This window comes from Gadus macrocephalus, chromosome 14 (genome assembly GCF_031168955.1).
Source record: "Gadus macrocephalus chromosome 14, ASM3116895v1".
Classification (NCBI taxonomy): domain Eukaryota; kingdom Metazoa; phylum Chordata; class Actinopteri; order Gadiformes; family Gadidae; genus Gadus; species Gadus macrocephalus.
In genome coordinates this window covers 3,688,025-3,758,966 of record NC_082395.1, presented here as the reverse complement: position 1 = coordinate 3,758,966, position 70,942 = coordinate 3,688,025, and the positions used below count along the sequence as shown (strand labels likewise).

Below are 70,942 nucleotides of genomic sequence, written 5' to 3'. Positions count from 1 at the left end.
CTAACGAAGTGCTACATGAGTGATACGATATTGAAACAGATGCAAGGGAAAGACCTAATTTTGTTTGATATAACCATCAACTTCAATGTTATGGGGGGGGGGATTGGTGGGGATTGGAATATGTCATGTATCGGAAAAAGATTAAAGAAAAATTGAGGAATGTACGGTACTCGATTTGATAACTAAGGAGGGGGAGTTGAAGATGAGTAAGGAGGAGGAGTGTGGCTGAAGGAGGGAAGCTAGAGGGATGAGGTTGGAGATGTGTAAGGTAGGAAGAATGTTGTTAGAGGGGTGTGGCTGAACGAGGGAAGCTAGAGGGATGAGGTTGGAGGAGTGCAAGGTTGGAGGAGTGAGGTTGGAGGGGTGCACGGTTGGATAAGTGTGAGGTTGGATACGTTTGAGGTTGGATAAGTGTGAGGTTGAAGAGTATAGAGGCGTGCGAGGTTGAAGAGTATAGAGGCGTGTGAAGTTGATGAGTATAGAGGCGTGTGAGGTTGACGAGTATAGAGGCGTGCGAGGTTGATGAGTATAGAGGCGTGCGAGGTTGACGAGTATAGAGGCGTGCGAGGTTGATGAGTGTGAGGCCGGAGGGGTGGGGTTAAAGGGGGTGAACAGAGATACACAGACAGAAGCACGAGAATCCAGTGTACAGCAGCCCTGTCCCACTGACAAGAGCAAGGCACTCAGCTCCTCAGACAACGCTAACCACGGAAAAGAGCATTAGCTGGCTTAATAGAGGACAGCATGTCCCGTCTAATTCCCATGGCTCTGCCCCCCACCCCCCACCCCCCCACATACACACTCAATTAATCTCTGATGTGATTAGAGTGCTGATCACATTCAGGCCAGTATAATAAGATGGATATCGATAAACTCACAAGCCGTTCAAGTGTGTGGGCACACACACACACACTTCCCGTCTCCCCGGCCTACAGACCAGGTTGTCTCCAAGCGTAACAAAAAGGCTGGTGTTGTTCCAAGCCCCTGGCAGCCGGTCCAGCTACATGGTCAAAGGCAGACCGAACAGACTACGATGACAGAAGAAACGACGACCAGACGACGCCGTCATAACAGACTGGATAGACTCGGATGACGAAGCGGGACTTTGGTGTCCCACGCAAAATGACCGTGACGGGGTCACAAGCTCACCACTGGCCCAGTGTGTCTTCTACGACGTCAACAGCATTAGTGAACAGACACGATGTCACGAGCCAAATTAAAATAATGATGTCGAACCGGACCGAAACACATAACCGTGTGCCACCAGCGGCCCGTTGAATAGACAATGATGTCACCCGGTCATGTGTTGGCGGTTGTTGTGGCAACACGCCGTAGCGGTGAAGATGGGATATGTCATTATCCTCCGGGGTCATTGTTCCCGGCAATGAGGACGGATTGATCTGCTGTTTTCACTTTAAAAAAAAAGAACTTTCCCAGCAACCGTTCAAATCCAACGCAGAGTTTAGACAACTGAACTACGACGGTGCCCGATACACCCAAAGATGCACCTCTTTCATCCTAGAATAGAAATGGAACAACATAACCGCTATGAAGTTAAATCTGGCGTCATTAACCAGATTTGTTTTAAACGGTAAACTCGGGGGAGGACCTTGCGACCCATCGCTGTGCAGCCCTGCTGCAGGGGCCGTCGTTGTGTCGCTGCAGGGGCCGTCGTTGTGTCGCTGCAGGGGCCGTCGTTAAGTCGCTGCAGGGGCCGTCGGCGACACAACGGCGCCGGTGACTACACTAGAAAGTGGTAGGTAACAAGTTCCTACCGGTTGTAAACAGCCCACTGCCTGGGGGCTTCCTGTACTCCCCGTTGTTACGCCCAGATCTTCCCCTCCACTGCCGTCCTACAACCACCATCGTGGCACATCCGGCAGGCACACGCACACTTTGTACACCCTTCAACTCATCCGGGAACACACACTTTATTGACCTTCCTCTCACCCAAAACACACTTTATTCACCTTTCATCTCACCCCGACACACTTTATTCACACTTGATCTCACCCAGAGGCCGGGCCCACGCTCTATTCACCCTTCGTTAAAACCAGCATTCCTCTTAACATACAGGATCGGTTTTCCAAGCGTTTTCTCATTAAACACTGTTTCTGGACCCACAAACAAATAGCATGTCATTTTCATGTTTTATAACATGAGACTATAACCATGAGATACGTTTCACAATCAGCAGACATTGTGAAACTTAACAAGGGACATGACCTAACCAAGGATGTTTACGCACGTATGTATGCGCCGGTGTATGGTTGAGGACAAAAGAAGTGCAGTGTCAAGTGTGAGCTTGTTTGGATGAGCGGTTTTCGAAAAAGCTGCAAGCAGCACTACTGAAGGCCAAGCAATCAGCCCGTTACCAAAGGGCACTGCCTTCGTTTTAAACACATGACATCACCAGGCCTGGAAACATTCAGGTTTTTAATGTATTCAATAATCCAGGGGAACAACTGGAGAGGGTCTGACCGGGACCTCCCATTGGTCTCCCTGCTTGCACAGACCAACCAATGGGACGGCGCCGTGGCTGTGTGGAGCTTTTATGAATGAGTGGAGGCTGGAAACACCAGCTGCTTATTGATCTGTTCGACCTGCAGCACACAGCGCTGGTGCTCTCCCATTACATCAAGCTCACATCCGATCCATGGACACCAGGAAATACCACAGCTACACGCCGCCGTGACCCGGTCACAGGTCAGACGGTTCGTGGCAAGAGTACAGCAGTTGGGACCCAGGGTGACCTAGCACAATTGGTACGGCCCGCACATGCTGCCGAGAACCATGCTGTGAATTGCTGAGGCTTTCTGTTTACTAAACATGACAATCCCAACAACATCCCCCTCTCTAACCCAATACCTTAACGTAACTCTCTCTAACCTAACACCTAAAGTAAATCCATTCCTAACCTAATACCTTAACACAACCATCTCCAACCTAATACCTCCACTAAAAAACATTTCTAACCTAAAACCTAAACCTACAACCAATCACAGTGCGATTCCAAGCAGCATAGGTGGTTCTCAACCGGCCTTAAACACAAAGCAGCCGTCCTTGTACTAAACGCAAGCTGGGTGCTGTAACTGAATGCCCGTGGCTGCCCGGGAACAAGGATACAGTATGTTAGGTGACAGAGCGTAAAAGTGGAAATAACCGGCATCAAAGTAGTAGAAAAATAAGTAACAGCCAGGTTGGCTTTGAAATGTTTTAGAGTGGTGGACACTGAAGAGTCGGCTCACATTATTCGGCCAGGAACATATGCACTTACTTGCACACCCTTCAGAGCGTTAGAGTAATGTGTTTGCAGTGAGAAAAGGTTGCATGATTTCCAGGTACTGACGACCAACCTATTCCAGTCTGTTGCTTCCAAAGAGTGTGTATGCGAGCGTGCATGCGTTTGCGCGGGTGGAGTCTGGCTGACTCGTCTCTTGGGTTCACATAGTCTTGTTGCCGACACTGTAAGTTCCTGTTTTCACTCTTTCTATATCCAATATGAGATAGCCAACACACACATACACCAAGATTAACACCTGCCATCCGCCAATGGTTGGTTACTTTCAATTGACAGTTCAGTAACATTTAAGGGCAATTGCATGTCCAGTTGAATTCTCTACCCGTGGTAGGTCAAAATACTAAAAGTAAATTTTGGAAACAACCACCCACCCACCCACCAACCCACCCACACACACAAGAAGATGCTCTGCCTTACCTTTCTGGCAGTGCCTGGAGCTCCAGCAGCGGTAGCTGTAGTTGTGGTTGAACATGGTGCGGCCGCATTGCGGGCGGTTTTCCATGATACCTGGGCACACGTCGCTGCACTCCTTCGCCTGCTTGTTCCTGGCGATGAAGTTGTTGAACTCGGCGTCCATGATGAGCGACCAGTCCACAGAGTCCAGGTAGCACAGCTCGGGGTTCTTCTCGATGCGGATGGCCCCGCGCGTGATGTTCTTCAGGCTGTACAGGCCGACGTCCTTCAGGCTGGTCATCTCGAAGATCACCAGGGCGTAGTTGTAGAAGAGGTTGCGGCCGCGGATCACGCTGAGGTTGGGGAACAGGGTGCTGAGGCTGACCAGGCCCGAGACGCGGAACATCAGCAGGTAGTCCGTGATCATGGTGAGCTTGGGGAAGCTGAGCGAGCGGAACAGCTCCTGGTTGGCGACGTTGCTGTTCTTGTCGCCGATGAGCAGGATCTGCAGGTAGCCCTCCACCACCGTGCAGTTCTCCAGCCGGTGGAACTCGCTGATGTCGTTGCCGATGTCGATGCTGGGGCCACAGACTGGAGAGAGACAGAGGCAGAGAAGGGTGTCACACAGTTAGATATATAGAGAAGAGACACAGAGGGAGTTGGATGTTGAAGTGCGTCAACAACGCAGATCAAAATTGTAGTGTACTTTAGAGGGAGGAAAGTAAAGAAAAGGACAACGAGGCCATAGTCACGTCGTAAGAGGGCAAAACAGGACAGGTATCTTACATGTGCTTGGGTATTATTATGCACATTAGTAACTAGGAACAGAGCCCAGATCAAAAGGGTGGCCTAGGGGCATACACCCCTCCATCTGGTGGAGACCCAGGCCCAATCCCATGTCTACCCCTTACCCCTTCCCCCTCCTTTTGAAGGGGTAAGGGGAAGGGGTAAGGGGTGGAAATCCCATTTCTACCCCTTACCCTATCCCCTTCAAAACAAGGGGGAGGGGTAAGGGGAAGGACTAGGGGGCTCCCATCCAAGGCTGTAGACCAAGAATTCTCTACATGTGTTGACATCCATATGATGAGTTTGGGGGGGGGGGGGGTGACACAGGAACAACAGCTGAAAGCTAATGTTTTTGTCCTCCACATCTGTATTACGGTATTATCCTTCAACATCATTGCTTTACAAGTCTAGCATGCATCCCCCCAGAAGGCTAGCAGGGTGTTTACATTGAAGATCTACAACAGGCATCAGCTGAGACCCTTCACGGTAAGAGACTTGATTAGAGTGTGGCCAAGGCATGTACCAGCATGCATGGCCACGGCACCATGGGACGTTCGACTGAAGACAGCTCCTCAGCCCTCCAAGTCCCCTCCATAACATCAGTCTTCACATATTTCCAATAACGACGCAATCTTTACTTTGGGGGGGGAAAGAAGTCTGCAGGATGCCATTACAAAGAGATCTTCTTTCATTTGGCCCAGATGTTCACAAGGGTGACTGTCAATGTAATAATAATAATCCTATGTGTAGGCATCGCTCTGTATGCTTCCATAGGCTGGTTGTGGTGAGGGCTTGGGACAATGATTGTCGTAACTGAACTAAATATTTGTCTGCGGGGTCATAAGCAATATATACATGGTTGTGTTGCATACATGTTTTTGTGAGAAAAGGCATTGCTTGATTATTATTAAGAAATAATATTCACAGTAAATCAATTGTATGGGGGCTTTAAGTTGACACATGCCTTGCTTAAGCGTCAGACGGGACTGATTACAGAGTAGGTCGGGCTATTTCCTGTAGCAAGTACATAACCTGTGTGAAGTTCCGGGAAAATATACTCTAGACAACACTTAGAGCCGCCATCCCCAACCCCACACTCGGTAATCACAGAGATGACCTTCAAGCCTAATATTCCTTAATGATTTAACAAAAAACACTCAGAAAAATGTTGATCAAAGAAAATGCTTGACATTAGTTAATATGAAATAGGGAGATCTATGAAATCGCACTAGAAAAGAACAGCCGGTCACAGAGCTCAGTCAGAGCCCATCATAGAGGAAGGTTTCGCCAGTAGTGGTTGCCTGGAAACAAGTGCTATCAACAGCTGAATCGCCAACTCAGTTTGTTTCGAGGTAAGCTTACTCAGGACTTGCACTTTAAGAGATTTCCAAATTGGTGGTTGCCTACGAGTGTTATACAGGCCGGAGCTAAAAACAATGAAAGCTGTAGCACAACAACAGCTGCCCTAAACACACTCTTGACGTTGCATGCGTTCCAATTATTCCAAAACCTGTTCCCATCCCATCACACATGATGCATATTCCACCAGGCCTGATAACCTGCTGAAACATATTTCGGTACATTTACATTTGCCTGCACAAACCATAAAATGTGTGCATAACCGGTTGGAGAACCTTGGACAGTCAGTCACCCAGGTTCATGCAACACTGTCACCATCTAACCCAGGAGCACACTTCAGCCTCCAACACACACACACACACTAGAGGGGCCTCAGACCCCAACACCAGACCCCCCTATCAAGCTGAATAACCAGGAAAACCTGCTGGCGTCCTGGCTTTGAAGCCCTTCCTAACACCTCAGATCCGGAGAAATCCCCCCCCCCCCCCCCCCCCCCCATGAGAGAAAGGCTCCCAGGCCAGACCCTCCCGAAGGACCACACCACGCAGGAAAACATTCATTGTCAACAACGGAAACAGGAAGAGCAGAGTTCCGCGAGAGCCCGGCAGAGAATCATCAAGAGGAGTGTTAAGTAATAACCGCCTCATATCCACATTAATACACGAAGCGCCACTACTGTACTCTCACATTTCAAACCAGGGCTTTCCCCCCCTGAGTTTTCAATGCCTGAATGAGATTATGTTGGATAATGATCCTGTTCCGAGCAGTCATCCACCAGTTTTGTTTCCCTGGAGTTACTGGGGTTGGGTCCAGGTGTGGGGTTACACCTGCTTCCTGGTTGGGTTCGTATGTCATGTGCCTGTGTGTGGACTGAACAGGAATGGGGCTTTGTTTTACTCCGCTGCTGGATCGGCCACTGTTGGGCTGAGCGGATCCAACAGTCTTGGGGAACATGGATTCTAGGCTGCTCTGTGCCTACAGTGGGGACTGCTGTGCCAGGATGTGGGCCATGTGTGGTTCTAAGTGGCCTTACTGAGAGATTAGAGAGCAGTTTGGTGGAGGCCTTGAGCATAAATCAGAGACAACAGTGCGCCCGTCCTCATCGACTCCGCTATGTTATGTCTGAGTCTCCTTGGTGAGGAGGCATCCTAGATGGGCAGCAATCATAGGACAAGAACAGCAAGCATAACAAACATTCCATCTATGTTCCATCATAAAGTAACATTGCAAAGAAACGCCTGGCCATGTCTCTGGTCTGAAAGCCCAGCCATCAAGGCTGTGCAGTGCTGGCCATGTTTGAACGGTGGACCTTGGTTTAACTTTAACGTTTTATAAATGTTTATTTCTAGAAATAAATATATCTTAGTATTTTGCTTCAAAGAGCCGTTTGAAGAGCAGTCCTACTGGCTAGGCATGAGCTTGATTACCTTAGTTTACCATGACAACCAGCGGTAACACAGCTGCTTTGGATTTTTTAAAAGTCGCACAACACCAACCACCTTCATATCAGTCTCCATCCGTGTCACTATTACTCACATGGGTACCTGCATACGAAACGTTCCTAGAAAAACTCCAAGGAAACAAGCAGCCAGCGATATAGGCCAGGGTGTCCACACACACACACACACACACACACACACACTGAAGACAGCGGAGAGAGATGCAGGGCAGGGCAAGCAACAGAACCAAGGGCTGCAGAGCCAAGGGGCCGCAGACTGCAGGCTCGGGGCCCACACCGTCCGCTGACAGAAGCCTTACTCTTCACCGGCAAACAGGAACACCTCTGTCCGTGCTGGAGAAAGCTTTAGGCTGGATCTATTTTGAACTCGCCAACCCTCTCATTATGGACGGAAAAGGAGACGGGGGGGGGGGGGGGTGGGGGATAAGCTAAAAATCATGTCTACAATTGTCCTGAAAACACTCCAAATATTTGTTTAAAGAGTGGCGAAGGTTCAAGGATGAAGAAGACTTACATTGTCCTTAAGCTGCAGAGTCAATCTGTAATAACAATCAATTTTAGGGGACACAACCTGACCTTCTAGGGCTAGGCTATCGTTCTTATGAGACGACCTAATGTGGATGATAAGGGATGGGGACGACCCTGTCGGGAACACAACACCTGCTCTGATCACATACGACCAGTGACCCTGAGCCCCGCACTGTTTTGTTTAACCAAAGCACAGATCTCCAGAAGATGTCTGCCTGGACAGGGGAAACATTACACGAAGGAATCAAAACAAAAACACAAAGAACCAGCGAGTTAATCTGCTTCCTGCTACCTTCCGTTCTCAATATCACACACACACACACTGTATACACAACCCATAGTGTAGTACAAAACCCAAGTACAAACCCTGAACACAGACACACACGTCTCCCATATCCCTGCCCATTAATAAAGTGAATAGCGAGTAAGATTACTTTACAGTTAAGCAGTGGCACATCCAGGATAACCTTCATGTCCATCAAAAGAAAGATGGTCCTACGAAATCACTAAGCTGTGTTAGGAAACGCCACTACGTCCCTATCTAGGTCTATTAGTGTTGCTCTCGAAGAGATGCAGCATTCCGCATTGCTCGTGTGTGTGTGTGTGTGTGTGTGTGTGTGTGCTCCAGTGGCAAGCCCTGCCATGGAGGTTTCCATGCCTACTGGACGCTATTAACTAACGTAAGGCCATCGTGGCAGCAGTGCATCCCACCTCGGCGGATGACCACACGGTCACCAGGAGAAGGCTCAGGAGATCCATTTCTATAGGAACCGACGTCAGTGAAACACCGTATACGTACTTTCTCCATTGGCGGGCCGAATGCAGCGCGTGGACAGACCCAGGATCAGCAGGAGCCAGCAGAACAAGGTCAACGGATCTCCCTCCGTGAGGCACCTCCTGGTCCCCGGCCGACTCATCCTCCTCACCGGGGCCGTAGGCGTGTGTACACACGGGATAGCTACTATGTGATGAGGGGGCGCAGAGACACGCACACACACGAGTCGTTCTTCAGCAGCGACCCGGTGGATCTAGCGGGTCTTATGGACGGGGGGGAGCAGGGCTAGCTTAGCTTAGCTCAACTGGCTCTCACGCACGAGCTCCCAGTGTTCGTCTCGTGCTGCTGCTGTGGAATGTCTTGGGGGAGAGAGAGCGGCAGGCTCCGTCGATCCGCGGCGAAAATCACCGATTTATCCTTCGGGCGATAAATCTTGTTTTAATCGGCATAGTCGTGGCGTGTTCGTGTGCTAGCGGCAGAACGACGTGGTACCGAAAAACGGTGCCGAAAAAATCGCATCACGAATCCCTTTGCGATCAACCGCATCCTCCGACTCCATTTCTTGAAATGCCAGCCTCGCAGAGCCTGAAAATAGCGGGCAACCGATTAAAAAAAAAACCGGGGTAAATAGGTCTGGATATCGCCAGACTACGGTCCGTAGTGCGTGGAACACATGAAGGAACGGGAAAACAACCTCCTCATCGGAAACACACACCGACACACACAGTTAATCTCCAATATCTGCCCGTCGCAGTCAGGTCCTGGATAACGTGTTCAGCACCAGCAGCCTACCCGACGTCTTCGGTCCTTTTTAGTTCCTGCACGCACTGGCGAATTGCGTCTTCGTTTCACAGGGAAAACGTGGATGGACGATGGCGAAATGTATTAAAGCTGAGGTATACTCGCCGTGTGATGATCCAAGGCGGTCTGTTGTGGAGGGCTGGAGGCTCTGGTTGTGTTTTGCTGCTGGTCGACGGCTGTGAGCGCTGTGAACTCCCCGCCGCACACCGTGGGATCCGCGCTGTAAACAAGCAGCAGTCGCACCGCTCCACTTTATAATGTCTCGCTGCGGCTTGTAGGAAATGGACCTCCAACGTCCAAGTGCTGTCACGTGATTCCACTTGCCACCCCCACTGACGTCACTGGCTAATCGCGCGGGAGAGCTTCATTCTCTTCTCGACTACTCGACTACTTCACCAAGATGACAACGACGGCAAGCAACTACAATTAATGACTGAAACAACCTAATTGTGATTGCAAAAAAATGCGTTTGTTAAATGTGTTTTTGATGGGTCCACTCCGTAACGTATTGATCCACGATAGCAGACATTTTAAATAATAGTTATACTTACATGCAACTTATTTATCTCAACGAAATTTCAAATAGTATACTAGATACTTACAAATATATATGAAGGAAAATATACGAAAATTAAATGGCTAAAGTTAATGCAAAATTATGATGTAGTCGAGTACCAACTCTCATTGCAGTCTTTGGAAGTTAATTCTGACTGATACTGTTATCTTCCACAGCATGACATAACACATCTCAGGAAGTGGTGGTTCTCCACTTTGTTGGAGAATCTCCATACAGAAGGGTATAGTTCTTCTGAAGCAGACTTGCTGTGAATTCCAATATTAACACAACCGTAACAATGACCTACAAAACTATTTGTGTGTGTGTGTGTGTGTGTGTGTGTGTGTGTGTGTGTGTGTGTGTGTGTGTGTGTGTGTGTGTGTGTGTGTGTGTGTGTGTGTGTGTGTGTGTGTGTGTGTTTGTGTGCAGTCATTGCAGACGGTTTGCTAATTTCACGGAGGAGGGCAGAGAGATGGCACTCTACCGCCTATCTTCGGTATCCCGGGGAAGCGCAAATTGATAATAATGGATACCAATTCCAAGAAACATGTTATTTTAATAGAAATGAAATCATATATTGCTGGTTATTAAGCACACAATATACACCCTAAGAAAATAAAATGCAGACTTCACATTTAAGAAAGGCTACTGGGGGAAGTTAATTTCAAAATCAACATAAATTGAGCCTCTTTTTTTCACATGTGAATTGGGATTCTCACGGTTGGGCAGCAGTGTTTGGGTTAGCCGCTCTAAGTTACCCATGTAGAACGTTGCGTCAAATTAGATCCGTAAAATCATAGTTATTTTATTTGGTCATCACGGGGGGGGGGGGGCACAGGGGGATGTCAAAAGGGGCACTGGCCCCTGTAGGCCCCCATGTAGAATCGCCAATTTAGGAACCCAAAATTTGACTGAGGGCCGCTGTCACACCAAATTTGTACCGGGTGCCAAATTTCTACCGCCTACGTAATCCATACGTAATCCATTCCAAACCTATGATGCTACTGAACGGAGGTGGGTATCCTACATTATGTTAAATGAAATGACTTAGTTTAAGTGAATTCCCCTCAAAGTATTTCATTAACATGCCGCAAATGTCCTTCAATGTATTTTAATGGTTGCCATAACATAAGTTCAGGAATGCAATACTTTGGGGGGAATTCACTTGAACTAAGTCACTTAATTTAACATAATGTAGGATACCTGCGAGAGTATGCTGCGATCTTTATAGCTCCATGGCTGCTGGCACGTGGTGGGTCCCAGTGTAATTTGAGAAATGCATCCCTGCCGGCGATTTTCATTGGATTAGGAAATTATGGGTGGCACTATTTTGTCCCGCCCACGGACACTCTGGCATCTACGGATTCAAATACTTTTGCTACACATTTAACACCTAGACGTGTTGCAAAACTACCTGCAAAAAAAACCATCGCTGAGACTTGCAGGAGCAGATTCGAGCAGTTGTAAAATGGATTTTTGCTCGCTCATTAAAATGCTGAATTAACATAGCGTGCTTTAACTTAATTTTTCACAGATGTGCAACTTCTGATGCATTAATTCAAATTTGGATTTACGAATGCACACCTTTTGGGCATGTTCTCAGATTATGAAACTGCGAATGTGTTTTGCACCAACTGCGCTGCAATAATTGTAGCAAAAGGATTTGTGCACCTGTAACACAGATGTGCGTGCTCGTAGACCCTATTTTGTGTTTACAATGGTTTACAATGGACTACAAATGTATTGTTACACATTTGTGACTTTAGAGTACACATGCAAAATAAATTTATACGACTTCAAATTTACTGTGACTTTAGTGTACGCATTCAAATTCTGCAGTTACAGGTGCTAAAGACTTTTGCTACAATAATACCTTCATAGGGAAACGCCTTCAGCATCCCAGTGGTGGAAAAAAACATTGCACCATGGACCTCTGGGAGTGAGGTCAAGTGAGGTCTAAATCACAAAACTGAGGTTCATCCTTTCAAAGTAATGTACAGTCGGATTAAAACTAACAAATAACAGGATTTAATTGAATGCTAGAGAGAGTCAACTTTTCTCTTTATATCTATTTAATTTATGTTTAAATTAATTTTGTTATTAAAAAAAGAAAAAACGTACTGGCAATGATGGAATAGTATAACAAAATGGGGAACGACTTCACGTGACAAATGAAGAAAGAGGGAACAGAAATTGTTTTCTTTGGAATTATTACATTATCTTACACGCGGGGAACCGCCAACACCCCGTTCTTAAAATTCTTATTAATGCACAAGGACTTTCATAAGTGCGCCATAAGCTAAATCACCATTTTGTTACCTTGTTAAGCAATGGATAGTAACTTAACTGATTCTAATTTATTTAAATGGAGGGCACTCTGGGCTAGATGTCGGCTGACAATCTGCCGGGGGTTTTGGTTTGGATTGTGGAGATTCACCATGCTCTCAATCATGGTGAGGTTCAATATGGACCATTCTTCCTGTAAACCATTGATTCTCAAAGGATCGTCGAGGGGGTGATTGTGTTATTCTGTTGCAAAAAAGCACTTTTAGTCAGTCAGCCTGGTCCGTCAAAAGTGCAAAGGAATGGAATTCAATCCCACAACATATCAGGGAACTAAACACATACAAATCGTTTAGTAAGCAGTTAAGAAAATGAATGATCAATACATATATATATTAGCACTAAAGTAATTTGTTGTTGCATGTGGTCAACACACTATGTATTTGTTTTATTTTTTCGCTGGTGCTTTGTATTTTGTGTTCTGTTGTTTTACCAGTTAGTCAGTTCTTCAGTTTGTTCTGTGATGCCCTGTTTTGTGCTGTGGGGTTCCGTCCTGTTTATGTTGTTGTTGTTTTTATCTTGTTTAATTGTATTTTCATTGCCAGGGGACTACAGATGAAAAATAGCCTTTTGGCTAATTCTGGCATTTTTAACCCATGTATTATCATGTGTTTTATTAATTTGCACTGTCCCCTTCTTAAATAAACTGAATTTAATTGAATTGAATATTAATTTAAACAAAAAAATAAAATATAAAGAGAAAAGTCGACTCTCTCTAGCTTTTAAATAAATTCTGTTAGCCTATTTGTTAGTTTTAATCCGACTGTACATTACTTTGCAAGGATGAACCTCAGTTTTGAGACCTCACTTGACCTCACTCCCAGAGGTCCAATGGTGCAATGTTTTTTTTCACCACTGGGATGCTGACGGCGTTAACCGCCTACATTTTTTACCGGGGGGCGAATTTGTACCACCTACGTAATCCATTCCAAACCTGCCTGGCAACAGATGATCGCGTCGAACGTAGCCTGGCAACGGACGGTCGCGTCGAATGATGTGGGAAGGTTCATGAACATTTGCGAACATTCACACTCGTTCATTACATTTATTAGCGTTGCTAACTTTATATTTGTTTTGTAGTTGATTGTTTAATCGCATTAAGCTAGTAACCTGAGTGTTTAACGTGTAGTAAACTGATGGTTTAACGTTCTCGTAGTCTAGCTAGCTAGTTTGCAGCGGCCCTCAGTCAAATTTTGGGTTCCTAAATTGGCCCTCAGCTGTCAAAACTTTGAGAACCCCTGTTGTAGACAAACTTCGGAAAACTGTAGTTCTACCGTAGAAACGCTAGAGGTCAGCAATACTCCCCGTTGCGCAATGACGTCGGTTAGGAAAAGTGGAGTCTAATTCATTTTAAACAGCGCTGTCTTTTCCTATATTCGAAAGGAAGCACATTTTCATCTCTCCTTGACCCGATGACGTTTTCCACAAAGGTTAAGTAAAGGAGGCATAAAGGTTAGGAGATTTGACTATTCGTAGAGGAATTGGGACACAGCTAAGGAGTCTCACCCGATTGGTCTCACCGCGTCCGCCATCTTGTCGTCACGTGACAGCACTTGGACGTTGGATGTCCATGTCCTACAGGCTGCAGCGAGACCACTCGCTCCATTTACTGCGACGCTTTTACGACCGAGGTGGGAAGGAAAAGACGGATCCCGGGTCCTGTATCGGGATTGTTTTGCTTTTTCCACACAGGTACACTGCAACCTTGAAAACAGTCCAGACTGCCGCCCGCCTGCCCAGAGATCGCAATCAACCATGAGGACGTTTTGTTGGCTCAATACACCGTGCAAGCTTTAATATAGACATTATTGTGCTTTTGAAATGGTGTCCCAATGTGGTTTCGTTGCGCTGATTTGATGTAATTGTAATGGGGTGATGTTGGGAAAAAAAACGGACGAATAGGACGGCTGATTTTTATTATTTGTGTTGGAATTTAATCTTCAGTTTGCAGCTTGATGGTATGTTTTTTTGTTCACCATTTATATTTATTAACTGGATAATTGGCCTGGAAAATGCTATGACTATCTACCAGACATCCATATCTGTGTTGAATAGACTGGGATTATGCTTTTGTTACATGCGGCCAACGTTTATTTCAGAACCAACACCCCCAGCAGTAAACAGTAGTTTGGGGTAAACATGGAGCCGCCTTGCACATCCAGGATCCCTCTCCATCTCCACTCTCCTGAGCTTTGTGTGGCCAGAAGCAGAATACATTGAACTATTCACAACGGGCTCAGCACTGCCCCCTGGTGGACATATACAAGAACGACTGTCATTTGTTAATGGAAGGTCGCCACTCAACCTATTGCTGTTAAACCCTATTTAATCACTAGGCCTACTGCTACTCCATGTCAAGTGGCTCATTATGAATAATATGGTCTTAGTATTCGATTTTTTTTCACACTGTAAAGTGTGGAAAAAGGCTGTCGTAAGTTCGATCTTTCACAAAGGCATCCCATTTGAGTGCAATAAAAGGATAAATCATGGGACAATTCCGTGTGACTTTCCCTGCAATTAGAGGCCGCCTTCATAACTTTAAAGAGGGCCACAGAGACAGCGAGCGGCGCATTACCTCATTCCTGGCAATACGTACCCGGCTTCCGTTACACAATTCCCACAATTAGGAGCGGGAAAAAACATTCAAACCGAGCCGAATTGTCGAAGGCCACCCACTTCAAACGCACGGGAGTCGCCGTCTTCTAACAAGTACATACTGTACCCGCAGGACCACGCGGGGCGTGCTGCTGGATCGCCGTGTCTGTCTACTTGCATTTGTGAAAACCCTCAATGAACGGGAGCCCCGTGCCCCGTGTGAAACCCTCTATAAACAGACTCCATAAAGGCTGCCGGCGACGGCGAGCCCACCGTGGAGCCCAGCCCACCTACCTCGAAGCCCATCCGTCGAGTCAATTCATCCGCCGCGCTCATGCGGAAAGCGGCGCGTTGACCAGCCAACCAGGGTCGTGTATGCTAATGAGCGCCGCGCCTGTTGGGGGTTTTTCACTGCGCCCATGCAAGAGGAACGGAATTCAGTCTGAAAACAAAACGCGGATGGGGGATCGAATAATGGAGGGACCCCCCCCCCCCCCCCCCACACACACACACACACACAGTCACAGTCGCACACACACACACACACACACACACACACACACACACACACACACACACACACACACACACACACACACACACACACACACACACACACATAGTTATTTGACATATGAGACCTCTGCATAGAGGGTCTGTGAGCAGTGCAGTCGACCCGCCTGCAGCACAGGGCAGTCTGCATCCGTTTATAATAATGATTGTTTTATAACGACGTTTGAAGGGGGACGTGAACACGACCCAGGCTTGGGGTTCGCAGGAGTGGGGGGGTCCTCATTCCTGGACTGAACCGGAGCACATTGACACAACTCCACACAGTTGGGTTATTAATAGCAGGTTTCACCGGAAAAATTCAAAGTGTATCATGTAAACAGAAAGGTCAAACTAAATAAAGTGCGAATAAAGTAGCCTTTGTGGTTACAAAAACGCCCGTGAGGCCTATTATCAGTACTATGCTACTACTTTACTACTACTAGGCTTACTACTACTATATTCCACAAATACTATACTCTACTACTCCTACTACTGGAAAAAAGTTTTCTGCTACTACTATTCTAACTATCATTTATTGATATGAAAAATAATACGAGTGATTGTCGCAAAGAATAAAAATAACATTCAAATGAATGCCGGACAGCCAGCATCTAGACCCAACTTTTCCAAGTGCGCATTATTCAGGCATAAATTGAGAACCAATATATTAATTGATTAATGAATCGGACGCCCCACTCAAGGGTTCAGGAGGCCAATGTCCAATATGACATTACGGTTATCCCTATAAACAGATCTCAAAGTCATTTTTTATTGGAAGCATATTTATAAATAGATATACTAGACGGACCGATAGAAAGATATTATACACAATCTGATGAATCCGCCCCAGTCGAATGTCACTGTCCACTAGTGGCCATCTACCATATAGCACAATTAAACTTAAATGGTTGATGCGCAGCGAGGATACTTCTGAAAGCAGACTGCTAGCCGAAACACTATTGTTCAACCCTCACAAGAAGACAAACATAGTTTTTGTTGAAATCTTTTAATATCGGTATTATGCGTTAACGACCATAGAGTTCCATAAAGACCAAAGCCCTCCTAATATGGTGCTATAAATAATGTCAACAGGTAACCGGATGTAAACAAAAGAAACATCAGATCAGTGTTGCCAGATTGGGCCAGAGGCGGAAAATGTGGCCCAATCTGGCAACACTTTCGAACCAGACCCGGCGGAAACTGTAAAGACAACTGTAATAAGGTCAAAAGAGGAGTTCCTGTTTGGATGATTTGGGTTCAGAGAACCACTTTAATCCCTGACCTTGAAGAATTTCACGGTTTTTTTTCATAACGATTCCGCTTTCTAGTAATCAATATATAATTCGATTATGTGTTTCTCCTAACTAATCAATTCCCAGCCAACCAAATAAGAGATATTTAAATTCATATAAGAAAGCAGAAACAGGACTGTAATTACTTGTGTTAGCCAGTAATAAACAAAGCCAATTTGTCCGTGGCAACATATTAAATTGAATGTGGTATTGAATATTTGACGTTCTCCTTATAGATCAATTATGCGTTAAAGATATATGATGATGCAGGATTGTTATCAGAAATGTATTATTTATTCTTTCTTTCTGTCTTTCTTAGGTCCATCAACGTTCTGCTGACCTTTATTCTGAAATGACAGCTCTTGTTCAGAACGCCGGAAGTCTCGACTTCTACTACCGCTGGTCTGACGCTGCTGTCAGAGTACCATTAAGCTCGATCTCCATCGTTTAATTTAGTACGTACTGCAGTGGGGACACCCAAAGCAGCGGACTTCAAAATGATTAATGCTATATTAATATTCAATAACCACGGGAAGCCTCGGCTGATCCGCTTCTATCAGTACTTTGTGAGTGTTTCCCCCGAGACTTCCTGAGCCTGCTACAGCCTCTAGTCCTGCAGCTTAATTGTATGCTTCTGTTCACGTTTACACGGTGTTGTCTTTAGGCTCTGTGGTTGACTCTGCATGTACCTTTAACGTTATATCATTGTGTTGCAATGTCATAGTTCAGTGGAAAGGATCCGTGAATCTTGAGTACGGATACTGTGTGTGTGTGTGTGTGTGTGTGTGTGTGTGTGTGTGTGTGTGTGTGTGTGTGTGTGTGTGTGTGTGTGTGTGTGTGTGTGTGTGTGTGTGTGTGTGTGTGTGTGTGTGTGTGTGTGGGTGGTTGTGTGTGCGTGACTTAGCAACCACAACACAAAAGGCATTTAGTAGGTATCTTTAGTTTCCAAAATTAAACTGGTTCGTGTTTTAATGTTGGGTTAAATGTGTGCATGAAGTGATAGTGTGTATACATACAACGTGATGCTGTTTGTGCATAAAGTGATGCTGGTGCTGTAACGTGATGCTGTGTGGTTAACGGGATGCTGTGTGTGGCCGCTAGGCGGAGGAACTGCAGCAGCAGATCATCAGAGAAACCTTCCATCTGGTGTCCAAACGGGACGACAACGTCTGCAACTTCCTAGAGGGCGGCAGGTAACTCATTCAATATTAATAAAAAAGATATTATAATCATTGAAATACTATGGCGATGAAAGGTTGCCAACTCAATCTTCCAATGACCGCATGGAAAAAAATAATATTTGTTACCCTTTGTTTTGTTGTATCTGATTGGCTCTTGTTTCTATTTGAGTCTAGTCTGATTGGTGGCTCTGACTACAAGTTGATCTACCGTCATTATGCTACGCTGTACTTTGTCTTCTGCGTGGACTCATCAGAGAGTGAGCTTGGGATCCTGGACTTGATCCAGGTCAGTTTCTCTCTATCGTTGGTTAATGCCTTTTTCGCATGTGCAACCTGCCTGGCATATCTTCTTTTCTGTACAACGGGTCTAAATAATACCGTTGTTGTGAAGTTAACCGATTTCAACTCTTGCAGGTGTTTGTGGAGACCCTGGACAAATGCTTTGAGAATGTCTGTGAGTTGGATCTGATCTTCCACATGGATAAGGTGAGTAAACGCATTGTGTGCCATTCTGAAACACCTACAGGACGTACTCCGAGGCGTGGGTTCAACATGACACCCGTTTCCCTGTATCAACAGGAAATGGGAAGGCTTCTATTGGAAGTGTTTGATAGCATGGTACAGGGACCAGTTGTTTTCAGGGAGGAGTCTGTTATTCTAGGGGAGGAGTTTGTAATTAAAGAGGAGTTTGCTATTCCAGAGGAGGGGCCAATGTGTGCAGAGGAGAAGTCATCCATTATTGTTCTCAAAAGCTAAATTTCTTTGAAGGTATTTCAAAGAAGTACCTTCAAGTGTCTACAAGTGTCTCACGTAACAAAAATCTAAGTTTCCATACTAGTATTAATAACTACTGTATATAACTATAATACGCAAAGTTCCAAAGAACTAAAAAGGAAATGCATTGATGTGATTGTTTTGACATCCCAAATGTTTTTATGAATGAAGACACATGCAAGAATGAGTTCACATCTGAGTATAGGCTACAAACGCGTTTTTGCACTTGATATTTACAAGTGCAAAAACCCCAACATATTCTTTATTTTGCTGTCCACTTTTGGGTTAGGGTTAGGGTGTTTTATCCCGACAAAAGCCTCGTAAGGACAGTTTCTCTGGGTCTCTCTCGTAGATCGCACCATCTTTCAACGTCTTTGTTTAATACAACTGCATCACCTTCTCTCACATGATCAGCAGCTTACGAATTTCACTTTCTCTCCTGTTAGAACTGCTCATGATGATATCGCTGCGTTGTCTCTGTGGAGACAGTGCAGAAACACCTCTACCCCATGTGATCAGGCATGACATTTACGTGATTAGGGCATACACTTGTTTATATGTACGTCTTTTAAGGGGTCATCTTGTGCTTGGTAGGCATATGACTAAGCCAGTTGACGGGCCTGCTTCGCAGTTCCAGGTCTTTCATTAATTAATTCCTTGAAGTAGCCTTTGATAATGTTCTGGCGCGCCACCTACTGGCTTGAAAAAAAGATTGGCCCGAGGCCAAACTTAGTTGCCGACCCCTGCTATAGACCATGTGAGCAGGGTTTGGTTTCATTCTCTCGATGATGTGAGAAGGGTTTTAGTCTCTAGTTGATGTGAGCGGGGTCTGGTTTGAGTCTCTAGAGGACGTGAGCAGGGCTCTTTTTTTAAGGGCCTAAGGATTGGAGATGAAGAGCATTGTCTTTTCAGCCGACTAGAGCCTGGAGCTCACAACCAACCCGGACTAATTTCCCCAGCAGGAAATGAACCTCATATTGAGTCCGGCGTTTTGAAGCCAAAGGCAGACATGCAAATTAAGGCGAGAGAACCTTCACCATTGAACAGACTGGGAGCATTAAGCACATGCACTACGAGCAGACATGCATCGCTGAGCAGACATGCAACCCACAACGGTGTAGGAATGTCGGAGTGGGAGTAGGAGTGTTGAACGTGATCTCATGGAGATGATGAATACACTCTGCCTTCAGTTTCAGTAAACCCGAGCCTCTGGGACAGCTTTACTCAGTTTAATGTCATCGGAGGGAATAAGCGCCGTGCTCTGGAGTCACTCGTCTCGTAGGCCGTACAGAGTTCGCTCTGTGGTTTGGCATAGTACTGCTGAATAGGCAACCGGTCATTACATGTCATCACCAACCACTCCCTATCTCCAGGTGTGTGCATAGAGATAAGCAGTCAGTGTGACTCAGTCAGTGTGGGGGCGTACCGGTGACGAAAACAAACGCGTGTGCGAATACGCGAATTCACACTTGCGTCGTGAAGGAACAAAGAACGAAGGAACTAGGCCAACTTGTATCAGAATCAAAATCACAAAAGAGTTTCATCGAGTTTCATCGCAGAATTCAACCGTGTAGCACACGGCCATGGCCAGGGTCAAATGGAAGACGCCGCCATCTCTGGTCCGAGGTGCTGCCCCACTGGGTCTGCGTGGGTCTAGTGTTCTGCTCACTTCCCGGTCCCCCCCCCCCCCAGGTGCACTACATCCTGCAGGAGGTGGTGATGGGGGGCATGGTCCTGGAGACCAACATGAACGAAATCGTGGCCCAGGTGGAACTTCAGAACCGCATGGAGAAGTCAGAGGTGAGAGGCTGATCCCAGATACCTTCTAGGGTCTATGATCCAATACCTTCTATTATCTATGATCCAATACCTTCTATTATCTATGATCCAATACCTTCTGTTATCTATGATCCAAAACCTTCTATTATCTATGATCCAATACCTTCTATTATCTATGATCCAATACCTTCTGTTATCTATGATCCAATACCTTCTATTATCTATGATCCAATACCTTCTATTATCTATGATCCAATACCTTCTGTTATCTATGATCCAATACCTTCTATTATCTATGATCCAATACCTTCTATTATCTATGATCCAATACCTTCTATTATCTATGATCCAATACCTTCTATTATCTATGATCCAATACCTTCTGTTATCTATGATCCAATACCTTCTGTTATCTATGAACCAATACCTTCTATTATCTATGATCCAATACCTTATAGTATCTACTAGGGCTGGGTAAAAATATCGATTCATCAATGCACTGCAATTTATCTGTTTTCGATTCAATTTCGATTCAGAACTTTTTTTAAATCGATTATTTCCATTAAAAAGAAATGTGAGGTACCTGGTAATACCCAACCCTAGTATCTACGATCAAATACCTTCTGATATCTATGATCCAATACCTTTTATTATCTATGATCCAACCTCTATTATCTATGATCCAATACCTTAATACCTTTTGATCCAATACCATTTATTATCTATGATTTAATAGGCCTCTCTACTCACTGGGAGCTTAAGAAATGAACCGACAGATGATTGTTTGTCACCTGTATTGCAGACTAACCTTTACCAAATAAAACTAGATGTTGAGAATAGACCAGGACCTCGAGGTGATGGTTGGTTATCTGCCAAGCAGATTAACCTTTACCATGTAAAACTAAATGTTGAGAATAGACCATATGTAGAATTGTCCAGATGGTTGTCAAAGAGCAGGCTATTGAATGGATTCACCTAGCTATCGAACTAGAATCGGACATCCAGATAATTCACGGTTCGCTGCAGAGCACACCCCTTTACCCGACACAACCACTATCTATTCGATCGGCTCCGAGACAGGCGTGTGATATTATGGGATGTCTCCCCCCAACAGGGCGGTCTGTCAGCGGCCCCTGCGCGGGCCGTCTCCGCGGTGAAGAACATGAACCTGCCGGAGATGCCGCGCAACATCAACATCGGCGACCTCAACATCAAGGTCTCCAGCCTCTCGCCCTTCTGAGCCAGCCGGGGGGTGGAGGGGGGGGTGGTCTGTGTTCGTCCTGACGTACGACCAACTGTTACATAGATTTTATTCTGTTCAATGTATACAAATAGATAATTTGTTTTAATTTTTTTGTAATTATTTTGAGCGGATTTGTTGTCCGCCGGTCTTGTCAATGTGTCGTTCTTGTGGACTTCTGCTCTCCGCTTCGCTAACGAAAGCTACTTCCAGCTCTCTCGCGTTTCTGTTTTCCCAGGGGGGGGGCGTTCCTTCCTGAGGTTTTCCCAGCATCCACTGGCAGCTCCTTGTGTTGTGCTTGTAGTTGCTGTTGTGAATCTCAGGGTGTGATCTGCAGGTCGCACTTTGTTCCAAGACATCTGGTTCTCTGCAGGCCCTCTGCAACCCCCTGTTTGCTCCTCGTGTCAGCTCTCCCTTTTGGTTCTAATTGATGTGCCGGTGGATGTGGAGCGTAACGGAGGGGCGTAAGAGAATTCTCGGCGAGTTTGGAGACGTGTGGACGAGGCTGAGTTCACTCGCATCTCTGCTCTTAAGTGAGCGCAGAGACGAAGCTGAGATCGCTCACGTCTCTACTCTTTAGTGAGCGCAGAGACGAAGCTGAGATCACTCTCGTCTCTGCTCTTTAGTGAGCGCAGAGACGAAGCTGAGATCGCTCACGTCTCTACTCTTCAGTGAGCGCAGAGACGAGCAGAGATCACTCACGTCTCTACTCTTTAGTGAGCGCAGAGACGAAGCTGAGATCACTCTCGTCTCTACTCTTTAGTGAGCGCAGAGACGAAGCTGAGATCACTCTCGTCTCTGCTCTTTAGTGAGCGCAGAGACGAGCAGAGATCACTCACGTCTCTACTCTTCAGTGAGCGCAGAGATCACTCTCGTCTCTGCTCTTTAGTGAGCGCAGAGACGAAGCTGAGATCGCTCACGTCTCTACTCTTTAGTGAGCGCAGAGACGAGCAGAGATCACTCACGTCTCTACTCTTCAGTGAGCGCAGAGATCACTCTTGTCTCTGCTCTTTAGTGAGCGCAGAGACGAGCAGAGATCACTCATGTCTCTGCTCTTTAGTGAGCGCAGAGACGAAGCAGAGATCACGGACGTCTTTTCTCTTTAGTGAGCGCGGAGCTTCCTGCTGTTCACCACATTCTTGGGCTGTGTAAATAAAAGGTACAGGTGACATTGAACTGCAGTGAAGCTGTCTTCTTTCTCAGTTTAATTTATATGTTATGCAACGCTTATATGGTTCTTTATTAATCCCCGACAGGAAATCCAGCTGTCATAGCAGAGAGTACAAGACAGTAGAAATTGAAAGAGAAACGTGTGGTAAAAAGAAACAACCAAAAATATAACTGCATAAAATATATTTACATTCAGGGCATTTAGCAAACCCTGTTATCCAAAGCGACTTATACGTACATTTGTCAGAAGAAAGAGATATAACATTATATCCCTGTCGGTACAGAAAGGATGTTCATAGAACCAGGTGCCAAGCACTAACAATTGTTAGGCTCATCCCTTTCCCGTATATATCCATGTATATATTAAGAACAGTATAACTAGTGCGATAATAAAACCTGCATTGTGTCAGCAACTATTGCTTCAAATATATTCCCCAATGTTAACTACTCTTATACTTCTACTACACTATGGTTATCTTCCACATACAACAGGCTGAGCAGTCGTCCACATCTTCTGACTACTGTCTTCATGAGTCCCTCTGGGCTGGAGCCGCTGTCTGAGGCTGCTGGTTTCACAACACACAACCAGAAACGCTGGCATGCTTACACACACACACACACACACACACACACACACACACACACACACACACGCGCATGTTCATGGAACACGCAGCATATGTTTTGATACGGAGACCGTCTCACACCCAACGCAACAAGGTGTGGCCTTTATTTGGAGTTCTTGAAATCAACACACACACAGATATTCAAACAACCCTTCTAACCCATCTACACACACACACACACACACACACACACACACACACATTGGCCCAACCCCATTTCACACACACACAGAACCCCTAACACACACACACACACACACACACACACACAGAGCCCCTATCTCACACACACACACACACACAAGGAACTCCAATCAAACAATCACATGCACAATCGCACAGAACCCCCCCCCCCCCCCCCAAATCATACACACAGTCACCAGACACACAGCCTGGGTCTTCTGAGTCTTCTTCTCTTGTGGAGCCCCCGCCCAGGAAGGCTGCGGTTCGGCCTACTCCCCCCCCCCACCCCCCTTCTACTCCTCCTCTTCCTTCGACTCCCTCACAGATGTAGAAAAAGGTTCTCCACATCAGCCTCTTTCACTCAAAGCCACACACATGCACACACAAAAGCACACGCACACACACACACACAAACACACACACACACACACACATTGCCACACACATGGTCACGCACCCGCCATCCAGCCCAGAAGTGGACAGGCAGCGGTTAAGGCTAGGTAAGTCACTCTTGTTATTGAATGTAAGTCCAGTCAACGTCAAAGCTGCTTTTCCTTCGCTCCCCGGAGGAAGACTGAAGTGAAAGACTTAAGGCGTGGGAACATTTCCATGCAACTTTAACTGTTAGCAAGCAGTGTTGATTTCCAGTCCAGTTGGGCTTTCATGAACAGGTGTTTTCACTTACACCCAAACTCCCAAAATCGCAGGAAAAAACAGCATTCCTCGAAGAATAACGGCAGGAACGGAACCTGACGGTTCAGTTTAGGAGGGAAGGGCAAGAGACACTGCCTGACTAACTGAAGATTAAAACCCTCTCTTACAGTTGGTGTGTGTGTGTGACAAGTTCAGACTGGTTACCAATAGGAACCACAATGAAAAAGTTCTTCAGTAATACTCAGGTAAAGGTAAATTCCCCAAATTCATGGTGAGGTTTGCTGATAACACATAAAGGTCCTTCCTTTGAATAATCCAGACAAGAGCACAAGGGCAGTTTTGCAGAGAAAGCTTGAGAGTTCAGGGTCACACAGAACTATCATGTGGAAGGTTTTTAAGCTGCAAAGTAAATCTCAGGGGTTTGCCCAGTGTTGCAACATGATCCCCTTTTACTAAAAATACTTAACTGTTTTTACAAAGTTTGGGTAAAACCCTTAAATGAGGCTTGTGTGTGTGTGACAGGCACTGAATCACACTGTATGTGTTTATGCAAAGACTCAAGTGCAGTATTACTACATTGTTTACTTCTACCTACTTTGTGGAAGGATGGAGAGATGGAAACAATCTGGATTGGCGATCGTTGGGAGAGAGAAAGGAGGAGAGGGGGATACTGGTTCTTATATCTAAATGTCTCTGTTATGACACTGCATAGTCTGAGTCTATAGATCTAGTGTCTAGTGTCAAATACCAAATCCTGTCTCACCTCTCTTCCCTCTCAAACCTTTTCTTCTCCCCATCTCTCTCCTCATTCTCCATCTTTTTTCAAATGCACATTCCCCCTGTTTTCTCCTTTCTCTCTCTCTCTCTCTCTCTCTCTCTCTCTCTCTCTCTCTCTCTCTCTCTCTCTCTCTCTCTCTCTCTCTCTCACACTCTGTCCCTCCCTCTGTCTCTGTCCCCTCTTGTCTCCAGTCCTTTCACAGAAATCTTTCTGTGTGCCTTTCTCCCATCCCCTTCAAATCTGTATGTATCTCTCGTTCTCCTTCACTGTATATGTGTCTCTGTCTCCTCCATCTCAACAGCTCTCCATAATGTCTCTCTGTGTAGCTAATGGTCAAGTAATCCAAAATGTGACATATTTACAAAACAAAATCACTCATGGCGTAACAACACTAACAATAACATGTTTCTGTTTATGGAAAGACAACAGATTGAAGAGATACCCAGACGGAGTAGCCACTTTCTGTCTTTCTCATGATTGGATGAACCGTCTGTCTATCACTGTCTATCGCGTAGTTCCATACTGTTTGACCCAAACCACTATGGTTCGGCCACAGGAGCATAACTTGAAGCCTGGCTTCGAGTTCTTCACAAGTTCTTCCCATTCACATGGATTCCCGCGTGAATGGGATCCAGCAAATCCAGCTGCTGCCTCACAAGGTACTGGCCAGGTAGTCCAAGTGCAAAGTCAAGTGTGAACACTTTGTTAGCTCCCGGCTAAGTAAGGAATTCAGCCCGGTCAGCGGCAGTAGCCCTTAACTGAACCTGGTTCTCTGGTCATTTCTATGAGAGCGGTTCGAGCTCAGGGACCTTGTGGTGGTTCTAGTGGGTCGTGAACTGAAGTTGGGTACTGTTGTGCCCTTCTCCACTGAGATAAAGGTCTCAGCTCTTATCAAAATCGCCTCAGGTCACGTATGCTCTTGCTGTCGTCGCCATCCACCTGAGATGTTAAGCACAGCACTTAGTCATAGCCAGGCTCACAAACCTCATCAGAGGGCTGCTGTGATAACATAGTATCCCATCAGCATCCTCAGGAGGTGCACCAAGGCCACCCTCAATGCAAAGGGCAGATGTTTATCAGGCACCGCTCTGTCCACCGGATGGACAGAGCGAAGCCAAGATAGCTGCTGTCTGTTTATAGTCCTAAACATGAAGATTATCTCTCTCGCTCTGTCCGTCCGTCCGTCCGTCCCTCCCTCCCTCCCTCCCTCCCTCCCTCCCTCCCTCCCCCTCTCTCTCTCTCTCTCTCTCTCTCTCTCTCTCTCTCTCTCTCTCTCTCTCTGTGGGTGTGTTTGTGTCTCTTTCTCTCTCTACATAGGTATAGCCTTCTTTCGTTTGTTAGAAATACTTCTCAGGTTTTTGTCTCTCTCTTGCTTTCTTGGCTTCAATACTGGAAAATATGCTGCGTATACTGTTTATTAGGCACATAGACGCAGCAATTTATCAGGAGAGGGAAAATGTAAACGGCACAGAACGCTTGTTCATTGGAATGTACAGAGCCAGGGAGAAGTGGATGATAAACGAGTAATTAATGATCACACAGCAATGAAACACCTTGACACGGACTGCTGCTGTTGCAGAGGATAGGGATCGGAAGTTGGGCGGGCGGCCGAGTGTTAATGCTGTAAATGTTTGGCTTGCATGCTATCTTCTGATGTATTCTATTACTCATCTACTTTACTAATTGATTATTAATGTACTTTCTATTTTGTGTAAAACTTAATGACCTCACGTATTATATTATTGTCTGATATAAAAGCTATAAATAAAGCTATTAGAAATCTATCGATCTTCCTCCCTCTCCGGCCTCTCTCTCTCTCTCTCCCCCTTTTCCGGCCCTCCCACCCATTTCCTCCCTCTCCCTCCCCTTCTCCCTCACTCTCAGTCCTCACTTCTTCCGTGGAACAGTGGACTGTAGTTGGCCCGATTCGGTTCCAAAATCACTTGAGTTATGTCGGTTTCAAGCGTTAAAATTCCTTGACCTTCATAGTGAAGTTTTCATTGAGGCTGTGGTCGCTTCCTGCAAATAAGGAATAGGAATAAGACCATATTAGGAATAAGACCATATTTTATCTGTTGAATGATTCGTCATTGGTGGTTGTTCGCTGTTTCACGGGAACGAGATTGTAAGAATGATATGAGAGGGTTAGTCAATCTGCTTTCAACAGTTCTCCGGTCAGCATCAGGAGTCTTATAGGGGTTAACTGCATTTTCTGTGTGTGTGTGTGTGTGTGTGTGTGTGTGTGTGTGTGTGTGTGTGTGTGTGTGTGTGTGTGTGTGTGTGTGTGTGTGTGTGTGTATGTGTGTGTGTGTGCGCGTGTGTGTGTGTGTGTGTGTGTGTGTGTGAACACATTCAATATTTTATTTTATTATAATTGTCTTGTGGTTGTACACTACTTATTTTAGTGGAAATTAAGGTACATTTCAGTTAATGACCCACTCTTGGGAATTATGCATCTATTTTATCTACCAGTTAGATTAACCGGTTCTGATGTTCTACTTTAAACAGAACGGTGATGCAGGTTTGGGTGGTGGGATACTGGCCGTGTGGTAGGCTGTCTGTGTGGTCTCTCTATTTCTCTCTCTCTCTTTTTCCATCTTTCTCTCCCTCCGACACATCATTTCCAGATGTAATTTTTTTAAACGAAATATGAATAAATGGCTAAATCTGCTAATAAAACAGTCCCTCTTAAATTGTCTGGGCATTCCAATTGATGTCCCACCTTTCCTGTTTTAATAAACGTTAAAGATTCGTTAAATAGCCAATCTAAAGTCAAATTGCATTGGTGCTCATGATGTCCTTGTAGTTTTTGTCTGTGTCTATAGTCCGACACTATTTGTTAGTGCTGCATTGGTACTGTGGTACCATGTGAGTACGGTGGCACTATGTGAGTACTGTGGTAGTTTGTTAGTACTGCAGTGCTAGGTTGGTACTGTGGTACTATGTATTTGTGTGAGTTTGGTTTATGTGAGTAGCGTTGTCCTGTGGTGGGAACATAGTATGTATGTTGAGTGTATTTTGTGTGTTTGTGTGTGGTTTTGTGTGCGTGTGTGTGTATGCTGTATGTTTATAATTCTTGTATAAACGATGGGATTATCGTAGAACATATTTTGACCGGATATAGTCTTGCTGATAGGGTTCCTCAGAGGGGGTTATCACAGCAATCAGTAGATAGATTGTATATGGTGCAAAAGGAGTGAATGTTATCGTGAGAAGATAATGTTATCACACTGTGCTGCTAAAGATTCACAGCTACAACATACACCGATTAGCAATGCATCAAGACTCACAGATGATGTTGTTCTTATTTGAATATTGGATCTGTTTAGGGATAGTAGTATTGGAGTACACTCTAGTTGAACTACTAAACACTATCTTAAATATCAATAAACATGGTTGTAGGAATGCTTATACAGCCACAAGTGATTTTATGCCGGCATAGTGCTAAACAATGCTAGTCTAATATACCTATATGTTTGCTACAACTCCCAGTAGAACCGGATAACTATCAAACTTTCTTAGGTTTTTTAATGAAAGTCAAGAGATTAGACTCTCATCCAGCTATTAGTTTGGCTTTAACAAAAAGTGCTCGTTACAGAGCAGCCAGTCAAAATATGTGATTTTCCCTTTCCTTTGAGTTTCCTCCCTTCCAAACCTGGCACGACTCCTTTGAAACATTAAGGGTTTTCTTTGCTTTGGAAAGCTGCTCCCTTTGTACTATTTGAGATTCGGTCGTGGAACTGGAGGGGTCTGGACTGTAGACTGCAGACTAGAGATCAGCGACGTGCCTCCTAGGCTTCTGAAACTCCTGAAACTACAGGGAGACTTTGTATTATGGAAATTTAAGGAGATTCAGAACACGCAGCATACAGATTACGATTATTATGCAACCGGTTTGAGAACATTGCTGTGTCATTGTCACTGCCTTTGCTTGCCAAGGGGTTTTCCATAACGCTTGCAGTCTTTCCGCAGGTACAAACTGAGACGTCTCCTCTTGGACGAGTTAAGAGATCAGGCATAAACCGAGGAACGAAGAGAGCAGCGTCTGTCCTCAGCGACCGCACTGACACACAGACAGACATGGCGAAGGGGTTCTACCTCAGCAGGAACCTGGCCATGGCCGGGCTTCTCCTGGCCGCCATCGCCTTGGTAACCATCATCGCCCTGTCCGCGGTGTACGACAAGGAGCGCAGCAGGAACAGAGCTCCCAGTAATGGCGCTCCAAGCGTGGGGGCCTCCTCCACCTCCTCCATCATAGACCCGTACTCCTCCTCCACAAGCGCCAGCCCGGGCCCTCAGAAGCCCTGGCAGCGGTACCGGCTCCCGGACACCCTGGCCCCTGTGCACTACGACATCACCCTGTGGCCCCGGCTGGAGCCCGACCAGCAGGGTCTCTACATCTTCACGGGGAACTCCACCGTGCGGTTCGTCTGCTTGAAGGACACCGACCTCATCATCATCCACGCCAACAAGCTCAACTTCACCCTCTTCCAGGGACACGAGGCCCGCCTGGAGGCCCTGGACCCGGCCCACCCTGCGCCCCAGGTCCAGAGCTCCTGGCTGCAGGAGGAGACGGAGTACCTGGTGCTGCAGCTGGACGGAGCGCTGAAGGCCGGGAGGGTCTACCTGCTGGAGACGCAGTTCAAGGGAGAGCTGGCGGACGACCTGGAGGGTTTCTACAGGAGCCAGTACACGGAGGACGGGGTCCAGAAGTGAGTTCAGCTCCGGGTAGACTCAGAACTCTTTAATTGTCGTAAGTTGAGACAAGCTGGAAGTTAGACATGGTTGAGGGTCATACGTTAAACATCAACAAAAGACAGGGACAAGAGAAACACGTGCAAACAACTAACACCAAGGGTGCAAGTTAATGGCGTGCAACAGAGCACCACATTACCTTGGTTGCACTAAGGTAATGGCGTGCAACAGAGCAACACAATACCTTGGGTGCACTAAGGTAATGGGGTGCAACACAGCACCACACAACAGAACCTTTGAAGCAAAGTTTGAACTACCCAGCACTAGCCCAATATGACAGTTGTGTTACGTTGAGTTAACGTGGGTTCTGCCCTGTGTTTCAGGGTGCTGGCCACCTCTCAGATGCAGGCGACGTTCGCCCGGAAGGCCTTCCCCTGCTTCGACGAGCCCGCCATGAAGGCCACGTTCAGCGTGGTCCTCATTCACCCCCAGGGGACAGGCGCCCTCTCCAACAGCAAGCAGATGGGTGGGCTCACACAACACTGTGACATCATAACCATGACAACATCATGTCGTCGTCACGACGTCAGAACATTGCTACGTCCCCATGAAAACATCATCACGACCTCACAACATCATGACGTCCTCATGACATCATTAAATCATTACAAAATGATTCTCTCCCTCTCCCTCTCTCGCTCTCTCTCTCTCTGTAGAGAGTTCTCGCGTGGAGTTTGACGGAATCCCAGTCTCCAGGACGACCTTTGAACCCACAAAGAGGATGTCCACCTACCTGCTGGCTTTTATCGTCAGCGGCTTCTCCTACACAGAGGGAGATCAGGAGACAGACGTGCAGGTGAGACGGGTCGCTACAGGCAGGTGAGACGGGTCCCTTAGAGGGAGCACAGGATGGAGACATGCAGGTGAAACGGGTCACACCGACGCTCCCAGTGGGTTCAGGCCCAGCCGGGTTAGGGGATCCATTCCCACTTTGCAAACCCATGCTACCAAATATACGCACAACACTCAAGGACATATTATACATATCTAGTGTGATTAGCCGTTACAAGCCGCTTTGAAAATCTGCGTCTTCTGACATCGGCAGTGGGCGTGTCCACCTAGATGTGGGCTGGATAGATGAGCAACGTTTGCTACAGTCCACTGGGTAGGCTGGTAAACTGATCTATCCAGCACACATCTAGGTGGACACTCCCACTTGTGATGTCATAAGGGGCAGATTTTCAAAACGGCTTGTAAGGCCAATCACATTCACACCTTGTGGCATGTCATCGGACCTTTAAGATACTCAATGCACATTCCGATCAACAACGCAGGTTGTAATGCCCTTAAATGGGAGTGGTAATCTCACAGCCCGGAACCAAGATCAAGGGTTTATAAATTAGAAAATAGCTGATCTCAGGCAAGAGAGAAAACATGTCGTCGAGGTGACTCGAGGTCAGAATGTCATCCAGCCTCACAGACCACGGGCTGATGTGAGGGGGTTTAACCTCGACTGCAGGTTCGTATCTGGGCCCGGCAACAGGCCATCACGGAGGGCCAGGGGGACTACGCTCTCAACGTCACGGAAGCCATTCTGAACTTCTACGAGCACTACTACAACACCTCCTACCCTCTCTCCAAGTCAGGTGACTTCCTCTACATCCTCTCGTCTGGGTGGCCGTCATTCGGCTGCTAGCTTTAGCTCGGCCGCTATTAGTGTTACTAGTCCCAGGTTTATCTTTTTGGACATGCAAGGTACACTAGGTCAAAGATTAGGGTTTTAAATTCAAAAAGAAAGAATGACAGAAAGTCACATTAAAATCACTTTGATGAGGGTAAGTTTGGTTCAGTTTAGGAGACAGTGGCTAGGCTAGGCTACACTAAGCTACACTATGCTAGGCTAGCTAGGCTAAGATAAACTAAGCCAAGCTGCTTCTCCTCTGCCGCCCCGCCCCACCCAACCCAGACCAAGTAGCCCTGCCCGACTTCAACGCAGGGGCAATGGAGAACTGGGGGCTGATCACCTACCGGGAGACGGCCCTGCTGTACGACCCCGTCGCCTCCTCCACCGGCAACAAGGAGAGGGTGCTCACCGTCATCGCCCACGAGCTCGCCCACATGGTAGGACTGTGTGATGACCTCACTTCCTGTCCGAGCGCAGGCAGGTGGAGAGAGAGTCGCAGGGCGCAGATCTCAAACTGGATGTCCATTGATGGAAGGACCGCTTTTTAAGGGCTTTTTATTTATATGCATTCATTACACTCACTAACACCAACCCTAACCCTGTATACAACAGGTATTATTCTGCATCTAGCCGCGTTAGACGGTGTCTTGTGTTTGTTCCTCAGTGGTTTGGGAACCTGGTGACCCTGCGGTGGTGGAACGACCTCTGGCTGAACGAAGGCTTCGCCTCGTATGTTGAGTACCTGGGGGCGGACCACGCAGAGCCCACCTGGGACATCGTAAGGAGAAACGCTGTAGAGACGGCGACTTTCACTGTGATGGGAGGCTTACAGACTGTAATGAGGAGGTCTTGGATGACTGGAGCTGTGATGGGAGACTTACAGACTGTAATGATGAGGTCTTGGATGACCGGAGCTGTGAGGACTGTGATTGACTGTTTGTGATGAAGGACTTTGACACTGCAGCTGTGATAAAGTAATGATGGATTGATTTGAATTTATGTAGCGCTTTTCTAGACACTCAAAGACGCTTTACAGTGAAGGGGGAACCTCACTAACCACCACCAGTGTGTAGCCCCCACTGGGGTGATGCACGGCAGCCAATCTGCGCCAGAACGCTCAGCACACACCAGCTTGGGGTGGAGATTGAGGGAATTAATGGGTCAGCCAATTATACAGGAGGATGATTAGGGGGCCAGATTGAGTGAGCCTGGTTGGGCCAGGACACCGGGGGAAACCCCTACTCTTTGCGATAAGTGCCCTGGGATCTTTTATGACCTCAGTGAGTCAGGACCTCGGTTTTACGTCTCCTCCGAAGGACAGCGCCTTCCACAGCACAGTGTCCCCGTCACTGCACTGGGGCATCGGGATTGATGTTAAGGCCAGAGGGAAGAGTGCCACCTATTGGCCACCACCCGACACAACTTACAGCACCTGGTATTCCCAGGCGGTCTCCCATCCAAGTACTAACCAGGCCCGACCATGCTTAGCTTCCGAGATCAGACCAGTTTGGGCGTGTCCATGGTGGTAAGGCCTCAAAGACTTTATGGACTTTGACACTGTAAGTGTGATGGAGACTATATTGTGATAAAGGAGATGATATAACTGTCGTAAAGACCGGAAGAGACTGGAACTGTCATAAAGACTAGAGTATAGCTGTGATAAAGAACTGAATGTTGCTGTGATAAATCACAGAAAGTACAGATGATAAAGGACAGACTGGAACTGTAATTAAGGACAGACTGTAGCTGTGATAAAGGACACACTGCAGCTGTGATAAAGGACAGACTGTAGCTGTGATAAAGGACAGACTGTAGCTGTGATAAAGGACAGACTGTAGCTGTGATGAAGGACAGACTGTAGCTGTGATAAAGGACAGACTGTAGCTGTGATAAAGGACAGACTGTAGCTGTGATGAAGGGCAGACTGTAGCTGTGATAAAGGACAGACTGAAGCTGTGATAAAGGACAGACTGTAGCTGTGATGAAGGACAGACTGTAGCTGTGATAAAGGACAGACTGAAGCTGTGATGAAGGACAGACTGTAGCTGTGATAAAGGACAGATTGTAGCTGTGATAAAGGACAGACAGTAGCTGTGATTAAGGACAGACTGCAGCTGTGATAAAGGACAGACTGTAGCTGTGATAAAGGACAGACTGTAGCTGTGATAAAGGACAGACAGTAGCTGTGATGAAGGACAGACAGTAGCTGTGATGAAGGACAGACTGTAGCTGTGATAAAGGACACACTGTAGCTGTGATAAAGGACAGACTGTAGCTGTGATAAAGGACAGACTGCAGCTGTGATAAAGGACAGACAGTAGCTGTGATAAAGGACTGACTGCAGCTGTGATAAAGGACACACTGTAGCTGTGATAAAGGACACACTGTAGCTGTGATAAAGGACACACTGCAGCTGTGATAAAGGACAGACAGTAGCTGTGATGAATGACAGACAGTAGCTGTGACAAAGGACAGACTGTAGCTGTGATTAAGTTCAGATTATACCTTTCAGATGAATTGCACTAGATGTTATTGGTTTCAGTAGTGTGCGTCTTGTGTTTGTGTTTGTGTCTCCACAGAAAGAGCACATCATCTTTGATGTGCGTAAGGTGTTTGCGGTGGACGCCCTGGCCTCCTCTCACCCGCTGTCCCGTCGCGAGGAGGAGGTCAACCGGCCCAGTGAGATCACCGAGATGTTCAACACCATCTCCTACAGCAAGGTGCCCTCACACACACACACACACACACACACACACACACACACACACACACACACACACGCACGCACGCACGCACACACGCACTCACACGCAGACGCACACACGCAACTCCACAAACACACACGCACACACACAATGTGACTGTTTCTGGATGTATTTTGTGTGTTTTGTCCTCTCAGGGTGCAGCCGTTCTACGGATGTTGTCCGAGTTTCTCTCAGAGCCTGTGTTTGCCAAAGGGCTCAGTGTGAGTATACCTGTGTGTGTGTATACCTGTTTGTGTGTGTGTGTGTGTGTGTGTGTGTGTGTGTGTGTGTGTGTGTGTGTGTGTGTATACCTGTGTGTGTGTGTATGTGTGTGTTTTTCATGGTAAATTTTACATATAAAGCACATTCAAGGCCGGTAACACTCATGTGTTAAGGAAAATATTGTGGTGTTTCCTCAGTCCTATCTGAACATGTTCGCCTTCAATAACACCGTGTACACAGACCTTTGGGACCATCTGCAGCTGGTAAGCGCACACACACACACACACACACACACACACACACACACACACACACACACACACACACACACACACACACACACACACACACACACACACACACACACACACACACCTACACACACACACACACACACACACACACACACACACACACCTACACACACACACACACACACAGACACACACACACACACACCTACACACACACAGACACACACACACACACACACACACACACCTACACACACACACACACACACACACAGACACACACACACACAAGCACAATTTGATTCTTGGTAACTGAAACTTACGCAAGGCTGAAGCTGGTAATGCGCACGCAGACACACACACACACACACACACACATACACACACACACACACACACACACACACACACACACACACACACACACACACACACACACACACAAGCTTAATTCGATTCTTGGTAACTGATACTTAGGCAAGGCTGCAATTACTCACAGAGGAGCGCCTGTTGTGAGTTACCAGCCTCATCAGACAGTTCCTCTATGCTGGTTTAACCAGCACAGCTGACTCAGACCTCCTCTCTACTGACCACTTGACGCTGGTGTCCTGGTGATGACATACACACTTCGTGTGAGTGTTTGTCATCACCACAGCCAAAGATACAAACACACACACACGGAAGGCCTAGACTTAGGGCTGCTCGATTATGGGAAAAATCATAATCACGATTATTTTGGTCAATATTGAAATCACGATTATTCAAACGATTATCTTTGAGTCTGAAAACGTGTTGTATTTATTCACCATGTCTCTCCCAAAAAAAACGTTGTAACTGAGAACTTTGAAATTACGCCTTAAAAAAATACACAAAATGGTCAAAAAGAAAATGTTCCAATCTAAAATGATATACAGATATGTGTCCAGCTGTTCTGACCTTTCTATAAATCATTAAAAAAAAAAATAATAATAAAAAAAAAAATTAACAAAAAATCGGATAACTCGATTATGTTAATTTTCTGATCGTTTGACGCTAAAATCGTAATCGCGATCAAAATTCGATTAATCGCCCAGCCCTACCTAGACTACCTCATTGTAGACACACATTGATTTAAATCAACTTAAAATCTGGGGTTTAGGCTATGATAACGCCACTGTTTAAGCTGTTTTATTTCAAAACGGCATAATATGCATAATAATATGCGTTAAACGGTTAACGGCGTAAAATACAGCGTTTTTGATTATTTATCAAGCACATTTTACGCCATAATATAATACAGCAGTGTAAAAAGCGGCATTATGAACGCTGAATTTTACGTTGATTTCAATCAATACAGTCTACAATGATTTCAACCTTTGGTCAAACTCATCTATTTTCTCTCTATTCCTCCATGCCTCTACCTGTCTTTCTGTCTTTTTCTTCAGGCAGTGGAGGACACCCCGAGCATCAGTCTCCCTCACTCAGTTCAGGACATCATGAACCGATGGGTCCTGCAGATGGGCTTCCCGGTGGTTACCGTGGACACCAGAACCGGACAAGTCAGCCAGCAGCACTTCCTCATCGACCCCCAGGCTGTGGTGGAACGGGTGTCCCCCTTCAGGTAGCTTACAACTCCTTATCTTCCTACTCGTTGTTCGGATCGGTTGACGAGAGATCGGTACTCAAAGTCCCCCCCTCGCCCAGGACGGGACAATAGCAACGGCTTCAATCTCCTTAGACTGGGAACTGACTGAACTGAATGCCATGTAAATGTTACACTAGTTGGGGAGCTGGGGGAGCCTTTCATTGTATCGACTGACAACAGACTTGTAACTGCCAGACAAAACCAGGGGTGATTTGGGTTGCTTTTAATATTATATCTTATGAATACAGATTTGAGATTAATGATATATTTGTATTTTCACTTTCTCCCCTTTTCACTATTTTTTCTCCTCTCTCTCTCTCTCTCTCTCTCTCTCTCTCTCTCTCTCTCTCTCTCTCTCTCTCTCTCTCTCTCTCTCTCTCCTCTCTCCTCTCTCTCTCTCTCTCTCTCCTCTCTCCTCTCTCTCTCCTCTCTCCTCTCTCTCTCTCTGTCCAGCTACACCTGGTTCGTTCCCATCAAATGGATTAAGAGCGGAGTCGAACAGGAGCAGTTCTGGCTCCTGAAGAAGACAGGTATTGATGTCATGAGACTGCGGCAAACACGTTCTAATAATATTGTTTATTGGCCGTTAACTAACCATAACCTTATAAAGTCGCTCCCTAGACCATATTCAGCTCTACTCACGGAAAGTAGCTATCGGCCGCTTTATATTTAGTCTTCTGAAGTCGCCCTTTGAAGTAAATCGGAAAACGGTTTAAAGATTAACATCTATTTTGTAGTTTTACGGTCGCTGACATGTGGCCGCGCAAATGTACAGATGGGGCCCACCGCTGTTTACTGCAGGCCTGTTTATTGAACTTCACGCCCCAGACTTCCATTCTAAACCAAGTCGACCCAGCCCAGACTAACTCCACCTCATACCAACATGAGGCCGCCCAGACCAACACCACCTATGGACCAACCCAAACCTACTGGAGCAACCCAGATCTACTAGACCAACCCAGATCTAATGGACCAACACCAACCTACTGGACCCACATCTACTGGACCAACCCAAACCTACTGGACCCACATCTACTGGACCAACCCAGATCCACTAGACTAGAACAACCCAAACCTAGTGGACCCATCCAAACCTAATGTACAAACCAACTCTTCTGGACCCACCCCAATCAACTAGACCAACACAAACCTAGTGGACCCAACCCAAACCTATGGGAGCAACCCAAACCTACCTTCTCACCCACACCTACTGGACGCGCCCAAAACTAGTGGACCAACCCAAACATATTGGACCCATCTATACCAGTTGGACCCCCACCCTGACTACTGTGGATCTCACGTGCTGCTAACAGATAAATAATTCAGCTATCCCCTCTCTCTTCTCTCCACTCTCTCTCTCTCTCTTTACTGTCTCTCTCTGTCTCTCCCCCTTTGGCACACTTTCTCCCAACTGCCTCCCTCTCCCTCTCTCTCCCTCCTCTCTTGGTGTGTTTGGGTTCTGCAGACATGCAGAGCCGTGTGATCGCGACGGGGGACCAGTGGGTGTTGGCCAACACCAACGTCTCGGGATACTTCAGGGTCAACTATGACCTGGAGAACTGGGAGCGCCTGCTGCATCTGCTGCATACCGACCACCAGGTGAGTCTGGGAACCAGCTAGGTACGTGTGCCGAGGAGATGGCCCCCCCCCCCGCGAACCGGGTAGAGCGCGTACCACTAAGGCTCAGTCCTGATCAAGGCGGCCACGGGTACGATTCCTGCCCGTGGTTCTTTGCAGCATGTCCTCTCCTCTGTATCCGATACCTTCATGTCTGTCTCACTCTATCATCAAGCATAAAAATGCAAAAATAAATCTAGAACAGTGCTGAGGAGAACCACCCGACCCTGCAGTCCAACACCCACACACCACGCAGCATGCCAAAAGTACCAGGGTGTTGGACGACATCCGGTCGCGTTTCGCAGTGCGCACGCCAGCCTGCTTTCTTGGCTATTCTGCCCCACAATCCTTTGGCCAGCAGAAGATACGTGGGTGGCACTACAAGTGTGCTGATCAGTGAAATCACCTGTACTAGGTCACAATTGTATTTATACTGTGTGCAACAGTACGTACTTTGTGAGGGTAGCTGCAGTTACGTACGTAAGTAAAATAGGAAAGTATGCGATTTGGAACGCAGCCCAAGTGGCTAGCTCTTGTTTCGTACAGTCCATCCTCAAAGATAGACGCTGGGATATTTGGTAGATAGGCGTTTGCCTGTCAGAGTTGTTGAATTCCAAATGAATTATTGTACATTCAGAAGGGGAGTTCGCTTGGTTAGCATTAGTTTTCCCTTAGCCACCACCATCGAGTTGCATCCTGTTCATGTGAGGGGAATATAACTTTATTTACTTTCCAGTGTGTTCCGACTAGCTACCCGTTCACCCTGAAGGAAAGACAGTAACAACACAACAAGAGTGTGGTCTGACAACAAACAGATATTCTGACGATGGTAATTATTAGTCATGCGATGACAGGTTCCTCCACCTGAAGCAGCAGTTAATCAAATTGAACCAGTGAGGCATCACAGGTGACCTAATAACCACAATGACGGAAATAGTGCAAAATTATCAGTGTGTTTGGAGACAAACCTGTTGTGTTGTCACTGTTCAAGCGACTACTTGGAACACATTGAAAATCTTTGGAAAGTATTTAAAACGGTATTCCCTTCCCAATAACGTATCCCTTCAATCTTAGCTTTCTGTGGTGTCTAGGCTTTTATTGTGTGTGTGTGTGTGTGTTTGTGTGTGTCTGTGTGTGTGCGTGTGTATGTGTGTATGTGTGTGTATGTGCACTCCCTCTGCCCCTTCAGGCTATACCAACCGTCAACAGAGCACAACTTTTGGATGACGCCTTTAACCTGGCCAGGTAAATAGATATAATAACATACAATATTGTTACAACATGGGAAATGATGGTCCCATATGCTGCTTGGTATCATATCAGTGTGTAAATGATTAAAACAATTCACCGCATCAAATATGACAGACAATTAACAAAATGAATGTATAAAAGACGACGGTAAATATAAAAACATCAGGGAGAAAGAAATTGCTGGTATCCTAGCAACGCTGTGGGGTTGTATTCTAGCAATGCAGTGGCCGTATCCTAGCAACGCCATGGTGTTATCCCAGCAACGCAGTGGACGTATCCTAGCAACGCTGTGCCGTTATCCTAGCATCATTGTGCCGTATCCTAGCAATTACGGTGGTGCTGGTATCCTAGCAACGCTGTGCGGGTGGTATCCTAGCAACGGTTTTGACGTGTAGCCGCCGTGCAGGGCTAAGGTGATCAACACCACGTTGGCTCTGAGGACTACCAGCTACCTGTCCAAGGAGAGGGACTACATCCCCTGGGCCTCGGCCCTCAGTAACCTCAACTACTACTTCCTCATGTTCGACCGCACCGAGGTCTACGGGCCTCTACAGGTACGCTGCATCTAACCCTAACCCTGTATCCTCACTGCTATACCAGCCTGCTCAACATGATGAACGAACACTATACCGGTGAATTAAAATCACAGTGTAACAACACAGGGCTCTCTAGCCCTGTGTTGTTACACTAACTGGCACAAAAATAAACGTTAGGAATTATGTATCGATATGTGTTTGTATCGATGTGTATAAATCAAATGGAAATCCAAATTTTTTGGGCAAATGACATGCAAAATGTTGTAAAATAGATAACTTCTGCTTCCTGTATGGAAAAGCACCAGCTTGTTTTAGAAAAATACTCGTTTCCTAAAACTGCATTAACTGATGTAATCCATGCAGAGGTCTCGTACAGGAACTGAAACTTCAACTTAAGTGTTGAATTCCTTCTTCTCCAACATGAGTAACTGCATTTCACCACTGGGCCAGCCTGAGTCACCACTACCAGCCGACTAACGTCTTTGTAATTTTGTGTGTTTCAGGGCTACATCAGGAAACAGACCCTGCCGCTGTTTGAGTACTACAGGACGATAACGGCTAACTGGGCACGAGTACCACCCGGCCACAATGACCAGTATGAATGAACAACTGTTTTAAACAAATTAACTCACTGACATGTGTTTACCTGCTCTGTCTACACCCTGTCAGTAAACAGTGGACTCTAGAGCTGTGTGTGTGTGACCCAACCAGGTACCAACCTCTGTATGTGTGTGAACCAGCTTCTAAACTGTGTGTGTGTGTGTGTGTGTGTGTGTGTGTGTGTGTGTGTGTGTGTGTGTGTGTGTGTGTGTGTTTTGGCAGGTAATAAACGGTATGTGTGTGTGTGTGCGTGTGTGTGTTTGTGTGTTTTGACCCAGGTACTAAACTGTGTGTGTGTGTGTGTGTGCGTGTGCGTGCGTGCGTGCGTGCGTGCGTGCGTGCGTGCGTGCGTGCGTGCATGCGTGCGTGTGTGTGTTCTGACCCAGGTACAACCAGATCAATGCCCTTAACATGGCCTGCAACACGGGCCTGAAGGACTGCAAGGAGCTGGCTCTGAGGTGGTTCTCCGAGTGGATGGCTGATCCGGAACACAACCCGTAAGAAAGCAAACCTGATCCATAGTCCCTGTGTCAACCCAGGGCTCGTACGGCCACATCAGCTGTGTGTCGACCGCATCTGACAGCAGAGTGCGTGAACTGCATGTTCAAAGAAACATGACACTTGACGCTTTACATGGTGCAGACATCCCCGCACATCTCAAGATCATTTATCATTGCGCTGTTTTTGCTTATTCCACATCACCCTCTCATGATTAGAGAACCTCCAACTATCTCACAGGGACCATGTTTATAGAACCTACCATCCACCTAATGAAGCCCTTTGTGTCTTTAAAACCTGAACTACAACTCTACCTGCATCTCATCAATTGCCTCAGTGATACTCTTGTGAATCCACATGAACATAACCTTCTTCTAACATTCTTCAGTATTATCATCATATAGAATGGCAGTTGGAGCGCAATCACCACTGAGGGCTTTTTATCAGATGGTCTTTGTTAAATACTTGGCTCTTCTTCAGCTTGATCTCCTTCTAGGCTGACATATTGCTGCTGCTGAGTCTCATACTCTTCAACACACATTCTTCAATACTGGGTTGACGTTGATGAGCTGAAATGGTTTAATCAGGGAGAACATGAACTGTCAATGTTGTGTTTGATGTAATCAGCTTCATCTTCTTTACCTTACCCTACAGTCTATGGTCTTACCCTACACTACAGTTTATGGTCTTACCCTAGACTACAGTTTATGGTCTTACCCTAGACTACAGTCTATGGTCATACCCTACACTACAGTCTATGGTCTTACCCTACACTACAGTTTATGGTCTTACCCTAGACTACAGTCTATGGTCATACCCTACACTACAGTCTATGGTCTTACCCTACACTACAGTATATGGTCTTACCCTACACTACAGTTTATGGTCTTATCCTACACTACAGTCTATGGTCATACCCCTAGACTAGTCTATGGTCATACCCCTAGACTAGTCTATGGTCATACCCCTAGACTAGTCTATGGTCATACCCCTAGACTAGTCTATGGTCATACCCCTAGACTAGTCTATGGTCATACCCTAGACTACAGTCACTAAACCCTCAGTGGCTGAGAGCAGTATGGATGTCGATCGCAACAATGGGATACGGGAATACATTTTACAGCGAGTGTGTTTTCAACGTCAATATAATCATTAACGCCTTATTCAGCCTTAGGAGGATTGACCCCTGACCCTGTCTTGTGTTGTTGACGTTATGTGGAGCAGGATCCATCCCAACCTGAAGAGCACAGTGTACTGCAGCGCCATTGCCTTCGGGGGAATGGAGGAGTGGGACTTTGCCTGGAGGATGTTTCAGAATGCTACCGTGGCAACAGAGTCTGCCCGTCTCCGGGGCGCCCTGGCCTGCACCAAGGCACCGTGGCTCCTCAACAGGTCTGTGGAAACAGTACCATAAACATCCACCAGGTGGATCGCTCATCACGCAGCTATCCATGCTGCCTAATTCTGCATTTGCACTGACTTCGTAATGATGAATTTTTAATTGTATTTTACTTTCATTTCTGTGTTGTATCTTCTGCTGCTGTTGCAACCAAATTCCCACTCTCAAAAATGTCCACACTGGATGAATAAAGTGCACACCTGTCCATCCATCTTCGCAGAGGACCAAGGTGCCTTCTAGACCCTTTAGATCTTAAAGTCCAGGTTGTGGTTCAGTGGTCTTGCATGTTTTCCCTGGGGCAGGTATCTGCAGTACTCCATAGACCCCACAAAGATTCGGAAGCAGGACGCCGTCAGCACCATCGTGGCCGTGGCTCGGAACGTCGTGGGAATGCCGCTCGCATGGAACTTTGTCCGGGAAAATTGGAGTTACATTTTCAATAAGTAGGTATTCCATGGTGCACCTTTTTAATTAATTATAAGAAAAATGCAGAGTTTGCAAGAGAGATCAACAATGTTTTATTTTTATAACTGCAGAGCCAACTTCCAACTTCTAATATTTAGTGGGATGGTTATCTTCAACTGGAGATGACCCAAGGGCTCATTTTGGGCCAGAAAGGGGTTCAGAAAGTGTGCAATGTAAAGAGGTGCTGTTCCATTAAAACATTTATACAAACAAGTAGAGGGACCTCAAGATCAATTCTCAAAGAGTCAGTGAGACCCTTATCTGGGGGTATCTCACTTCCAGAGGAGAAAGCACAGAGCTTGTTCCTGTTTTGCTATTACACTGGAGAAAACCCTCTTTCACTCATTATAAAACATTGGTGTCCGGACAGGATGCTGTAGGTGGTAGTCTGGCAGCTAGTCAAGGTTTTTTGTTTGCTGTCAAAAGTCTTTTACACAATTACAGATTCCACCCTCCAGCGACATGATTTGTCAACACAAGCGAAAGAAAGTGAAATGGCCCGATCACACAGGTTGGAGCTCATCTGCCATCAGACTTTAAATTATTTATGTTTAGTCTTGTTGGTGAGACTAGTGAGCCACTGAATTGAAGCTAAAAGGTCTCTTTCAGATGTTCAGTCAAGGGCTTGACAAGAGTATCAAAGATAGCATTAGAATAGTCCATACCGTCCAATCTATAAAAAAGCATCTTGTTGAAATAAGAGCCATACTTTGGCAACCTGTTTGACGGGCCATAAGTCCTCAGTTAGCCTTGTGTCGTTTCAAAATGTTTCTCAGCGATCATTTTGAGAATATCTCAGTTGGACCTTCTCACATAAACAAGATGTAAGCATTTGGGTAATTTGGGTTGGGAGAAAAAAAGAAGCCACAGCCTCGTAGTTTTTTAGTGGTTAAAGCCGAGCAGGTGGCGGGGGTTTAGTGTGCGGCACGTGATTCAGTAGAACGGTTCCAGGGAGATTTTCCCACCCGTCAGGTTCCAAGTATTTCCCGGAATGATGGACAAGCTCTGGTAAACGCTGTGATGAGGATCAAAGCCTCGTCCGTCAACAGAGTGAAACATCTGCTCTCTATTGATCAGCGAACGATGATGATAACGAGTCATTTGAGTTTTTTAATGATCTGTCCGTCACTCCCTCCGTCTACGTCTAGTTACGGGCGTGGTTCCTTCTCATTCTCTGGTCTAATCACCGGGATTACACAACGCTTCTCCACAGAGTTTGAGCTCAAAGAGGTACAATCCCCTCTCCCTAAAGAAACGAAAACATCAACCTGTCAATATCAATCTGATGTCGAATCCAACCTCTCTCTCTCTCTCACGCTCTGTTCCGTTCTTCCTCTGTCTCCAGCTGGAGCGCTTCAAGGAGCAGAACCTCAAGGTGGGGTTCGGCTCGGCCTCGCTGGCTCTGGAGCAGGCGATAGAGAATACCAGGGCAAACATCAGATGGCTGGCTGAGAGCAGAAGCCAGGTGTTGGACTGGCTGTCCGGAGAGGCCAAGTGAAACCCCACCCAGACGGGACCTCCGCTGGAAGGACTCGTAATGATACGTCTCTCCTGGGGATTCTGGTGCTACGTACACTCAAGGTCGAAGAAGTGACGTAGCAGCGCAGAAAAGTCTGTTGTGTACATAAGGCCTCGATACCGTCACAGGGCCTGTGGATAGCTGTCCACATGTCGAGAAATTTAGCAGTTCATTCTCCGGGGACTGAATCAGCTCCACGAGCAGGATGTTGAATGATGTAGTGCCCCTAGGGTCCCTTGACCACCTGTGTTTATAACGTGTGGGTTCTGAAACTGTGGATCTATCTGATGAGGGACACCGGAATAATTAATAATTCAAAATCAAAATTAAGCGGAGCTATATGCGACAAGGTTATGGACCTTATTTTGGTCAAAGGTGGGGTGCTAGTTTTTTACATTCCTATTTGATTTGTGTGTGCTTGTGTCCTTCTTGTGTGTCATAGCTTATACCTACAATGTCGCTAACAGTATTAAACTGTGTACAAAGCGTTTGACTAACAGACTAATTGATTTGGATTCGCCCGAATGTGACACTGGAGGATGTCACTTGAAAAGGTGTGGTGAATAAAGTACAACATTGTGTAAAGTGTTTTCTTCATGAATGATCTGTTATACTGCTCAGTAAATTATTGTATTGTACCGATCTATGTGGCTGTTATGCTATGTTTGAAACAACAGAGTGATAAATGATAATGTCAAGAGAAGAAATCATAACAGATAGTGGAAGAGAATATTTCCATTTCAGTCAATGTTTCAAATTCAGTTGTATTATTGTTACAGTAAATCTAGTCTGTAATGGATTGTATTGTATAATCTGATGTATAAACCCAAATTAAATGATAAAATGTCTTTATCTTTTTTTCAACTCTGAGTGTGTATATTGTCTATGACTAACACTGGGGACATGTCAGTTTGGTTCAATTTAAGATGAACTGTATTCTAAGAAAAGTCAATGACTCACCTTTGGGCCGTCATAATATTATATTTGACCAGTTAATAGGAAGAGGAACAACGTCCCAAACGTGGGCGTCCAGGTCCATACAGAACAACGCTCCAATGCACACAACACATTCATGCCAGATGTTTAATACCAGATGTTTCCAATGCTGCGGCGTTTCCCATCCTGAGCCAACAGCAACACCCTAGCAGGATCTCCAAGGACGTCAGTCGGACACGGCCCCAAGAGGTGTAAAGTTCACCGATAGTTCTCTTATCTCAGCAGACTGTTCCAGCCATGGTCCCGAACCCTCATGCTGTTGGCCCCGCCTCAGCCTTGGCCTCACAGCTCCTCCTCGGTGGCTCAGGCGCTCGGCAATAAAAACTCATGCTCTCCCCCCTCCGCCTCTCTCTCCTCGCACCGCCGCCACGGAGGTTCACCCATGGCAGCAGGATTCTACATCAGCAGGGCGCTGGCCCTCACCCTCGCCCTGGTCTCAGTGGGGGCTCTTGCCTCCATCATCGCTCTGTCGGTCCTCTACGCCAAGGAGAAGACCAAGGACCTTGAGCCGTCGCCAACCTCCCCCGCCGCCACCACCACCGCAGACTCCTCCTTCCCCAGCCCCAGCCCAAGCTCCAGCCCTGGCCCTCCGGTTCCCTGGCAGCAGTACAGGCTCCCGGACACCCTGGCCCCCGTGCACTACGACATCACCCTGTGGCCCCGGCTGGAGCCAGACGGGCGGGGCCTCTTCATCTTCACGGGGAACTCCACCGTGCGGTTCGTCTGCTTGAAGGACACCGACCTCATCCTCATCCACTCCAACCGGCTCAACTTCACCCTCTTCCAGGGACACGAGGCCCAGCTCATGGCTCTGGGGGCCACCGCGCCGGCCATCAAGACCACCTGGATGGAGTTGACGACGAATTACCTGGTGGTTCAGCTGGAGGGGAGGCTAGAGGCGGGGCGGTCTTACCTGCTGCATACAGAGTTTGTGGGTGAGCTGGCCGACGACCTGGCCGGGTTCTACAGGAGCAAGTACAAGGAGAACGGAGTGGAGAAGTAAGGTCGCCCGCACGCACACAACAATCTGAACCGCAATAGGGCGGTTTGTTCGGTTTAGTTCTGTTCTCTCCAGTTGAAAAAGTCTTCTTCTGATGAGCATGTCAAATATTTTGTCCTTGTAATCTTCTCCCCTGTGAAACATCGGCCAGCAGATACAGAGTTTCAGAAGTCCGGTCAAAAGAGGATTTATATTTCTTTGTTGCATTTACTTGTTTGCTAAAAGTGGAAACTACAAAGAACAATCTGTTCAAGACAAAGTGAGGGACAAAGCTGTTGGTCTGTGTTGTTTGTGTGCAGGATGTTAAACCAAGCACTTTATCAATCCCAGATGGGTTGGGGTTCTGGGATTATAATACCTGCTCTTTAAAGCATTACGTTTAATTAATTAAAAGTAATTCTTTAAACTTTATCGCATGTCTTCCGCACCCTCAAAGAATAAGAGACCACCTAAGAGAAGTCCTTAGGTGGCCTTTCTGACTCATTAGGACCTTCTGGAAAAAAGTACATCCATCCGTGAGTGGGTGGGATTGGCAGCAGAACACACAAAGGCATGATCGCACGCACGTTCTTGTGCAACACTGAAGACCTGGTTCACAGACAGTAAAACCACAGATAACAACAAACAAACAATACAAGTGAAATAAATCTATTTCTGCAGCTATCTAAGACTAGTACTGGTATCTGCTGGTATATATGTCTACTGGTATCTCTGGCTAGTACTGGTACCTGCTGGTATCTATGACTACTGGTATCTCTTCTGGTATCTATGACTAGTAGTAGTAGTGGAATATCTGCTGGGATATATGAATCCTGGTATCTCCCTACTGGTATCTCTGGCTAGTACTGGTATATCTGCTAGTTTAGCATCTCTTACTGCTGTATGCGTGACTGCTGTTATCTGACTGGTATCTCTGAACGCTGATATCTCTGACTGCTCTGGTCTTGCTGTTATGGACAGAGTGGCACCCAACAGATGGTATCTCTGACCTCTGGTGTCTCTGACTGTGTTCCGTGTTCTGGGTTTTGGACAGAATCCTGGGCCACCACCCAGATAGTAAGTTTGACGTCTGGTCTCTCTGACTGTGTGCTGTGTTCTGGACAGAATCCTTGCCACCACCCGGATGGTATCTCTGACCTCTGGTATCTCTGATTGTGTTCTATGCTCTGTGTTCTGGACAGAATCCTGGCCACCACACAAATGCAGCCCACTGACGCCCGGAAGGCGTTCCCCTGCTTCGACGAGCCCGCCATGAAGGCCGTCTTCGACCTGAAAATGATTCACCCGCTGGAGACCGTGGCTCTGTCCAACTCCATCAACTACGGTAGTTCCAGCCCTCTCACCAAACCTCACGTGTTTTTTCAGCACACACACAACCACAAGACTACCGACTCAAAGACAAGACTGTGGGCTCAGGTCAAGGCAGATGCCTCCTTCAAAAAAAAACTTCAAATAATCGGGGGGCTAAACATTAAAACCAAACATATGTCTGTCTTGGCTGTTAATCATCTTGGTTGTAACCTCCATTAATTTACCTTATGAGTCTCATTACGTCATCAAATCTTATTCATTTCTATGAGGTTTGTTTCTTCACACACATTTTTACAGTCGGTTGCAGTCACAACCTCAACCGTCACTAGAAAACATCGTACCATTCAAACACTGGAAACCACGACAGGAAGCCACCAAGCTTCTTCAACTGACAGCTCCAACTGACACACGTCTTCCGGAGCTCTGCCCTGATTTACGACCCCACTGCCTCATGTTGTTTATAGAATTCTCCAATAAACAGTTCCTCCTCGTCAGGGCTCATCTTGAGCATGTGGTTAGTCTGTTATAGCTTTCTGTCTCGCCACTGTGCTCAACAGACAACCTGGAATGGAAATGGACTGTTTTTAAAACCTTGTTTGTTCCTTCTTTCTCACATAGTATGCACATTATGCACACTAACCAAATCTTATTGCTTTGACTTCTCCAAGTCTTTGTGACTTTGTGTCACCTAGTCTGAGTGAGGGGGCATGCAATTCAAACACTAGTTACCACCACTATGGTAACTGGGTCGGCTTAGCTCAGGAGGTAGAGCAGTTGTCTTGTAACTGTGGTTGCTAGTTTGATCCCCAGCTCCTCCTAGCTGAGTGTTGATGTGTCCCTGAGCAAGACACTTAACCCTAACTGCTCCTGACGTGCTGGCTGTCTCCTTGCATGGTTGACTCTGCCGTCGGTGTGTCAATGTGTGTATTAACCGATGTAAATCGCTTTGGATAAAAGCGTCTGCTAAACGCCCTAATTGTAATTGTAAGAAGGATTCTGGAAGCAGAATATGAACCAAATGCAGACTTGAGCGATCCTGTCACATTACCCCTTTATGACAAACCGCGATTGAGACTTTTGCCTACAGTGCCGACAGACAGGTAGACTCCATCCATTCAGGCGTCTGAACAAAGATGGACAACGGTAGACACCCCCACCCCCCCTCTTACGCACTTACTTTATGCTGTACGTCCTGGCACTAAATGTACGCATTGATTGTATGTTGTACATACTTGCACTTAATGTATGCACTTATTGTATGGTGTACGTCCTGGCACTTAAAAATAGTACGTAGCATTGTCTAGCATCTTATCCTAGCTATCGCTGTTGTATACGGGGAATGGGTTAACCTTACAATTCCAAGTGCTTGGCACTTGGTTCTATGAACATCCTTACTGTACCGACAGCCGATATTTTTTCTCTTTCTTCTGAAAAATTGTACTTATTGTATGTCGCTTTGGATAAAAGTGTCTGCTAAATGCCCTGAATGTAAATGAAAATGAGCAAAACAAATGATCAACCAAATGGAGGGACATAGCGGTGAGGAGGACAGCTGTGGGTAGCTGAAGGCTGATGGGGTCGGGAAGACTCTGGGCAGGGCTGGAGAGGCAGAGGGGGCTGACACAGCCATGGCCCCCAGGGATCGGCTGTTTATTTTTGATATTGTTGTTTAGACTCCTGAACTCCTGCTGTGACACGGCAAGACACACAAGCGAGCATGTTCTAATGGCTCAGCTATTGAGAGGGTGGGCTCAGGAGGTCGAGAGGGGTTGACTTGTAACTGGAAGGTTGCTAGTTCGATCCCCGGCTCCAACCTCCTTGAGTGTTGACGTATCCCTGAGCAAGACACCTCACCCTAACTGCTCTTGACTAGTTGGCTGTCGCCTAGCACTAGTTGGCGCCTAGTTGACTCCCCCGTCGGTGTGGAAATATGTATGTGAACTGTGTAACAGTCGCTTTGGATAAAAGCGTCTGCTAAATGCCCTAAATGTAAATGTGAATGTAATGTTATCGATTTCATCCACTTGACTGTCTAAGCATGCTCCTCCTTCTCGTACCCCTCTCAGACCCCATCAACGTCACCATCGAGGGAAGAAATTTAACGATGACGCGCTTCCATTCAACGGAGATTATGTCCACCTACCTGCTGGCGTTTGTCGTCTGTGAATTAGGTTTCATCAGCTCAGCACCGGGAGCACCAGTCCTGGTAACAGAAGACAACTGATTACGCATTGCATTACTAAGAGAATGAGACTAATGTCGAAATTACAGTCACTGCTATTGAGTTATGGAGCATTAATGGAGAAATACAGTAACACAACTCATGAGTGAGCCGTTAGGGGTCAGCCTCTTGCTCAAGGATTGACTGCGGACGCTGGGGTTGAAATCAAGAGCCTTCGAGCCAAAACTGGATTTTATTCTCTGTGATGGATGATGTAGTCCTGTTATGTTTCTTTTCTTCTTCTTTTTTCACTTCATCTCATTTCCACAGATAGACATTCTTTAACAGAAGAACAATACGTTTAGACTTGTGAAACATATCTGGAGCATGACGGTCCCTACAGACATTTACTCACATCATGCGGACACGCATACGGCCTCAAACAACATATGATCTGACCCCTTGTCGCCCTCTACTGGTACCCCCGACTTACTAAATGTTTCTCAGGTTATGCGTTTCTTTCACTACCAGATCAGAATCTGGGCTCGCAAGCAGGCCATACTGGAAGGCCAAGGAGATTACGCCTTGGAAAAAACGGGACCGATCCTGAGCTACTTCCAGAACTACTACAACCAAACATACCCCCTCACAAAATCAGGTTAAACGCGCGACTATCCCAGATCGTTTTGGGGACTGGTGTTTGTTTCCTTTTGCGCTGTGGGTAATCCCCTGTCCTGCACACAGACCAGATTGCGCTGCCGGACTTCTCCGCTGGCGCCATGGAGAACTGGGGCCTGATCACATACCGGGAGACGGCCCTGCTGTACAACCCCGCCTTCTCCTCCATCGCGGACAAGGAGTATGTCGCCACGGTTATCTCCCATGAGCTTGCTCACATGGTAGGCCTACCACTCATCAAGGGATGTAGTTCGAGGTGTTCAAACAGCACATAAAGGGCAATGTACTTAAAGCGGGAAATGCTGCAAAATATTAAAATCATTAAAATAATCCTTTTAAATTATATATTTTTTTTAAATGGATTAAGAAATCCTCCAAACATCTCAACACCTTGGTAAAGTCCACAACACATCGCTGATTGGCTACTGACGGAGAGAGGTGCCGCCCACTGTACATTTCAACCCCTGGATCGAGAGCAACTATTGTGAGCTCATGACCAGGCATATCATCTTCTTCTCCTTCGTCTCCTCCTCCATGTCTTCCTCAGTGGTTTGGGAACCTGGTGACGATGAGATGGTGGAACAACCTGTGGCTGAACGAGGGCTTTGCAACATACGTCTCCTACCTGGGGGCCGACTCCGCGGAACCCACGTGGAAATTAGTGAGTCCTGTTGAGACTCAACCCTCACTCTGTTTACCTCGACACACTCCGTCCTTACACAGTGGTTGTGTGTGTGTGTGTGTGTGTGTGTGTGTGTGTGTGTGTGTGTGTGTGTGTGTGTGTGTGTGTGTGTGTGTTCCGTTGTTGTGATGGTGTGATTGTGGGTGTGTGTGTGTATTATGTGTTTGTTGTGATGTGTGTATTATGATGGTGTGCATGTTTGTGTGTTTGTGTTTGTGTTTGTGTTTGTTTGTGTGTTTGTGGGAAGACAACAAACAGGAAATGACCCACAACTAAACACAAACTAATTGCAATATAACCCCGATGTGAATACGAACAGATCTACAATAAAACAATGAATAATGTCGGATGAATAATAATAATCGCTCCCTGACTCGTACTCTGTATTTGTTACTCTCATGTTATTCTATATGCGTGTGTGTGTGTGTGTGTGTGTGTGTGTGTGTGTGTGTGTGTGTGTGTGTGTGTGTGTGTGTGTGTGTGTGTGTGTGTGTGTGTGTGTGTGTGTGTGTGTGTGTGTGTGTGTCTCCAGAAGGACCTGATGGTGGTGTTCGAAATCCACGGGGTGATGGAGGTGGATGATGTCCCCACCTCCCACCCCCTCTCCTGTGAGGAGGGGGAGGTCCAGAAGCCCCACCAGATCAGTCATCTGTTTGACACCATCACCTACAGCAAGGTAGCTCACTAACGTGGAGACAAGAATGACACGGGCACACCTGTAAAGAAAGTATGCAAACGTGTATAAATAAGTGTGTGTGGTTATGATGCTGTTTTTGATTGAGTGTGTGTGGTTATGAATCTTATGATGGTGTGTGTGTGTGTGTGTGTGTGTGTGTGTGTGTGTGTGTGTGTGTGTGTGTGTGTGTGTGTGTGTGTGTGTGTGTGTGTGTGTAAGAGGGGGTCAATACTGTGTGTGCTTGCAGGGAGCTGCGGTCCTTAGGATGCTGTCGGACAGCATCACAGAAGAGGTCTTCACCCAGGGTCTGAGAGTGAGTGTACACACACACACACACACACACACACACACACACACACACACACACACACACACACACACACACACACACACACACACACACACAGTGCAATAAGTCAATGACATCCAAATTGCCTTCGGGACACCAAAATCCTTCATGCTGAAACTGCCTCTGTGTAAGAATGTACCTTCTTGTCTTAACCGCTCCACAGACTTACCTCGAGGAGTACAAGTACAACAGTACCGTCTACACAGACCTCTGGAAACACCTGCAAGTGGTGAGAACCGTAGCCTGCTTTCAGTCTGCTGGCCCCGCCCCCTCGGGGGCGTCGCTTAACAGGAGGCCACGCCCCCTCTGACCCTCACCTTCGGTCTCTGGCCCCCCCAGGCAGTAGACGAGGCCTCCCCTGGCCTGGGGCTGCCCACGTCCGTCGAGGACATCATGAACCGATGGGTCCTGCAGATGGGCTACCCGGTGGTTACCGTGGATACCAGGACCGGGCGCCTCAGCCAGAAGCACTTCCTGATCGACCCCGAGGCTGAGATGGACAGGCCCTCCCCCTTCAAGTACGGATACCTTCACTACTACTACTACTACTACTACTACTACTACTACTACTACTACTACAAGTTATACTACTGCTACTACGGCTATAGTACTACTACTGCTACTACCACTGGTACTGCTCCCACTAGTACTTACACCTAATGTTGTTCAACCTTACATTGTGTCTGGATGGATGGCTATATGTTCTGGTGTTTTCAGCTATGAATGGATTGTTCCTATTTCCTGGATGAAGACAGGAGTTAAGCAGAGTCCTCTGTGGCTAACCACTAAAGAAGGTAAGTAACACAGTGACTGTGAGCATCCTTTTCCTTTTTCTTTATAGTAATATCATAATTATTTTTAGGGCATTTAGCAGAGGCTTTTGTACGAAGCGACTTGCCACCACGCGGTATCAACCACACACGTTGACCCCAGCTGCTCGGGAGCAGCTGGGGTCAGTGAGTCAGGGAAGCTCAGCTAGGAGGAGTCGGGTTCGAACTAGAAACTCAGTAGTTACTACAGTAACTACTGAGTTACTGTAGTCTGAACACAGTCTCACTATGGGGTTAGCGCGCAACGCATTTATAGTACTTATAGTTGCGCTCATTAAGCTCACCAACTCACAGCTGCGTCCGTCATCGGACTTGGATTGCCCCTCCCCCTTTGTTAGCAGCCAACGCCAAGCCACGCCCACTAAATATCAAGGTTCTACCGTGAACTTATAAATGCTAAATTCACTTCACTCTATACTTTGGTACTCCTTTGTTAATACTTCAAAATGCTGCTGATAAATGGTCCGCCAATCTACAATTATTACGTTTTTTTTATTTTAGAAACCTGTCATCTGCCTTAATCTTCTCCCCGTCTCCTTCCCTCCAGCCACCAACTCTAACATGACCATCGGCGGAGCGGACTGGCTGCTGGTCAACCTGAGGACGAGCGGCTTCTACAGGGTCAACTACGACCAGGAGAACTGGGAGCGACTCTTCGCCCAGCTGGACACCAACCACCAGGTAGTCGGAATCAAAGAGGTCCAACCCCGGTGTACGACGCCCAGTCTTAAGGGCTGATTAGGGTCGCAGATTCACGCAACTCAAGGGTTACGTGCCCCTTACGTCCTCGCGGACCCTCCTTGCGTCCACCGCAAGGGCCTGACGTGTGACCCCCAAAAATGTTGTCCTTCCGTCAAGGCGACGCGGCAGCGAGGGCTGTGATCGCTCCGCTTACTTAAACCCGACGCAGAACCATAAAGGTTCGCGACTGCGTTGAAGCGTCTGCGTGGTCCATAATCAGCCCTTCAATTCTTGGACCGGAGAAAACCTTCTTGTTGTTTCTCTTCCAGGAAATCCCTGAGATCAACCGAGCTCAGCTCATCTCGGATGCCTTCAATCTTGCCAGGTAACGGTGGACTTGTAGGCGCAACGAGATCCTCGTTTGCATTTCTACCACCTACACGTCCAGTCCAGTTGTACAAAAGCATAAAATAAAATATATATTGCGGACATGTTATAGCCAAAGAGTCTTACAGCACTGTGAATTATAGAACAAATACAACAGGTTAAAGGTATTTTGTTTATATTTATAATTATCCCTCATTGGGGTAATGAGATCCCACTTCCATGGTGGTCCATTAATGAAGGGCTAAGTGTTTTTTTTGTGGTGGTCTTTCAGGTGAAGAAGTAGTGGTGGTCTTTCGAGTTAATAAATCGTTTTTTGGTGATCGTCCTTCGGAGTCAGAGACATTATTTAACGGTGGTCTTTCAGGGTAATGAGTGGTCCTCTTCTCAGGTCCAAGCTGGTGAACTTCACGCTGGCTCTGAGAACCACCAAGTACCTGGTGAGGGAGACAGAGTACACGCCCTGGTTGACCGCCAGCAACAACCTCAACTACTACTTCCTCATGTTCGACCGCAGCCCCCTGTATGGCACCATGCAGGTGAGCAGACCTGCTGCCCTCTGACCCCTACGAGTTCTGCCTCTGCTCCCATCGATCGGTGACCTAAGTCTCCTGAACTCAATTCTTCTGAACTTAATCAGTGCAGATGTCTTCTGGACTGGTTGCATATGACTGCACCGACCTGTCAGCGTCTCTGAAAATGCATTGTAATAATATACCTTCTAACAAACCTCTCTTTCCCCCCCTTTCCCTCTCCTCATTTGTATGCTTTAATTGTTCTGATTTGTTGTTGATATTTCCTTGCGTATTTTTACTCGTGTGTTTTTTTATTTTTTATACTTATTAAGTGTCTTCGGTTTCTGTTAACCATGAGCGACATGTTCATGTATTTGGTTGATGTCGATGGCATTCTTTTTTTATCATTTTCGTGTCTTCAGGCGTACATGGTGAAACAGGTGGAACCTCTGTTCAACCACTTCAAAGATATCACCGCAAACTGGACTAAAATCCCAGACAAGCACACCGACCAGTAAGACAGCTTTCTCTGCACATCCGCTTCAATCTCGTTTTCTTATGTGTAAACAAGTCTCTCCTTCATTGGTAATCTACTATTCCTAAAGATATCTTGCTGTTTGGTTTCCTTTCGATTTGAATGAGAATCCGATTATAATCCATAATATGACAACTCTGTTGTTGTCGACCAAAAACCATTGGTAGACAGTATTGGTAGACATTTGATTTTATAATGTTTTAATGATTTGATTTATTATTGTTTAGCCAAAAATAAATAATATGGATTAACATCTGCCTGATGATTAAAATTCGATTTTTGATGGTGTGTGTGTGTGTGTGTGTGTGTGTGTGTGTGTGTGTGTGTGTGTGTGTGTGTGTGTGTGTGTGTGTGTGTGTGTGTGTGTGTGTGTGTGTGTGTGTGTTTGTGTGTAGGTACAACCAGGTGGTAGCCATCCAGCTGGCATGTAAGAATGGTCTGAAAGCCTGTGAAGACCTCACCTATAACTTGTTCAATGCCTGGATGAAAAACCCTTCTAACAATCCGTATGTTAACACACAACATGCTAAATCACATTTATAACACACAACATGCTAAATCACATGTATAACACACAACACGCTATATCACATATATAACACACAACATGCTAAATCCCTTGTATAACACACGACATGCTAAATCAAATGTTTAACATACATCAGGCTTTATCACATGTATAAAACACAACATGCTTCATCAAATGTATAACACAACATCCTAAAGCAAATGTATAACACAACATGCTAAATAAAATGTTTAACACACAACATGCTCAATCAAATGTTTAACACACAACCTGCTAAATCAAATGTTTAACACACAACCTGCTAAATCAAATGTTTAACACACAACATGCTGAATCAAATGTTTAACACACAACCTGCTAAATCAAATGTTTAACACACAACATGCTAAATCCCATGTATAATGGGATGTATGTATGCACCTTAATCACCAAGCCAAATTCCTGGTTGGTGTAAAACCCTTCTTGGCAATTAAATCCTTTCTGATTCTGATTCTGATTCTGAATCTGATTCTGATTCTGATTCTGAATCTGATTCTGATTCTGATAACACGCAACACACTGCATCCCCTGTATCTGGAGTCTGGACTGCCTCCCTGACGCGGCGTCTCTTCCCAGGATCAGCCCCAACCTGCGCTCCACAGTGTACTGCAACGGCCTCGCAGCGGGCGGGCAGCGGGAGTGGGACTTCGCCTGGAGCATGTACAAGAACGCCAGCGTGGCGTCGGAGGCCGAGAAGCTGCTGTGGGCCATGGCCTGCAGCAAGCAGCCCTGGATCCTCACCCGGTGGGGGGCCGGCGGGGGTCTGGGGGGGGTCTGGTGGGGGTCTGGTGGGGGTCTGGTGGGGGTCTGGTGGGGGTCTGGTGGGGGTCTGGGGGGTGTCTGGGGACAGAGGACGCCACCGTGTGTGTCGAAGCGCTGGGTAGATGTTTCTCTTGGAGAGTGGGGAAAATGTTGGGTAACACTTTAGGATAAGGTGCCATGATAAATAGTAAACTAGTCATTGCCTAACCCTTTGTTAATATTTGTTAATTGTTTCTAAAATATCTATTTTGCACAAGTTGATAGTTATTTTTCGTTGACCGCAGAGTGTCGCTGGTTAGGGTTAGGGCCGTGTGCTAGGGTTAGGGTCGTGTGTTAGGGTTAGGGCCGTGTGTCAGGGTTAGGGTTAGGGTTAGGGCCGTGTGTTAGGGTTAGGGTTATGCAAACAACTAATATTTAATCAATGATGAAAAAACGATTAACTTGTGCCAAATAGATATTTTAGTAACATTAACAAATATTAACAAAGGGTTGGGTAATGACTAGTTTGCTATTTATTATGTTAACTTATTATAAAGTGTTACCAAAAGTTTGACTAATGCAGTTGTCCAAGTATTAGATTCATCAATAAAATATCAATCCACTATTGTATTATTATAATATAATGTATACAATTATTATTTATTCTTTGACAATGTGGGGGGTGTGGCTGTCTCTCTGTCAGACCCTTAAGGTTTATGTCGATTTTTTAATATTTAGAGGATTAAAAAGCATATGATAGCATGTGCCGAAGGAATCCATGGTCTTTGATCCTAGCTTGACCCCTGACCTCGCTGTCCGCCAGGTATCTGGAGTACTGTTTGGACTCGGGGAGAATCCGCAAGCAGGACGCCTCGTATGTGATCAACTCCATCGCGGCGAACGTCGTGGGTCAGCCGCTGGTGTGGGACTTTGTCCGGGCCCACTGGGAGTACCTGGTTTATGAGTGAGTGGTGGAGCTCGGGCTCGAGGGTTGGCGGTTCGATTCCCACGGTAGACGAGGCTGGGCACATGAAACTGAACTCGAAAATTCCTATTTAAATCATTTATAAATGTAAATAATTTCCGTTTTGAGAAGTAACAATGATAATGATGATTTTTTAAATACAATTGAAACTGTTATAGAATGTAAACACATTTAAGACGAATAAAAAGACTTGGTGCCATAAAGGATCAAACATTGATTAGGAAAAATGTAATACTCAGAAGCATTGTAGGATTGTTTATATTGGTTATTGATTACATGTTGATTCTGTTCTCCAGCTATGGAAAGGGCTCCATCTCCTTCGAATCGCTTCTCTACAGTGTCACCAGACGCTTTGCCAGCGAGTTTGAGTACAATGAGGTGAAGCTCAAGCCCTACCGTAGTATTTTAGAGTAACGTGAATCGGTTATCAATATCAACAGCAAGTGTGGTGTTTTAGTCTTCTGTATGATATGTTCATGTAGGCCAATGATAGTCTGTGTGCAATACATACCAATAATCTAACTTTATTAGCATAGCGCCTTTAAAAACAAAGTCAATTTTTTTACATGCACTTGCACAGTGCACCCAATGATATATACTTTAAAATAACTATCCTTTAGTTTTTTGGTACACACACCACTGGTGTAGATGCTGCTCTTTGTATTCATTTTTTACTACTTAGTGTTTAGAACGGCCTTGACATATCAAAAATAACTGAACATTGACAATTGTATATTCGTTATATAATTTATATTATATTATATACATATATATATTATATATCTTTATGTGCTTTTTAACCGTTCTGCCTGTGGCTGTGCTGGCCTCCATGTGTCCGTTAACACTCGACGCTGAGCAAAGCTCTCTTTGTGGCGTTTCTCCTCCCAGCTGCTGCGCTTCGAGAAGGCGGTCAAGAGCAGCCCGCGGGCACCGAACTTCCAACAGGCTCTGGAGCGAACCCGGGTCAACATCAAGTGGGTGTCGAGCCACAAGGACCAGATCCTTTCTTGGTTCACAGAGGAAGCTAAACCAAAACTTCAACCTTAATCTCACCACAGTTGGTGTTGTCTTCTGCCCTGTGGTGGATCCATTGGGAAGCCATCAATCGTTTTCAGTTGAATTGGTGTTAATTCTTGTCCAATTATCCGGGGAATTGTACTAATGCTAGCCACGTAGATCAATGAAATCAGTGAGAGCACTTTACTATTAATAATATAATAACATATATATAAATATATATATTTACTATGTCACTATTTCTGATAAAAGACGTATAAAGTAAAAAAATAGGAAAGTGTAATCTAATGTTCTGTTTTCAGTACAAAACAAAGCAGCTAATGAAACCAAACACACCAAACTATACACAAGATTCATTTTGTATTTTTTGTATATTTTGTGATATAAATGTAATGATTTTATTGTCAGTGAAATGAGAAACATTTTTTAGCAAAATGGTAAATACTATGTATGTAAATGTTTATACAAATTTTATCTAAATTATTTTATGGAGGAAAACGGTGTGTTTCTGTACATTTCCTCTCTATCAGACCCGCGCACATTTCCTCTTCACCAGCTCAACTCTTTTGAGTCAATCTGTCCTTCGACTCTCATCCCGGTGTGTCCTCACCACTCCCGAGGTACATCAGCCTCGGCTGTAAACAGAGTGGCTCCTGGGGGCCAAATGTCTGCCATAAAGGGCCCCCTGTTGGTCCCAAAAACACCTGAGTTTGTTTACAGAGTGGTAGAGAGGAAGGGACACGCACAGTAACCAAGAGAGAGAGGAGATCATATATTATGATATTATATCATATATTATATACTATTAATAATTAATTAAACTTTTTGAGAGAGAGAGACGGAAAGAGAGCGACGGACAGACAGACAGACAGACATTCACTCACTCAGAGAGAGAGACAGACTGATTCAGAGACAGACAGACAGATTCTCTACCTTGGAGAGAGAGTAACAAAGAGAGAGAAGAGATAATATATTATGATGTATCATACATTATTATATACTATTAATAATTAATTAAACTTTTTGTGCTTTGGCAATGTAAATGGAAGTTTTACCTACCTATAAAGCCCTTTGAATCTCGAAATACAGAAAGGCAGACAGAGAAATGGAGGGAACTGACAGACAGACAGCGAGTGACAGACACAGATCGAGAGAGAGAGAGAGAGAGAGAGAGACAGAGAGAGACAGAGAGAGTGAGCGACAGACAGAGATCGAACAGACAGACATACAGCGAGTGACAGACATGGATCAAGAGAGAGAGAGAGACAGAGAGAGAGCGACAGACAGACAGACATTCACTCAGAGAGAGAGGCAGACTGATACAGAGACAGACAGACCGATTCTCTACCTTGGGGGTGATGACGTGGCCCAGCAGCTGAACGGGGAGGTGGGGAGGACTTCCCTTTAGCGGCAGGGTGTGGAAGTGTTCCCTGTTTAGCACCTGCTTGACATGCCCCCCCCCCCCCCCCCCCCCCCTCTCTCTGTCTGACCTTGTTCGGACTGGGGAGAGAACAACCAGCTTATAACCCGCTTATAAACCAACTCACAAACCAACTAGCAACCAGCTTCCAGAACCTCATATTCCAGAACCGTCTGATAACCAGCCTAGGTTTACGTTTCATAACTATCTTGTTCCAGCCCAGAACAAACTTGAAACCTCGACAATACGGTAGGTTTAATCTGAGCTCTTTAGAAGTGTTGTTTAGTATACATAAAGATAAAATGATCGCACACTGAAACGTGGAATATGTTAATAAATTATTCATTTTTATTTTCTACTCCTCCATCGGTATAAAAAAAATACATAAACACAAATATGAACAAATACATTAAAATAAATAGATCTTCAGTTGACTACATGGTCCATGGCCCTTCAGTAGAAGACAAAGTGTCCAGTGGCTGGGGTTGTGGGGCTGGGGATTCAGCCTTCAGCTCAAGAGGAGAACATGTTCTGCTGCAGGAGGTCGGCTGAGGTCCAGTACTGCCCGTTAAACAAGGGACTGCAGAATGAACCGGAACCCTGAAGGAAAGAACACAGCAGGAGGTGAGTTTCAAGCAAACAGCAGAACGTTTCGACACACAGTGATCTTCTCAAAAAATCGTTTTTTGAGAAGATCATTTTTTTTTGGGATTTTTTAAATCATTCTGAAACGATCAGTGTTAAAACAGTAACCGTGGAGACGACCGTACCTGATAGTGATTCTGCAGAGGGACCTGTTGTTCTGTGGCCTGGTTCTGCTGATGGCTGACGGTATCCATGACGACGTGGCGGTAGTGGTGGTGGTGGTGGTGGTGGAGGGGTTCCTCCGGGACGTAGCGGCCGTTGAGAGGCTGCTCCACCATGGGCTGGAAGGCGGGGAGGTTCTGCTGCGTCGGCGGCGCGGCGGTACCTCCGGCCTCGGGCGCGGCCTCCGGGCTGGCGTGGCCCAGCTGGGCCGACAGGTGGCCGATGTACTGCATGGTGAGGCGCAGCGTCTCGATCTTGGTCAGCGTCTGCCCCGCCGGCGCCACCGAGGCGGGCAGGAAGGAGCGCAGGTAGTTCAGCGACTTGGTCAGGTCGCGCATCCTCATCTTCTCCCGCTCGCTGGCCGTCTGCCTCTTCCGGCCGGGGAACCGGGACCAGGACCTTCTGGTGGTGGCGGTGGAGGCGGCGGAGCTGGCGGGGGCCTTGGCTGGAGACGAGCCGCTCTGCTGGGTTCTGGTGGAGCAGCTGGAGACGGCCGCCGCTGCCGCCGGGGGAGCTCCCGTCAGCCTGTTCAGGGAGGACAACAGACAGTCCAAGTCGTCTGGTTCCGGCCCGGCGATGGCGGCGGCAGCGGCGGCAGTAGCGGCGGCAGCAGCAGAAAGGTGCGCCGGGGAGAAGCTGAAGGAGTCCACGGAGGAGGTGGGCGACAGGCTGCTGCCGCTGGCGCTGAAGTATCCCGAGTCGGAGGCCTGGTCGCAGGCCGACGGAGCCCAGCAGCCCGGGCCCATTAGGGCCTCGTAGTCAAACGGGAGCTGGCTGTGGGTCTCTGGCAGCAGGGCAGCGGAGCAATAGGACACATCCATGGCTGCTGCTGGTGGCTGGTGGGAGTAGAAGACGGTGGGTGGAGGGTTCTCCTCGGTGAGTGTGTCTGCGGAGGGAGGCAGGGGATTCTGTGAGGAACAGCAGTCGAGGGCCTTCCCTATAAGGCCCCCGAGGTGCGATGTGGCACCTACGGCGGTCACCTCGGCTCCTGGGAACCACTCAGAGCTGGCCTGACACCCGGGCTGGGGGTCCATGGGAAAAGCTTCTCTCCCATGGTGAGGTGTGAGGATCTCCTGAGGCCCGTTCACACCGCCCCCCCCCCCCCCCCCCCCCCCCCCCCCCCCCCCCCCCCCTTCCGGGGGGACCGGGAGCTGTGGATAGGATGAGTGTACCCCGAAGGAGCAGCAGAAGCAGATCATAGGGAATCATAAACGGAAGCAGCTACTGAGTGACAGGACCGGAGACAGGCGAACGTGCTCGGTCGAGACGGGGTGTTTGATCAAGCACCTCTGGGTTAGAGGGAAACATGCTGGATTATCTAGAAAACAAAAGTTACGTAACCCAGGTAAAGATTAAGCACTTTTATTGGTAGTTGTTAACTAAGATTACAGTCTGATTGTGGCTGATACATGACATATCAGAATTGTAACCGCAATACTAGATAATAGTAATCTAATTTAGATTAGATTAAACGTTATTGTCATTGAACAAGTACTAAAATCTAACCTCTGCATTAAATCCATTATTAGCGGCAGCAGGAGAGGGAAAACGTATGAAAACATATAAATCATGGCGTACATTGAAATGTTATCAGGTCAGTGCTCCTTATCTAGCCGCCAGGAAACGCCATCATTAGTAAACACAACGCAGCCCCATTCTGACTTCCCAGCAGAAGTGTGCCATGCAGCTGTCTGCTACCAGGACTCCCCCCCCCCCACCCCCATCCCCACCCACCAGCTCCATCGATGTCTACAGGGTGACAAACTCTGTGAACTGGGAGTCGCCCACCTCCGACATTTCGACACGTTCCTCTGCTGGGCGACAGCTGTGTCCTCTGCGGTCAACATCCCCCAGGCGCCGTGGGCCTGCAGGGCTCGTGGCTCATGGCTCGTGGTTCATTCTAATCTCTTTTTTTTGGTTTTGATGATTAAAAATAAATGTTTCTCTAGATACAACTTCAGTGTTCATTTCGCTACGATTCCAAGCCATTTTCAGTCATCTCATATTTTGCTGGCTTATTCTGAGTTTTGGCTTTTGTGATTGGCTGGTTTTGTGTTGGAGGCGGGTTCTGAGTGTTGATTGGCTGGTGTCGGGGCTGTGGAGACGCACCCTGGCTGCAGTTCCCACAGCCGTGCGTGTCACTTTTCACCCCGGTTCATTATCCCTGGTGAACACCTCCTGGGCGTGTTAAACACTCGCTCTCCCTCCCACACACACACACACACACACACACACACACACACACACACACACACACACACACACACACACACACATACACACACACACACACACACACACACACACACACACACACACACACACACACACACACACACACACAGGCACACACACACACACACACACACACACACACACACACACACACACACACACAGGCACATACACACACACACACACACACACACACACACACACACACAGGCACACACACACACACACACACACACACACACACACACACACACACACACACACACACACACAAACACACACACAGGCACATACACACACAAGCACATACACAGAACTGCACAAATACACATCCACACACACAAAAACACAAGAGCACATACACACAACTGCACGCACACACACACACACACACACACACACACACAAACACACACAGACTCACACAACTCAGGGGATTAGGCTAAACCTCTCAAACGTTGAATCAATGTGTTAATTGAATTTGATTAGTGGATTTACACACATTATGAGCTCATGAAGGGAAGGAAGTGACATCAAAGACAGGAAGTTGTTTACACTGCAGTTTGACGTTTTTTCAAAGAACATCCCCTATCTTCAAACCATGACCAACGGCACTGTCTGCTTCTTATCCTTACTGTGGCTCCGGTTGAAGGATGATGCACTGTCGTGCATTCGAATGATATTCAAATCCACTCGTTGGTTTGTTGTGTTTGTAACACCAAGTGTTACCATGACGACACTGTCACCTCTGACAGGTGAGGCAGAGTCCATTCCCAGGGCTCTGAGGTCAGCTATGGGGTCTGCTTTGGTAATAAAACCGTGAATACTTCTAGAGGATAGTGTAGTGGCCGTAGGGCGTGGGGCTGACAGGTCTGGGGTTTGAGGACCGAGTCTACCTGTAGGCATCCTGAGCGCGGTGCCCTCTACCTGCTCCGCAACGACCTGCTCACCACTTTGGAAGAAACTGTCTTCTGAGATGAATAAATGGTACAACGGTAAATAGAGGGACCGCAGGTGACAAGAGGTACGATAACCAGTGTTACGGTATCTATGTTGTCATCACTTATGCCTTGACTGAGTTGTAATCTTTACTCATAAGGCTTTGGTCAGGGGGGGGGGCTTGTCACCCTGTAGACATTGATGGACCTGGTGGGTTGGGGGGGGGGGGGGGGGGGGGGGGAGTATCAAATTGAAATCAAGGCAACTTTAATATTTGAATGTCCAACATACTCTGTAAAGTGGAACGCGAAAGAGCAGAAGAGAGACAAGGAAGTAAACCATCGTCAGTCTCTGGCTTCCACCATTCAGACACACAGCCTGTAAACGGATATGATATTCTTCTTATGTACCACTAACCTATTCCACAACTTTTTTCTTAGCATATAAACATCAAGAGGAATAAAAAGGAAAAGTTTCACACATCAGAACCCCTTAGAAAATAAATGATTCAATCTGAAGAAATGGGAAATGCATTGTATCTGAGGAAGTTTCATTACACTAATGAGTGCTTTCCCAAAGCTAATTCTTCCTAATCCACACACGCCAGTGTCTTCATGATGGACCCTCATTCCTCTGTTTTCTTTTCATCCCACCACACTGACACCCGCAGATGAAAGATCTCAGCACATTAGCTCACATTAGTGTGTAAGGCCGCTATTAGCATATCAAATGAACTGCAGCTATGTGCTAAAGCAAACAATGGGCGCTAATTCTCCGAGCTAATACGCAGAGCCAAAGCTAAGCTGCTTGTAGCAGTTCATTAGCTCTGGAGGTGAGACTCATTTGAAGTCTAGACTCAGCGGTGCCATGGCTAGCCCTTGCTTACGAAACATGGCGTCTTCACCTCGTCTCCTTGATCTTCAGTGAAGATGTTTTTCAAGATTTCAAGACAAGAGCCTTGTTTGTGTTCAATGTCTTTCAATTGGACCTCAAGTATCAGACCTAGAATTATATGTAATTTAATGGGTCAGAATGTGATGAGAATGTAATACTGGAGTTTTGATCCTATAACAGTAATATTAAAAGTAATTATAGTCACCATAACTGAAAGTTGGCAATCAAGCAGTCATTTTCCAGTAGCCTATGCATATTTTATTTATCCATATTTGAACCAACTTTGATCAATACTATTGAGTTATCCTCCGCATAAGAATAACTTAAAAACGTTTATTCATCGTTATAAAGTTGGCTCCCTAAAACCCTAAAACTAACCCACTAGCATCCATGTGATTAAATCCAGAAAATATTTTTTTTCCCTCCCTTCCCAAGGTTTTTAAACATGGAGTAAATTAACAATATCTGTCTCATCCTCGCTCCCGTCTGTCGTCAATATTAACTTGAAAACTGCAAGATCCTCCTCCTTCCTCTAAGAACATTAAAAATAAATGGATTTTAGTCAACTATGTTCAAAAGTCTGCTCCATTAAAACTATGAATCAATTAATAATAATAATGTAAATGACAGACACTCCTGCCTGTGCCTATTCACTGGCCAACCCTTACTTTGTTATCTGTATTCCTTTTCTAACCCCAACAGGCCCTTAATGACATGTCTCTGCACTGTCTAACCCCTAATTGCTCCTTAATGACCGGTCATTAAGGACCTCGACTGGACGTCTGGCATATCACAGTGACTACAAATGAATCCCTGAACACTCCTTACATTTAAACGACCCCATCACCGATTTTAAAATGTCCTGTATGTATGTATGTATGTATGTATGTATGTATGTATGTATGTATGTATGCATGTATGCATGTATGTATGTATGTATGTATGTATGTATGTATGTATGTACGTACGTACGTACGTACGTACGTACGTACGTACGTACGTCAATTATGGGACCCATTGCACTCCTGATCAACCCTGGAAGGAGGTTCCACCAATCTGGGTTCTTTCTCTAGATTTCTTCCTTACGGTGGCGCTGAGCATTCACCAAATAAAAAAAAGTTTCACAGCTAATGTAGCCGTTAGCACACTCAGGATCTCGTAATTACAAGATAATATCTCGTAATTACGAGATAAGGATCTCGTAATTACAAGATAATATCTCGTAATTACGAGATAAGGATCTCGTAATTACGAGAAAAGATCTCGTAATTACGAGATACGGATCTCGTAATTATGAGATAAAGATCTCGTAATTACGAGATAAAGATCTCGTAATTACGAGATAAGATATCATATTTACGACATAAGGATCTCGTTTACGAGAAAAGGATCACGCCTCTCATTCATCAATAACGTTGCTGGCTAGCTGCAGGCCGGCAAAGATGACGCTATCCGACGCTATCGTATTTACAGTTTTTTTCAAGTGCTTGAACACGTTTTGCAAAATTTGACTCGTTGTGTCAAAACTCAACACACAAGCAAATAAGACAACAACACTGGGAAATAAACCATTCACATCTATGTCAAATTGAAACTCGGCTATCGAAACCTAACAATTCTTTGTAAAAAGGGCACTCTGATGTCAAAATGATACACACTTGCATCATATGAATACACTTTCAGATCAGCAGCAACACACTGGTCTACTTTATATAAAACACTGCAGTCTTTCATGTTCACTGTTTTTATTCAGTTGATTCAGAGGGCACGTTTTCACCACAACCAAAAGAAATACTAAATACTGTACATTGCAGTACTGTACATTACAGTGCAGCAAATACAGTTTGAGCAAAAATAAATAAATAAATAAACCCTACTGTACTGTGAACACAGAAAAACATGGCAATTGTGCATGGGTGGGCTTATGGATCCTGCCGTCTGTTGGGGTCTGGCCATAGGATCTCATCAACATCACAAGCAATATTTTCTTCCGCTAAGCATCGGGGAAAATATTGCCTTGTGTGCCTAATCCATCCATGGATGACCCTATGTTGATGTCTCCGCAGGCCTGTTCCATTGCCTGCAGAAGAGGCATGCGAGCATGAGGTTGGCGGTCATATACGCACCATCTCCAAGCCGAAAATAATTCTTCTATGGGGTTTAGAAATGGTGTGTAAGGGGGCAAGTGTAGGACTTCAAATTGATGATGGTTGGTGAACTAGTTGCGTACCAGAGCAGCCCGATGGAAACTAACATTATCCCAGACAACAACAAACCTGGGCTGCTCTGGTCTGTCCTGTACAGCTGCATCGTGAAGTGCATCCAGAAATTGTATTATATGTTCGGTATTGAAGGGACCTAGTTTTGTTTGATGGTGCAGTAGCCCTTGAAGGCTTATGGCAGCACACAATGAGATATTTCCCCCGCGCTACCCCGGGACGTGCACAATTGCCCTTTGGCCAATTATGTTACGACCCCGTCGTCTTGTTTTGCTGAGGTTGAATCCAGCCTCATCAATGTAAATAAATTCATGAGGCTGTGCAGCTCCACCCATCTCCAAGATGCGCTGTAATACAAAATACATGCAATACATAGTTTAGATGGCATTACTCAAAACACTCAACTACAGCACTACACATACAGAACCCCCACCCCATCAAACAGGTACCTGGTACCTCTCTGAATGTATCTATGTGGTACTGATACAATGGCACATATTCAGCTGTAACTGGATGACACCAATACTGTATTGTAAATGTAATGGACTGTAACACTTACCTGTACATATTCACGTCGAAGTCCTTTGACCCTGACACTGTTCCTCTCAAATGGGACCCTGCACAATTGCTTCATGGTAATTTGGTGCTTTACCAAGATGCGTCTGATAGTGGAAATGCTCACTCGCTCTATGTTATTGAATACTTCTCTATCTGCAAGTATTTGTTGCTGTAGCTTGTTGAGACAGATTGCATTGTTTGCTCGGACCAGGTCCACAATGGCAAGTTCCTGCTGTTGGGTGAACAGGCGTTGGTGTCCGCCCCCAGAAGGTCTTCTAGTCATTCTATAGAAAAAAGCAATCACGAAATGTTACTGTATTGTGTCGCGATTGCTCCATGATTTGCTCTCCAGGCATTGGTTCTTAGACAGGTGAGGGGCGTGGCGAGCGGAGCTGGGCACCGCAACGTGGCACACCTGGACCTCATCAACCAATCACACGCCTTCTTAAGCCTGGCGGGGACTTCTCGTCGGCGTCAGATTATTCCGTCTCATTCGGTATTTTGGCTGAAGTGTGTACATTGACCATCGATTCCCTAACCTGATTTTGTGATTACTAAACGTCGTGTTATCCTTTCGCCAGTTCCTCGCCAGTGGACTACCCCCGGACCGCAACTCTCTCCGGTGCCTCCGCCAGCTACGCCCCCCGCTCCTGTCTTCGCCTTGCCCGCTGGTTATCTTCTGAGTTCTCCTTTACTGACAATAAACCGTGGATTGTCCGTACTGTCTGTCTCTGCATCCTGGGTCCTAACCAACCTTTTCACCAACCGTAACAGAATAATCTGGCCAACATGGACCCCGCGGAGTGAGACAAGGTTCGGCAGGCGCTATCCTCGCAGGGCACGAGGATCGGTCAACACGACGCCGCATTACAGGAGTTTTCCGAGGTTCTTCGAGGTTTCTCCATCGGCATGACTGAGCTGGGAGCCCGTATGGAGCAGATTGGCTCCCAGGTCTCCTCCTTAGCCGCTCCCGGCTCGATCCATGGACCGGCAGTCTCCTCCGCGTCGGACTTCCCTGCCGCGGCGCCCGTTTCCTCACCCAGCCAGCTCCGCGAACCGTTTATTCCTACTCCGGTCAGGTATGCGGGGGAGTTAGGCCGTTGTAGGCAATTTCTACACCAGTGCACCCTAGTCTTCGAACAGCAGCCGTTGTCTTACGCCAGCGACAGGACTAAGCAGGGACTTGCACAGGAATTTTGAGGGGCAGTTGCTCTGACCTGGAAAAAAGGGCACCCCCCCCAAAAAAACAACAACTCACAGGCTATATGAAGGACTGAGAATAACGGGGTCTTTATTAATATATTAATACAAATAAGTAAAACACTTTGCTCGATTGCTCCATGATTTGCTCTCCAGGCATTGGTTCTTAGACAGGTGAGGGGTGTGGCGAGCGGAGCTGGGCACCGCAACGTGGCACACCTGGACCTCATCAACCAATCACATGCCTTCTTAAGTGTGTACATTGACCATCGATTCCCTAACCTGATTTTGTGATTACTAAACGTCGTGTTATCCTTTCGCCAGTTCCTCGCCAGTGGACTACCCCCGGACCGCAACTCTCTCCGGTGCCTCCGCCAGCTACGCCCCCCGCTCCTGTCTTCGCCTTGCCCGCTGGTTATCTTCTGAGTTCTCCTTTACTGACAATAAACCATGGATTGTCCGTTCTGTCTCTGTCTCTGCATCCTGGGTCCTAACCAACCTTTTCACCAACCGTAACAGTATTGGTTTGCTTCTTTTTTTACAGTATTGTATATACTGTACTTTACTGTATATACCATAGAAAGTACTGAAACATCTCAATGTAGGTAATCACAAAACTACCACTTTCGTTCTAAAAGGAGCATTAGCCACCCTGCAATACAGTACATGTGATATGGTACAGTACTGCAAATAGTCTAGATACAGTCTGAGTAGAGTAGAAAGTTGAAGACATACCTGTTTTCCAGTCGGAATGTCCTTATTATGGATGAAACGGCTTAGATTAGGGTGGACTCTCTGCCAAGCTTCCCTCATAGTCAGGCCATGGTTTATGACATGGTCCACCAAAGTTGCTCTTATGTCATCGGAAATAATGTTCCGTGCACGGCCTCTTCCACCATGTCCTCCTCCTCCTCTACCTCTTGCTCTTGCTGCATCCATGCTTGCAAAGTTCTCAAAATGGCTTAACTGAGGCCTTTTTGCAGCTGGCTGATTGGTGTTCAGTTTTGGAAGAAAGTGTTTTAAGGTGTGTAAGTATTCTCAATTAACCAATGCGTTTAGGATTTTGAATAGATGTGTTTTCCCAATGGTACAATGAGACGTCATTTTTTAATTAAGTGTCTTATGTATGAAATACTGTGTAGTGTGCAGGAGCAAGTGTGTTGCAGAAAGGAGCAAGTGTGTTGCACAATTGCAACCAAAGTGCAAAGCAGCGCTTTTGTTTAAGGAATGGTTACATGTGTTTAAGGTATAGAAACAAAAACTTCAAGTTGTGTTGCTTTGGTCTAAGCATGTGTCTATAGTGTTCAAGCAATTGAAAAAAACTAATGCAGCCAAGGAGATGGAAGAGCGTTATGAATAATTATTAGATGATTGTGTTGTACAATGAAAGACAGTAAAGATTCAATATGAATGGCAAAATAAGGATGTGATTTTATTTGAACAATAAAATATGTGTTGGGCAAATTATAGAGAGGCTGAGATTATAGAATTCATATTCAAAAGGCGAAGGGGTGAAAAAAATTAAGAAATATATTTAAGAAATATAGGCCTACTGAATTTGAATTTGAATGGTAACAATTCCGTTAAATCCTCGTCCTCGTTTTGAACGTCTCACTCATGGCCGATCAGTGTGTTCTTCCTGATGACCTCTTAATTGAGATCACCTGTCATGCACCCCTTTATAAGGTGAACACAATAGGTTTGGTTTACTTTTCGAATCGGCCTGTGTCAATCGAGGTTGAGTTTAGTGAGGATTGAACGTTTTCGATCTAGATTGCAGATCACTATTGTCACTTTATACAAACTGTAAGTATGCGTTGTTGTGTGTTTGTTTTTGTGGGCATTTGACTGAACAGCCCAGACAAATATTGCTACCAACATGGCACTTCGAAACAGACCACCGCAGTGAGTAAAAGTTATTTTCCTTTATTAATTGTTGACGTTTTTGGGCTGACGATGAGGATGAGGGTTTTTGGGCTGTCTCATCGGACACAAGCCATCAGTATCCCTGCTCTTTGCACCTTGACATGCATGTCGCCGCTGTTTGTTAACCTAGCTTTGCTGATTTGTATCTTGTGATGTGTGTGTTTTTCTTAACAGGTGTTAGTTGACTGACAAGATCTATGGGGGGGCCCCCTTTGGGCCCCCCCATACCAACTTAGTCTTCAAAGGAATCTAGTGCCATGGGACTCCAGTGTCTTCAAAACATCCTCGGAATACATGTGTATGAATGGTCCACCGAAGGGTTGAACTGGAAGCCACCACGGTCCACGCAGTAATCTGCTGCGTGGGCCGTAGTGGCTTCCAGAGCCATCTTTCGGTCTTGGT

At 46.2% G+C, this 70,942-nt stretch overlaps 5 protein-coding genes and 1 pseudogene across 8 annotated transcripts in view; 3 read left to right on the top strand and 3 right to left on the bottom strand.

The window, feature by feature from the left end:
- Positions 1-9,760, bottom strand: part of LOC132472521 (insulin-like growth factor 1 receptor) — a 44,188-nt gene extending 34,428 nt beyond the window's left edge. Inside the window, exons 1-2 of one of the 2 annotated variants that reach the window (XM_060072182.1) lie at positions 8,626-9,760; positions 3,719-4,285 (exon numbers count right to left, since the gene is read on the bottom strand). In XM_060072182.1, coding sequence (XP_059928165.1) covers positions 3,719-4,285; positions 8,626-8,743 — 685 coding nt within the window. In that variant the 5' untranslated portion in view covers positions 8,744-9,760. The remainder of the gene's footprint in view (positions 1-3,718; positions 4,286-8,625) is intronic. The other variant, XM_060072181.1, reaches the window with a different exon arrangement.
- A 7,359-nt stretch (positions 9,761-17,119) lies between these two features.
- Positions 17,120-22,890, top strand: ap3s2 (adaptor related protein complex 3 subunit sigma 2). 2 transcript variants are annotated; one of them, XR_009528924.1, is made up of 7 exons: positions 17,120-17,306; positions 17,842-17,933; positions 18,096-18,207; positions 18,336-18,407; positions 20,388-20,495; positions 21,589-22,430; positions 22,533-22,890. XR_009528924.1 is itself a non-coding variant. In XM_060071110.1 (6 exons), exons 1-6 carry the CDS (start codon positions 17,238-17,240, stop codon positions 21,712-21,714), a joined length of 579 nt encoding a protein of 192 aa, XP_059927093.1. In that variant the 5' UTR covers positions 17,120-17,237; the 3' UTR covers positions 21,715-22,890. The 2 variants fall into 2 exon arrangements, 1 of the variants encoding a protein (XP_059927093.1); XM_060071110.1 differs by having other exon boundaries at positions 21,589-22,890.
- A 1,109-nt stretch (positions 22,891-23,999) lies between these two features.
- Positions 24,000-45,097, top strand: LOC132471502 (aminopeptidase N-like). Of its 2 annotated transcripts, XM_060070578.1 has the most exons (22): positions 24,000-24,193; positions 27,634-27,674; positions 29,098-29,837; positions 30,204-30,346; positions 30,537-30,676; positions 31,340-31,466; positions 31,787-31,941; positions 32,169-32,282; positions 34,084-34,224; positions 34,404-34,469; positions 34,668-34,733; positions 36,149-36,324; positions 36,802-36,878; positions 37,814-37,947; positions 39,155-39,210; positions 39,623-39,770; positions 40,256-40,347; positions 40,739-40,849; positions 42,075-42,242; positions 42,552-42,692; positions 43,863-43,944; positions 44,060-45,097. In XM_060070578.1, exons 3-22 carry the CDS (start codon positions 29,206-29,208, stop codon positions 44,210-44,212), a joined length of 2,922 nt encoding a protein of 973 aa, XP_059926561.1. In that variant the 5' UTR covers positions 24,000-24,193; positions 27,634-27,674; positions 29,098-29,205; the 3' UTR covers positions 44,213-45,097. The 2 variants fall into 2 exon arrangements, with proteins under 2 accessions (XP_059926561.1, XP_059926560.1); XM_060070577.1 differs by lacking the exon at positions 27,634-27,674 and having other exon boundaries at positions 24,001-24,193.
- On the bottom strand, positions 32,925-33,043 carry LOC132472665 (5S ribosomal RNA; annotated as a pseudogene).
- Positions 45,098-45,495: 398 nt separating the features above from the next.
- On the top strand, positions 45,496-58,840 carry LOC132471501 (aminopeptidase N-like). Its single transcript, XM_060070576.1, has 20 exons — positions 45,496-46,228; positions 47,411-47,553; positions 49,607-49,746; positions 50,233-50,359; positions 50,446-50,600; positions 50,927-51,040; positions 51,594-51,737; positions 51,985-52,050; positions 52,250-52,315; positions 52,426-52,604; positions 52,804-52,880; positions 53,464-53,597; positions 53,927-53,982; positions 54,373-54,520; positions 54,919-55,010; positions 55,427-55,537; positions 56,176-56,343; positions 57,164-57,304; positions 57,622-57,703; positions 58,214-58,840. The coding sequence occupies exons 1-20, from the start codon at positions 45,612-45,614 to the stop codon at positions 58,370-58,372; spliced, it is 2,919 nt and encodes a 972-aa protein (XP_059926559.1). The 5' UTR covers positions 45,496-45,611; the 3' UTR covers positions 58,373-58,840.
- A 1,435-nt stretch (positions 58,841-60,275) lies between these two features.
- On the bottom strand, positions 60,276-61,348 carry LOC132472389 (mesoderm posterior protein 1-like). Its single transcript, XM_060071993.1, has 2 exons — positions 60,533-61,348; positions 60,276-60,362 (listed from the first exon to the last, which is right to left on the bottom strand). The coding sequence occupies exons 1-2, from the start codon at positions 61,313-61,315 to the stop codon at positions 60,276-60,278; spliced, it is 870 nt and encodes a 289-aa protein (XP_059927976.1). The 5' UTR covers positions 61,316-61,348.
- Positions 61,349-70,942: the final 9,594 nt, after the last annotated feature.

Excerpts from the sequence above, each read along its gene's own strand:
- ap3s2 (XM_060071110.1), top strand. The coding sequence starts at position 17,238 with ATGATTAATGCTATATTAATATTCAATAACCACGGGAAGCCTCGGCTG. Across the intron at positions 17,934-18,095 it reads AACTTCCTAGAGGGCGGCAG|TCTGATTGGTGGCTCTGACT; the intron begins GTAACTCATTCA and ends ATTTGAGTCTAG. Across the intron at positions 18,408-20,387 it reads TGATCTTCCACATGGATAAG|GTGCACTACATCCTGCAGGA; the intron begins GTGAGTAAACGC and ends CCCCCCCCCCAG.
- LOC132471502 (XM_060070578.1), top strand. The coding sequence starts at position 29,206 with ATGGCGAAGGGGTTCTACCTCAGCAGGAACCTGGCCATGGCCGGGCTT. Across the intron at positions 31,942-32,168 it reads CCCACGAGCTCGCCCACATG|TGGTTTGGGAACCTGGTGAC; the intron begins GTAGGACTGTGT and ends TTTGTTCCTCAG. Across the intron at positions 36,879-37,813 it reads CTGGCTCCTGAAGAAGACAG|ACATGCAGAGCCGTGTGATC; the intron begins GTATTGATGTCA and ends TGGGTTCTGCAG.
- LOC132471501 (XM_060070576.1), top strand. The coding sequence starts at position 45,612 with ATGGCAGCAGGATTCTACATCAGCAGGGCGCTGGCCCTCACCCTCGCC. Across the intron at positions 51,738-51,984 it reads ACACCATCACCTACAGCAAG|GGAGCTGCGGTCCTTAGGAT; the intron begins GTAGCTCACTAA and ends GTGTGCTTGCAG. Across the intron at positions 52,881-53,463 it reads GTGGCTAACCACTAAAGAAG|CCACCAACTCTAACATGACC; the intron begins GTAAGTAACACA and ends CCTTCCCTCCAG.
- LOC132472389 (XM_060071993.1), bottom strand. The coding sequence starts at position 61,315 with ATGGGCCCGGGCTGCTGGGCTCCGTCGGCCTGCGACCAGGCCTCCGAC. Across the intron at positions 60,363-60,532 it reads CTCTGCAGAATCACTATCAG|GGTTCCGGTTCATTCTGCAG; the intron begins GTACGGTCGTCT and ends TCTTTCCTTCAG.